This window comes from Malus domestica, chromosome 12 (assembly GCF_042453785.1).
Source record: "Malus domestica chromosome 12, GDT2T_hap1".
NCBI lineage: Eukaryota > Viridiplantae > Streptophyta > Magnoliopsida > Rosales > Rosaceae > Malus > Malus domestica.
Genome location: NC_091672.1, coordinates 4,111,789 through 4,176,375, shown reverse-complemented (window position 1 = coordinate 4,176,375; position 64,587 = coordinate 4,111,789). Strand labels below are relative to the sequence as shown.

The 64,587-nt window shown below is 37.5% G+C and overlaps 3 protein-coding genes and 1 pseudogene across 3 annotated transcripts; all 4 read left to right on the top strand.

The window, feature by feature from the left end:
• The first annotated feature begins 7,237 nt into the window (after positions 1 to 7,237).
• LOC108171835 (uncharacterized) lies at positions 7,238 to 9,547 on the top strand. The gene is made up of 4 exons (XM_017328530.3): positions 7,238 to 7,583; positions 7,680 to 7,853; positions 8,219 to 8,420; positions 9,278 to 9,547. Exons 1-4 carry the CDS (start codon positions 7,380 to 7,382, stop codon positions 9,355 to 9,357), a joined length of 660 nt encoding a protein of 219 aa, XP_017184019.2. The 5' UTR covers positions 7,238 to 7,379; the 3' UTR covers positions 9,358 to 9,547.
• Positions 9,548 to 11,846: 2,299 nt separating this feature from the next.
• On the top strand, positions 11,847 to 18,229 carry LOC103421756 (exocyst complex component EXO70A1-like). Its single transcript, XM_029090634.2, has 11 exons — positions 11,847 to 12,215; positions 12,501 to 12,596; positions 12,705 to 12,910; positions 13,550 to 13,786; positions 14,560 to 14,698; positions 14,819 to 15,031; positions 15,803 to 16,008; positions 16,657 to 16,854; positions 16,943 to 17,042; positions 17,535 to 17,764; positions 17,857 to 18,229. The coding sequence occupies exons 1-11, from the start codon at positions 12,057 to 12,059 to the stop codon at positions 17,972 to 17,974; spliced, it is 1,902 nt and encodes a 633-aa protein (XP_028946467.1). The 5' UTR covers positions 11,847 to 12,056; the 3' UTR covers positions 17,975 to 18,229.
• A 4,801-nt stretch (positions 18,230 to 23,030) lies between these two features.
• LOC103423220 (benzyl alcohol O-benzoyltransferase-like) lies at positions 23,031 to 28,232 on the top strand. Its single transcript, XM_029090805.2, has 2 exons — positions 23,031 to 23,556; positions 27,175 to 28,232. Exons 1-2 carry the CDS (start codon positions 23,110 to 23,112, stop codon positions 28,096 to 28,098), a joined length of 1,371 nt encoding a protein of 456 aa, XP_028946638.1. The 5' UTR covers positions 23,031 to 23,109; the 3' UTR covers positions 28,099 to 28,232.
• Positions 28,233 to 40,624: 12,392 nt separating this feature from the next.
• LOC103411534 (benzyl alcohol O-benzoyltransferase-like) lies at positions 40,625 to 52,559 on the top strand (annotated as a pseudogene).
• Positions 52,560 to 64,587: the final 12,028 nt, after the last annotated feature.

Here is a 64,587-nt window from a genome sequence, read left to right as displayed (position 1 = left end):
ATTATATTTGAGGAATTTGTTTAATAATGTATGTTTTAGAGACCCCATGCCTGGAGGCTTCAAACCTTCAGCCTTTTAATCAAACACAGCCAGACATATATAGAAACCCAAAAATCAACTAATTGGACCTTTTCATTTTCTATTAGGATGACGTCTACAGAAAGAGATGTTAAAACTTCAAACAACTTTGTTGCCAAAATATGCGTGTTTGTTTCTCTGCACTTAAGTTTAAATAACTCTTTATTGTATTTTTCATTGATACAATGTTACGGATAGGAAGGTAGATTATAGGTATAGGTTGAACGCTTTAAACCTTCATAACTACGGAAATGGATCATCTCCGGATTCCTTCCACCTGAGCCAACTAAGCATAAAATTTGGATCTTTGAAATTTGATAAAACGGTTAAAGTTATTATAATTTTAATGGAACCCTCTTGTTTTTAGCTGTTGGATTAAATTTTAAGGTTCCAAATTTTTTGCTCAGTTGGCTCAAGTGGAAGGGATCCGGAGATGATTCATTTCTCATAACTACAACGTCCTCCCAAACCATTATGTATATTAAAATAATTTAAAATACAATATTATCTAGAAAAGAAGTACATGAATGACTACTTTTTTTTTTGCACTAGGAGGGCAAATAAGAGCCAGAAGGATCCTTGCCAGATCTTTCTCAAATTATATCCGTTCATCGTATATTATGTTTTCATTAATTATTGTAAATTTTTTATTTAAAATTGAATATAAAGTACCTAACTGTTTGGGCCCAAAATATTAGTTTGGGCCGAGTATAGAATCATTCTCGACCCAGAAGGCCTTACGACAAGGGTACCATGGATCGTTTAGTGCGTGGGCCTCCAAACCTAGGTTGGCTAGGTCATGCTGCAAGGCAAGTCGAGTCTTGGCGCAATAAGGAGTCTCGGTAGGATTAATAACCCGGAAGTGAATCCGGCTTAATAAAGGACTAGGTTCACAATTATAGTGAAAATAGGATTGGTCGAGTTGATGTTTGATCAGGAGAAGAAGACCTAGTCCAAATAGGGTTTTAACTCGACCTTAAAGGTATCCAGTGCTATAAATAAAGGAGATTGTCCATCATACAGGCCCCTCCAATTCAACACACAACTGCCCTGCGCAAATTCTCTCAAACAACTTTTGAGATTTTTATTTTCTCTTTTCACTGACACATCTTCCGTTGGCATCAACAACACTGTGAAAGCAATCGGTGATATCTTAAGTCGGCATAGATAGCTCTGTTACTGTAGACACAGCCGATCTCGCAGCATCTTCCGGTGGCATCGACAACATTGCGGAGATGACGGTTGGTTACCTATCCGAGTCTCGGTCGAGAAGGATTTTCGAATCCTTATTGGTTGAGGTCATCTCATGAGCCTTCTCGGCGAAGTGATGTGTTACAGTTTACTAAGCTCGGCGCATTGCACGCCGAGTTATTTTATGATTGGATACTCTCAAGTGGGATTTAGAGTTCGGCATTCAGACGGCCGAACCACGTTCACTATTAAGACTTATATTCGCTTTGAGTATTTGTGCCCTTACACTTTGGTGTCGATTCAGTGTGAGTGTACTCTGACGAATAACATCACTGTAACCGAATCCGACGACGGCGATTTGTGAACTTCGTAAGAATAGTAACCTTGTCTTCAGGTTCGAGAACCCAAGAGGCCGAGACGTGTTCCTTTCTCGACCGCCATCGCGAGACGCAAAAGTCAGCCGCGCACCCAACGCAATATCAACAAATTTACTCCTCGGCCAAGCTCGGCCGACGAGTTGGCACGCCCCACATTCACCAAAGGACGTAGTTAGCTTATAGATTACTCGGCCTGCGCGCCACGTAGGCTTGGTAGTTTTTAGGGTCAACACTAACAAAAACTGACCGCACGATATACAATGAACGGATGTGATTAGAGGATCTAGTGAGGATCCTCTCTAAAATAAGAGTACCCTTCTCTCAAACTCTAGTCTATGATTCAAGAAAATTATGGTCGTTTAACTTTTGTTGTTTTACTATCTTCGACATAGTTAAATTTGAGATTTGACGATGGGATAATCATAATTTTTTTTAGACCATGAGGCCTACGGGAGCGTGACTAGAAGCAAATAACTTATAAATAAAATAAATAAGAATACTTCTACATCATAGTACTGGCTGCGGCACCCAAATGTATTTACTGTGAAACACACTCCAGAGGGTGCAAACGGAATATGTGGCGATTTTATTTCCAATGCATTTATAATTGTTGTAATTTTTTAAAACTGATAAAATATGTTTGGCTATTTGGTCGAGAGAAGAAAGCTACTCTGATCAAACAGACCAATGACCAGTAGGACGATGACGTGTATCATGGTTGGCAGCAAAGAAGAAGGAGGTTGACGTGACGTGTTGAACTAAGAGAAGAGACGCAAAACATTTTATTTTATTTTCTTTTCCTTACTTTCTTCTCTTTAATCTATTTTTATTTGCTTATTGTCAGTTGGCAAATTTGGGAATCAAGAAAAGAAATCACCTTATTTTTCAGAAACTTCTCACGTACATTTTTCAATTTTCGGTCCTTAGATTGAATAAATTGAAGATTAACGTAAAAAATTAATAAAGATGTATATGAGGTAAAAATAGATATGTGAATAACATTATTCTAAAGTAATTATAGTGGATACAAAGTTCTGGAATGATTTCAAGCTCATTTCTCTGCCACATAAATTTGTCAAACCTCTCATACCTTTCTAAAGATTATTAGTTGGTTTCCTCCTCCCCCGAGAGTTTGTTAAATTAAACTTTGATGAATCTATTTTAAATGAAAGTTTCGTTATTCATTCTCAAGTAGGTTCTCCTTTAATTGTTGGAGCTAAACCCCTTGGTTTCCTCTCTAGATACGAAGTTCTAGATGATTTCAAGCTCATTTCTCCGCCACATACATTGTCAAACCTCTCATACCTTTCTAGAGATCATTAGTTGGTTTCCTCCTCCCCCGAGAGTTTGTTAAATTAAACTTTGATGGATCTGTTTTAAATGAAAGTTTCATTATACAAACGTGTTTTTAATCGAAGCTTCAGCGCTCTGTCTAGGATTTTCTCAAGCAATTAGGGTTGGTCACAAGAAAATTGTAAGAAGGGGACTTGAAGGTTTTGATTGGTTATGTGAATGGTGCTTGCTCAATTCCTTGGAAAATTTGTTTGCTGCTTGGGGACATCCATAAACTTTTCCATGATTTTGAGGGTATTAGTTTTGTTCATGTTTGTCGGGAGATCAACTTTGTAAATGATAAATTACCGCTTTAGAACACTCTATTTCATCAGATTGTCATTGTAGTGGTTTGATTTTATCCCTAGTAGTGTAAGGCTTTCCTTACACTTTGATAATTGTTGTATTAGTTGCCCAAGGGGCTTTTGCGTTTAATTTAAGTTCCTACCTTAAAAACCAATGATTTTATTTAATAAAACTAAAAAATAACGATTTAGACTCATTTTATTTTTATATATCTGTTTTCGATTCTAATTTAGAACAATATTGTAAGAGAAAGTAATGTTTTTTCAAGAAAAAAAAAATTTTAAAATCCCCATTTTTCCTAATAACCAGAACAAAACAAATATATTGCCTCAACAAAAAATAATAAATACAACGTAAAAAAAACAATGAATTTCCGAGACTGGCCAAACAAACCGGAACGCCGCCGTTTTCGGTTGCTTGGGCCCCAAGCATCCAAATATCACATATAAAGAATGTGTGATCTGGCAGATACGATCGAGCTTCCCCTAACCTGGCTCCTCACGAAAACATCAAAAACATAATTCCCTAAATACCACTACCGCCTTACCATATTTACAACGTCAGTCCTAAACCCCCACACCTCTCTATATAAACCCCCCTTTCCTCTGTTCATTTCTCCCCCTCCACCAAAAGTCCCCTTATTTACCATCCGATTTCAAAACTCCGACGAATTTATCACCGGAAATCTGACGTCACCTCGCCGGAGACGGGATATAGTAAAGATGATGGAGGCCGAAAGAGGCGTCTCGTTCCCGGTCGTCTTCTCCGACGGCGAGACCGAGACCGATATCGGCGACCTCGTCGTCTATCCGAAGCTTGATTTCTCGCGGTTCCTGTCGGCTCTGAGTCAAAAGATCGGAATCCTGCCGGGGCAGTTCACCGTCTTCCTCTCCTCGCCGGAGACCCGCCAGCGAATCCCCATCACCGGCAAGGTCAACTTCAGCGCGATTTCTCGCGAGAAGAACTGCTTCTTCCTCGTGGAGCTCAAGCGGTCGAGGCGCGAGCGGCGGCGGAAGAATCACAACTACCAGGTCCCCCACCACCACCAGGACTTCCGAGAAGATGAGTACCGTAACACGGCGTCGCTTGGAGCTCAAAATCCAATCAACAAGAATCTCCATCTCGAGAATGTTATGCTATTAAAGCGCGGCATGGAGATCGAAAACGTCGCCGGATTGGCCATGCCTTTTGCGGGTCGGGTCGAGTACGAGAATCGGGTCAGAGAGCTGCAGATTGAGAATGAGAGGTACTTGATGAAGATGGGCCTGGGAAGAGCCGATGGGCTCGGACTCGGGCTGGGCCGCCGGAGTGGGGCGACGGTATGCGAGGAGTGTTCGAGGGCGAACGAGATGGGGAGCGAAGTCGGGTTCCACTGGTGCGCTTACGACCCTGTGACTTTCGGGTTCAGGTCGCCGGCAGGTCCGATTTCCCGACCCGTTAAAGGGTCCGACTAGAAAGGTCACTTCCTTCTGGGGTTTTTAATTGGTTGGTGATAGCGAGATTGATAGTATGCGGTTTGGTATACGATAAGGAAGGTATACCTGACTATGACATAATTTAAGGTGTGAATATTTTGTGGATATGGTCGTATGGGGTTACGAAAGTGTTTGAGAACGATGTCGTTTTAGGAAATTGGAGGTGAGATTTTGGGGGTGAATGTGCAATTTAGGGTTTTGGAAGGTGGAATTGAAACTGATATGTAGCTGCCTGGATAGGAAAGATGTTTCCTATTTGGTGTTTGGGAAGAGGAACTGGGTTTGGGTTTTTTGTAATTCCATGGATTGGATTAGTTTCCCATCCCAATTAGAATTAGGTTATTAGTAGTAATGGAGGGGCTCCTCAGTTTCTACTAGAAACTTTCTAGGGCTTGTATAATTATGGGTTTTTATCATTTGCTTCGTTGTTTGAGATGTGCTTTATTAAAAAACGGATTATGTGATCCGAGAATTGTTGACAATAAAATAAAGCGCATTAATAAACTGTATTTTAAAAGCGTTATGAGTATGAAAAATACTTTGAAAGCGTTTAGTAAAAAAAATAAAAAAAAAGCATTTAATAAAATTTAATATAAAAATAAAATAAATTCAAAAGTCCAATTAAAAAAATTGTCTCAAAAGTAAATAAAAGAAAATTTTGGATCTTCAAGTTAAAAGATTGTTATTTGGAGCTTGGAGCTTGTTACGAGTTTTTGAAAATTATGATGTAAAGTGTGAGTGTTATTTTCAATGCAATTAAAAATAATGATGAATATCGCAATTTGAACTCAAAAAACTATCCATCAACGCAATTAAAAATAATTATTAGCACTTGAATGGAGAGTTATCCAAATATGTGTGTTATCAACAGAGTGTTATTATCAAATCTCAATTTATTTACATTTTTATTTTTTCCTTTCTCATTCATTAAATTTACTTCGTAAAATATACATAACATTTTAGTCTTAAAATTCAACATTTAGGACATTCATACTTGAACTGAACGCTCGACTCTTGCATTTGACAGCAAACGCAGTCGAGATGTTGAGACACTAAGGCGATCATGGGGACTTTGATGCCCAAAATTCATCTTAATACCCAAAAGTTCACCAAAACTCGTTGCAAATTCTTCGTGACATGCACTTTCATCGCATAACCTCGAATTCTCAATTAACATGATAAAGGTAAAAATTCATTCTTGGCTTTCAAACAAAGAGGTGTTACTTCAAACTTTCATTATAATTGAATGATGTCAAACTTGAAACTGATATAGAATTGGCCACCTTGAGCAAGGGGACCATCAAAATAACGGACAAGAACTTGGTACATCAAACTGTATTGAATTATACATTTAATTTGAGAAGTATAACTAAGCGGATGTGAATCGCACACAAATGGTTAGGCATGATTAATACATAACTGCACCAAACAACCAAGTCAGCATAATTAATCATATGCAATCTTTATACGAGCTGCCAAACAAGTTCTTAGAGCCAAGACCTACATAGGTGCACCTTGGCGTGCGGCCACGGACCACGGACCCATCCAGCTTGTTGTCCCTCGAACCTAGCCTTCTGACGAGGGAGTACCCGCTCCTTAACAATGGGCCCAAACGAGTGAGTTTTGAGCCCGACCAATAACCCAAAACAAAAAGAAGAGGTGCATGTTTACTTATTTGAATAGACCCACACCGTAGCCCATCCTTTGTGTGCAAAAAGGACGAGTATCATCAAAGTGGTGGCCGATAAAATCCGTTCCGTTGATTTGGTGCCTGCAAAACGTATCAGACATTCCCGCGTTACCTCTCCCACACCACCCGCGTACATCTTTCATCACCCTGATCCTCATTTAACCGCCACGTGTCCATAAGACAGATGTTGGATTTCTACAGTTGCAAATCCATCAGCAATTTCTGCTTTTACCTAATCATGTGATGTTGGCGTTCAGAGAGTGGTCGTGAGGGCCTAATACCTAAAACAGAGGAGAATAACTTAAATACAACAAGTTATTGCAACCGTTGCGTTTCGGTCTAATAATGTATTAATACGTAAGAAAATACTACAGAATATCAATGATTGGGACGCGATGGTAATGGTGAATAGTGATGGTAAACCCGTTCCATGTCATTCATTTTCAAAGTGATACAACTAGGGCTTGTTTGGTACCACTTTAATTTCCTATGTAAGGTTTTAAATTAATTTTGTAAGGAAATTTTCGAAACTCGCGTGTTTTCACGACATTGTAAATAAATTCTGGGCTGGGGTGTTTTCAAAATTTTCTTAGTTCCATTGAAGCCTTGGAAGTTGGAACTGAAAATTGCTCAGTGCCTCATTAATTAGTTTCCAAAAACTCGTTTTTCTTGGGAACCAAACAGGCCGTAACACACAGACCCATTTTCTTTCTTCTTTAGAGAGAGAGAGAGAGAGAGAGATGTAACGTCGTTTTAAAATTAACTTTTGTCCATATCGCAGTGCCGCTTTTAGACCTTTAAAATCCACCCTCTTGATATTTCTATGTTTTTTTCTCTCTGTTTTTGTTGGATTTTTTCTTCAGTGTTTGCATATTTGCAAGGAGAAATTTTCATTTTTTGTTTGTTGGGTGTGTGAAGTTTGCTGGGTTTATGCTAAAAATGGCTGGGTTTCCACCAAATCCCGACGACGGTGAACTGTGGCTTCCATCTGATATTTTTTTCAACGAAGCAGCTTCTTCAACCTCCACACTTAGCCGTCACCATTTCTCTAATACCACGGACAACCTCGCTCGGCAGTTGGCTTCTCTCTCTCTCCTCAAACAATACCAAAGTCCAAGCCTTTCAAATCTTCAGGTCTCTCTCTCTCCTGACTCACACACACAGCTTGATTTCCATTACACCCTTTGCTTTGCATGAATGTCTAACATGGGGTGTTTTGTATTTTTACAGAGTTTGCACCGGGTCAGACCGGCGGTCCGGTCCACCCAGCTTGATTATTTGACCCAGAGGTACTTTAATCTCGGCGACAGCCATGGTTTTGTACAAAAAGGTCCTATTTTTCATGGGTACGGGACTCAACACCTCCATTACCACTATCAGTTTATGAACCCGGCTCAACTTCAGGTAAATACAGGACCATAAAACTGAACCGGATTTTTTTGCCCTTAAGTCTGTATTCAAATGTTTTGCTTACTTTAATAAATAAAAGTATTGTTATTTAATACTACGATTTAGAGCGATCTCTAAGTTTGAACATCGAAAATGGTGAGATTGCAATTAAATTTATAGGAAAACTAATGAAAATGATTTGAAAACTTTGAGTTTTAACGATGAAGACAAAATAAAAGGTAAAGTGAATAGTACAAGGATTGACTTTTTATTGTAAAAATATGATTTTTCAGTAAAATAAACAGTACCGAGAACATTTCATTAAAGTTCTCTAAATTTATTTCCACATTAGTGTAAATATACTTGTAATATTTGGGCAGGTTGGTAGCTTTTTGGAAACCAGAAATGGGATTCAGAAGAGACAGCAAAACCGTGTTTTGCCATTCCAGGGTAGAGGGAATGGATCAATGGGTCGTTTTGGGAGGGTTTGTGGAGGCACAGGCGTGTTTCATCCCAGGGTTTTGCATTCCACAACCACCGCCACCGCCACCGCCAGTAATCCGGAGGTCAAAGGGAAGCAGGGTCAGTAATTAATTCCTTCCAAGTCTTTTTTTGTCCTAGGCAAAGTATGGTTTTGTTTTGTTTTATATGTTAGATGAAACGGGGCGTCTAGTGATTAGTGGTATTAAACCAAGTACGCAATGTTATGTTAAAAAATTAAAACACTTTACAATGTCTCATAGGTTTGTGCACAACCATCTTAGCGTTCCCGTTTCATGTTCTGGCCTGCATCTTTTCTGTGTTTGAAGACATGATATTTGTTTGTGTGTTGATCCATTTGTTAGTTTCTGTTTCGTGTAACTTTTGTTTAACTTCTGGTATCTCGTCTAAATATGTTACTTCATTGCTGTCTGCAAAGTGTTTTGTGTCGATATATGAAACAGTGCGTGCATTTTACACAAATTGTAAGAAGAAGACATATGCCTTCTTTGAGCTACGTGTTTTCAATTAAGTTTTTTAGCAATTTGTTTTTAGTTGAGAAAGATTGACGTTAAATATATTGAATAAATCAAAGAAAATTAAAATAATAAGAAGGAAGAAGAAACATGTTTAAAAAGAGACGGTGTGAAAATCACTTACCATAGAATACGACTATCAGTCGTCTATACATTCAAGGCAGTTAATGGTAGCATGCACGTTGTCATGTTTGCAAACAAGAATTTTATCCTTTCAAGAGAAATGCTAAGGGATTCTCTCAAAAGTCCGAGTCTTCATGAATTCTCTGTCATCTCATGTTTTTAGCTCAATATTTTATATTGCTAACGTAAAAACTGACGTTAAAGAAAGTTCATAAAGTGTTCTACTTTTTAGAGGCCCCCTTAGCATTTCTCTTCATCCAAATATCATGATTCAGTTATTGATTATATGTTTTGTTGTAGGTTTAAGAAATAGGGAGGAGATTAAAGCCATCAAAAGCGTTTGTTCCAATGCTGGTTTGCCTCGAGACTGGACTTATTGAGCTTTTGTGACCTTTCTCTAACTGTGGTATTTTGTCTTGTTCATCGAAGAAGAATGGAAGTTTAATTAACTTGAGTTTTGTGCAGAAGAAATGTAAGATACCAATAACTTGTGTGTTTTTTTTTCCCTTCACTTTGTAAGGTTTGATTTTGCTGAATAAATAAAGGCTTATTATATTAACTCCCCACAAATTGTTCAATAAATCCCACAAATTTAATACACCTCACATTTATTTTTTCAATTAAAAATTATCTTAATACACCCCACATACTTCCCCATAATACCTTCATACCCCATATTCTTAATATACACCTTACATTTTCTATATGCACCCCATATTTTCTAGACACCAACGTTTCTCAAATCTTGTAAAGCTTTTAATTTGGACAAATAACGCTGACTAAAATTTTGACAAAAGATGCCGCCTGAGATTTAAAGCATATGTGGGTTGTTTTCAATTCCATCATTAAAACCCATGTTGTTTGTTTTTAATATTTGATGGTAATTTTAGATGTTTAATTCTTCATGTAATCTCTGTGATCCCTAAAATATGAATACGAACATAGAAGCTTGAATAATGCATCAAAAGCAAGATTAAATAATTATCGATATCGTTAAAGTCACTAAAACAATAAATAATATGAAGCTTTACCTCATGTGAAGCTTTCGAAATATCGATTTTGTGTTTCATTCGTCAAAAATAATTTTTCTCAATCAACATATTTGTAGTTTTATTGGTTAGGATTTTGTTCAACAATGGAGGGTTGGAGGGGTTTTGATAGTTGAAGAAGATAAATAATACGTTAAAAATGATTTGGGGTGTATATAGAACTTTTTAATGTTTTTTAACCTAATAAGGTCAAAATTGCCATTGCATAATAGAATAAATAAGTTATTTAATATTAAATTTTAATATGGGGTGCATTCAACATTTTGTGAGGTACTAATATAAAAAACCTAAATAAAAACTTAGTTACTTTTCTTTGACTTTGCGACATAACTTAACATATGTTAATCAATGATAGACCTCACATAATATTAATCAATGATAAAGCTCACAAAAATGGACATATAAAATGAGTTCAGAAGATTTAATCGCTCAACACCCAAACACATGCATAGGTAGGAGCACACATAAGATTGTGCACAAAAATTTATTCTAATCGTAAATTGTGTGTTCTGTAATGGGTTAAGAGTAACTCAACAAGAAAGGTTAAGAGTTCGATTTTCCCTAATACAACCCTTTTATTCTTAAAATTGATAAGTGGCATCAATAAACCCAACCCATGTGAGAGGCTAGAAAAAGTGACTTTTGAAAGCACGATGCTAAGGCTTTTTGTTGGTCTATTGACTTTATTCACTTGGTATCGAAAGTTGCTAAATCATATCATATCGATGTTATCCGTTACCAGAGGATTTGTTATCCTAGGCGTGAAATGGGGAGTGTGATCGAAAATAAATTTAATAGGAAGTTTTAACAAAATATTTTCGGTACTGTTTATTTTTAATAAAAAATTACATTTTTATCTTTCTTTGGTACTATTCACTGCACCTTTATTTGTTATTTTTTATTAAAACTAAAATTTTTTTTAGACTTTTCGTTAAGGTTTTTTTTATTTTTAAATCCTCTTAAAATTTCAGCTACGAGCCAGCTGAAGATGCTCAGAGTATTGGAGTTTTATACAGAAATGTCTCCATACAATTAGTGGTGAAATTATGCAAAATGAACTGTAACAAGTTTTCGTTGTTGGACTTTACATTCTTCAACAAAAACGCCAAATTTATGCCAATCACCACTTCAGCACCATCCAACATCAACATGTGCATCTAAGTTGTGAGAATTCAAAACATATAGCTGGTTGGTACACAAATATATTTATTAAAAGAAAAGAAAGCCACACTATTTGTTTTAGGGGTGTGCTATCCACACATTTTTTTATTTCTCCTACATCCCTTGTTAATTTCTGTCATTTGATTTTCTTTAGTTATTCTGATCCGACGGTTGAAAATTAAAAATATATGAGAGAAGTAAAAAGGGGTGTGTGGATATCACACCCCTTTGTTTTAATACAACAAGTATTTACACTAAGTCGTGAAGAGATTAGGATAAACCACACAAAGATTTTGTCATATTAATTTGGTACCAACGAAATTCAAACATATCTTTTCACACCTACAAGTAAAGATATATACTACTAAACTAGCTGCCAAAGTACCCGCACAATTTATTAGAAAGGAAATGAATCCTCTTCGGATCTCTTCCATCAAATTTACCAAATCCACCATTCTGGGCTTTTAAAATTTAAATCAATGACTAAAAATATGGGTTCCTTTAAAGTTATAATAAATTTAACCGTTGGATTAAATTTCAAGGATCCAGATTGATAGATTCGATGGAGGGGATCCTTTCCTATTATCCAGAAAGCCACGGCCGAACGAATTGGGTCCCACATATATAGAGCCCTCCACTGACACGACGATCCTGTTTCGTTCTCATATAACCGCGTTCGTTCGTTTCCCTCCGCATTTCGACGACGGACGAAAAGAAAATGAACAACTTATTACGCAACGTCTTTCTCATCGGATGTCTCCGTCACAACAAACCCGTGCTCTGAAATTTAATCGCACTTTTCGCATTTTCTCGCTTGCCAAACAGTCACTGAGAAAGTGAGGGAAAATCCGGCGAGAAAATTTGGAAAGATGGGGGTTCCGCAGGCAATGGAGGCCCTCGAAGCGAGAGCTTCGTCTATAAGAGACGCGCTGCACAAGAGCCAGACCATCACCGACAACATGGTCGCCATTCTCGGCTCCTTCGACCACCGCCTCTCCGCCCTCGAAACCGCCATGCGTCCCACTCAGGTCAGTCACCTCGCTTTCTCTCTCTCTGTTTATTTCTCCGCTTGTTTCCCGAGAAACCTGAGGAAAATGTCACCTTCTTCATCGTGGTTCGGAAATGTACTTGTTTACAAACGCTGCCTTTCGTTCGTCTGGTGTAATTTATGTCTCTTTTGGTTTGATATTTTTGTTTTCCATATAATGTAAGTATATGTAGATGGAGCTGATGAGATGTTTAGATTTAATTGACATAAATTCAGGATTTTGATTTGGGTTTCTTTGCGAATTGGTGAAAATTGTGGATGGTAGATTAGGACTCATTCGATTCGGAGGGCGCATGAGAACATTGATAAGACATTGAAGGCTGTAGAGGTTATATTGGGGCAATTCGACCTCACACGAAAGGTTAATTAGCTCTTTTTCGATTTGTTGATGCAATGTACTTTGTAATTTGTTCTTGTTTGTTGACGTCTGCGGATAATTTGATTGGAAAATGTGGCGGTGTTGGTTTAGGCAGAGGCTAAAATACTGAGAGGGCCACATGAGGATTTGGAAAGCTATTTGGAAGCAATTGATCAGCTGAGAAGCATCATTCATTTCTTTAGTAGCCATAAAAATGTTAAGAGCAGTGATGGGGTGCTTCACCATGCCAATAACTTGCTTTCGAAAGCCATCTCGAAGCTCGAAGATGAGTTTAGACAGCTCCTCACAAATTACAGGTTCACTTTAATTACAAGAAAACATCTTTTTGGAATTTCAGTTACCATTTCCTGCTTTCAACTTATTATCAGTCAACTTTTAAACATGACATGCAAGCATTGAACTTTTGTTTACTATTTCCACTTTATTTAATTAAGCCTTTTATATTTTTGTTCTTTTATTTTTCTTTTTCCATCTCGGTTGAGGAAGACACTCTGTAATTTTTGATCTGGAAGTTTGAATTTTGTACAGAAACATTGTCTCAAATACATGAAAAAATAGAAAGTAATTAAGAAAAAATGATGATGGTAGTTAGGAAGTTGAAATCACTAAGAAGATTTTAACTTTACTACAGCTTTGTCAAGCCAACAGACATGATAAGAACTATGATTATGTAAGATTCTTGGTGCTCTATTTTTGTTGATAAATCTTGACGTTTTACTTGTCCTAGAGTTCAAGTGTTACAGATTTGGTTTGGTTAAATTCAACCTTTTAGTTAATAAACCTCAATGTTTCTTTTTTTTTGTCGTTTCCTGTTTCTCTTGTTATGCCATATTTCCTGTTGTACCATGCCAATCCTACAATACAATATCAGGACTGACAATTGATGAACTCTAGGTCATAGCCCCTCAAGTAAGTTTTTTTCTTTCGTATTTCAGCAAGCCTGTGGAGCCTGATCGTCTATTTGATTGTCTCCCTGACTCTCTACGACCAGATCCAGCTGGACAGAAAAATGATGCTGGTGGAAAGGGTTCTGAACACCCAAACAAAAGTTTAAAACCTGTCATTTACACACCACTAACGCTTATTCCCCCAAGGGTTCTGCCATTACTGCATGATTTAGCCCAACAAATGGTTCTAGCTGGCCATCAACAACAGCTATTTAGGACCTACAGGTGAATTCTTTATTTCCTTTGCGTGGTTTAATGTTATGTTGCACCATTGCTTGCATTGTCAGTCATGTGTGATCATTTCTGTTCTTAGTTAAAGTAGATCTTTAAATAATAGGTGTATTCATTAGGAAGAGGAATATACTCAAAAGGTTTCTTCATAATGCTCCTCTTGCTCTCACCTTTTCTCCCTTTTCATCTAAAAGAGTTACAAAATAGTTGCATTTTTATAGATTGGTTTCTGACCGCTTGATGCTGACCAAATTCCTGACCGATGTTGAGTTATTTTTTACGAATTAAAATGAATAGGTAACAAAATGATGTACTTATAATTTCCAAATAATGCAGGCCTAAATTACATCTAAGCCATGAATTCATTTGCCTGGTCATGCTTTGACCTTGATGAGATGGAAATAGTCCATTGTACTTCCTAGCAGCATACAGATTATTGGTTTTCAGATATTATGATTTAAATCATTTTTCTTTGAGAAAAGAATACTAGAAAAAGAAAAAAATGATGGTGGAGATTTTGCACTTTTTACATTTATTCTCTAAATAGGTTTGAGATATATTTTTGTTTGGTCATTTTCCTTTCTACATAAGATACCAAAGAGGGAACGAAGGATATGACTATAGATAGGGAAAACTGGAGAGAAAGGATTCCAGTAGCCAACCCCACTTATTTGAACTTAAGGCTTGGTTGAGTAAGTGAATCAATTCGAATCTTTCTGATCTTCGTTTTACATATTATTCATAGACTGACAAAGATGTTCTTATAGGGACACTCGTGCTTCTGTTTTGGAGCAGAGCTTGAGAAAACTAGGCGTGGAGAGACTTACTAAAGATGATGTCCAGAAAATGCAGTGGGAGGTTTTAGAGGCTAAGATTGGGAATTGGATACATTACATGCGAATTGCTGTAAGGATTCATGAGTTTTAGCTCAATTGGTTGTAAATGGCTTGTTTGTTGGTTGCTGTTGCTTTTTATCTACGGCTGTTATCCTTATTTATTTCAGTACCGCTGTACTGTTCAAAACAGGTGAAGCTGCTGTTTTCCGGGGAAAAGAAAATCTGTGATCAAATATTTGAAGGTGCTGAGACACTTAAGGATCCATGTTTTGCTGAAGTTACTGCAAACAGTGTGGCTATGCTCCTCAGTTTTGGGGAGGCTATTGCCAGAAGCAAGAGGTCACCTGAAAAGTTATTTGTTCTTTTAGACATGTATGAGATAATGAGGGACCTTCAGTCAGAGGTAATGAAATTTTAGTAATTGCATAAAAATTAGACCATGATTACAAATTTCTGAAATTGTTAGTCGCTTGATTGATTAAACAGTTTGAGGGTTTCTTGCTACATATTGTGTAGGGATTCATGGCAGAAACTTAAATCCTGTTAGATATGGACATGGCAATTAATTTTTTGGATGGATAACAAACACATACTCACACACTCAGTCATTAGTTTATGTACAAGATCGTTTTGGTTAAAGCACTTTACCAACATGCATAAGATGTTTCTGAAGTCCATCCATTGCTGCTAATTTGGGATAGAACATGCAGTTTCTCACTCTTCACTGTAGTGCTGGCTTCGATGTGAATGTGAAAATGATGAAAATGATGCTATGTTGCTGATATAAATCCTTGTTAAGACCTTAGTATTGGTTTCTTAAATCATGGCAGAGCTTGTGTAAGTTTGAATGAGGCCTGACAACACCTTAGAACTCATCAATAAACAGCATTTGAATTCACAAAATCATATGTTTACTTATATAAGATGATCGCTGGAGTATATTGAAGGCCAAAAGGTTGAAAAGTATTAACATGGGGGTAAGTGTAATAATGTCAAGCTGAGTTCTTACAGAAATTTATATTGCAAGGAAACTATAACTCTTAACGAAAGTAGAAGGTCAAAATATTAGTTTCGTTCTCGTCTTTATCTATATATGTTACATCAAATGTTGGTTTAATACTTCTAAGGAAACGATCAATGGCTTAAAATATAATTCTTAGATCTTATTTTTCAGATTGAGTTACTTTTTGGAAGTAAAGCTTGCATGGAAATGCGGGAATCTGCATTAAGTTTGACAAAGCGTCTAGCTCAAACAGCCCAGGAAACTTTTGGTGATTTTGAAGAAGCTGTTGAAAAGGATGCCACGAAAACTGCTGTTCTTGATGGAACCGTCCATCCTTTGACAAGCTACGTGATAAACTATGTAAAGTTTCTCTTCGAGTAAGTAGTTATTCCTGTGCTTTCTAATTCTTGCTATTTTGTTCCTTCTCTGAGGAGATTGCAAATATAGTAACTTTGAAGCATTCATGATTGCTAATGTCTTTGAAGGCGATCTGCTCTGTATAATTTGTTTGACCTTGCTTTTGGTAAATTCTCTGCTTTGTTGAATTGTTAGTTACTTGGATTGTTTGTCTCCACGTTGGCTGGTTATGATGGTAATGTTTAATTTATTAGTAAACTGGAAAAAACGCCCATACAACTATAAGTTTTAGAGAAAAACACTTTTTAAGAGCTCAATTGGAGACAAAAGCCCTTCATCCATCCCCTTGTCATGCGTAATTGATTTTTAGTTGCGAAGTTATTTTGGTATTACAAACTAAGTTGGGTTTTTCTCTAAAGTGTTGAGTTTGAAGTGTGTGTGTTGTCTAAAGTGTGATGTTATCTAGGGCTTATATGTGAATGCCCTTAATTTATCAAGATCATTGCAATAATTTCCACATCAATTAAAATATCTATCAGCTACGCCATTTGCCTTTTTTGTATCTTCCTTTTCTCCCAATCCCAAGTTCGGTTCTCTTTCTAGTTTTCTGGTACTTTTTCACAGTAACTGTGCAAACATCACCGCATGACTGTTTAAAATGTTCACAGTTATCAGTCTACACTGAAGCAACTTTTTCAAGAGTTTGATGAAGGTGAGCCAGAGTCTCAGTTATCAAAGGTTACTACAAGGATTATGCAGGCTCTTCAGAACAACCTGGATGGAAAATCTAAGCAGTATAAAGATCCTGCACTCACTCAGTTATTTCTCATGAACAACATTCACTATATAGTGAGATCCGTGCGGAGGTTTGTTCTATAGTTATTCTGCTCTTTAAAAGATACTGATCCTATCTGCATGCTACTACTGTATTAACTGATAAGTAATTATATACAGGTCAGAAGCAAAGGATTTGTTGGGGGATGACTGGGTGCAGATACACCGAAGGATCGTGCAGCAGCATGCAAATCAGTATAAGAGGGTTTCTTGGGCAAAGGTTTTGATTCTTTGCTTGTACTAGTCCTCCACCATATTCTTTCTGTTTTCTTTTGATGCTGCCTTGTTCCTTGGTTTTGAATTCTTGTTAGATATTGAGTATAAGGGATTTGTTTGTGTTGGTCATGTTTTCCTTTTATCAATAGCCTGAATTTACCCTTTATTCGAAAATTTCACAGTATATCCATTCATTTCGATATTTTCCGTGGGACACTTGATCATGTGGCCTTGATCCACTCCCCTGGCCTCCTGGTCTTGACTATTTTTTAATCTGTGTATTCTTAATACATTATAGATGATTATGGTATTCATATGTTTCGAATAAACCATTAGAAGGTGTTGAAGTATGGCAACATCTTTATCCGCTATAACAGTAGTAAATGGGCTCAACTATTGTCAAAATTTTACTCTAAAAGTTACAATGCTCGAATACCTGTTATTTGAAAATCGTTCTCACATGCTCTGGTGTCTTTATTTGATTTTTGTGATGCAGATTCTGCAGTGTCTTACCGTTCAGGGTGGAAATCCATCAGGTGGTGATAGCAGTTCACTTTCAAGAGCAATGGTGAAAGATCGGTTCAAGACCTTCAACACGCAGTTTGAGGAGCTTCATCAAAGGCAATCTCAGTGGACAGTTCCTGACAGCGAATTGCGAGAGTCTTTAAGGCTAGCTGTTGCTGAAATCCTCTTGCCTGCTTACAGATCATTCATCAAACGTTTCGGGTAAGTTTTCTCCTATTTTTGAACATTTCCTTTGAAAAAGATCCATAATTTCTGCATTTCTGGCATCAACGTTGACGCGCATCGTGTTGCAGGCCTATGGTCGAGAACGGAAAAAACCCGGGGAAGTATATAAAGCTACGTCCGGAGAATATTGAATCAATGCTGAATGAATTTTTTGAGAGTAAGACGTGGGGAGAACAGAAGCGATAGGTAGTTGACATGCCTGTTTTGAGAAATGAGAAGTAGGGACTTAGCTTCCAGTGGTGGTCTTTGTACAACTTAAGATGAGGTTAAATAATAAGCGATGTTATATGCCCCATGTAAAGCTTTCAATTAATCATTCCAGTTCTTTTTACGTTTTGATTTTCAGCTACCAAATGAGAAATATGTAGGAAATATTCGTTTCTGTGCAAATGTTGAAAGAAAACATAATAAGAGATAATTGCTATTAGCACTTTTAAATAATTATCTCGTACTTTTTAAAATGAGAATAGTGTGGTTATTGTTCGAGTATAAAATTTGTCTTTACCAGTATTTTTTCTTAATTAATGTATGTACATACATGTGTATGATGCATCTACACCACATGTGTTATGTATGAAGAGGAAATATGCAATATGCACAATTAATGTTTGTAGAGAAAAATCTTCATTTCGTGGAATGGTCAGTGATAAAATTTCTTGATAAGGATTTTACCACCTATAAAAGTAGGGATAAAAACATTAAAAATACTTGTAAGAGAACAATGTTGTTGTAGTATAAACGGCTCAAACAAAGTCATTTTCTAAAGGGATTATTTAAAACAATTTATGAGAAACCCTAATCCTAGTTAATTATATGAAAATAAAGATTGGAAAAGGTTGATTTTGAATTTAAAAATAATAAAAACGAAATTTAATAAAAACATAAAGTAGGAAAGACAACTACTAACCAATTAAGAAGAAAACAAATCAAAGAGAAAAAGTTTTGAGAAATAAATTTGGAAAAGCACTAGGGTTCCATCATTCCTTAACAAATCCTATGTATATTTACTAATTACTTATGAATTATCCATGCAACTTTGAAGGTTAGGTTTTCCTTATGCATATTCTATTTGTGGCATTCAAGCTAGAACATATATCAAACATGCAATTTGTTTGTGGCATTCAAATCAAATATAAACATGCATGACTCATTACGCTTTGTGAAAAACCTTTGAACAACCTTGCAACCCCTACGACGTGACATTCGCCATAGGTGAAATTACAACTATCAATCACAAGAAGCAACAATCAATTCCCGGGTGGCATTCCAACCGAATTGCATCTAATTACTTATCTAAACATCCTAATGGTCGCGAATCATTAAGACACAAAGACAGTTTAAAACACAGTGATTAATAATTCAAAGCATGCACGCATAATATCATAAGCAATTAAATAAAAACTATATATTCATACTAAGACTCAAAGTATCGCACTAACAAAAGAAAATTAGCTACGCATATTCATAATTAAAATCAACATATGAAAATCTCTAAGCTGTAGCCAAATTCTTCTCTCCAATGTTGCGTAAGAGAAAACGAATGCCACAAAGGCTTATTTATACTACTCTAATTAAAATCCTCCTGGTAAAAGATCTTAGAATAAAACTAGGAAACCTAATAAATTGAAATAAAATAGGAAACATACATCCTAAATTAACTTGGTAAATTCGCCCAAAATACCTCACAGCCACGTTTTGGACCTAAATCAACTCCAAAACTGGCCCAAAATAGCTAGATTTAAAGCTTGAACTATTCTGAACACTTTTCAAGAAGGCCATGAACCCATCTGAAGTTATCTTGGGCTCCAAAAATGCAGTTTCAGCCAAAAAAACGTCATTTTCCAACAACGCACATTGCTCGTTTATTTAATCGCTAGAAAAATAACCGCTTGGTAGAAAAATCCCAAATTTTGATATGAGTAAGCCAAGGGACACATGAACGTCCTCCAATTTGAATCACTCAAAAATTCATCTATTTGGTCACATTTTACCTCAGAGGAAGTCGAATATCATACATTTAAAATATAAAGCAAAATATCAAAATTCTACCAAAATAATTACCAAATTATACTAAGAATAGGATAAAATATATAATATAATATTGACTCATCAGTCAGTATGTACATGATTAACGACTACAAATATGCCTCTTTTCAATACACGAAAAGATATTAAAATGAATATTTAAAAACTGTTGGAACCCAGTCGAAGTTGGTTGGTTAAGCCCTCACGCCCAATGTAAGCCTTTTTCTCTTAGTTCATTCCCTTTCTGATCAAGGTTGTTGATTTGATTGCTGCCAGAGGATGAGTTTTCATCTTGCAACTTGAGCTTTTATTCCTCTGTAACTACTAAATTGCCATTAGCAAGCAATTGTCTTCTGTAAAAAATGGATTGAATTACCTTCTTTAATGTGAAAGAGGGTTTCTTTGCCACCAGTCTATTACGTGAATAGAGGGGCACCACACACATTAGTGGCCAAAAGGGGAAGAAGCACACTTCTTTATTTTACCGATAAGCTAAGGCATGTGCTTCTCATTGTCCAGACTTATGACTAACCTGATGCTCCCCGACTCTAAGGGAGGGAATGAATGCACTACTTCTCAGTCCACTTGCAGCAGTCGCTTACACACTCCTTATGCCACGTCATAAAGCACTTTTGTAAACTTGGGTTGCACATTGTTCATTTGCAAAAACACTCATTTGCAACAAAATGAAATACCCATCAAGATATTAGTTAAAATCCAGTGAGTTGGGCCTTGAACAGGCCGGACACATGTTTTCAGTCCAAACACTTTCTTTTTTTCTATTTCTTTTAGTCCAAGTCCATTATAAAGGTTCATGTCAGTCCGATCAAAACTCCCTTGAAATTGAGTAGGAAATGGATGTTTACATTCCTAAAGAGATATTTTCCAAGCTAGTACACCAATTGTTATAATAACACAAGAATACTGTTTTTTAACAGTTTTCGTAATGCAAGAATACTTAGCAAATTTTATATTACCTTCATTGTTAACAGTTAAAATATCGTCTGTAAACTATTATTTCAATTATTAGAATGGTATAAGGATTTAAAAAATTAAAATGAGGAAATGTATGATGAATATACCTATAACGGTGTTTAATTGTTGGAAAAAGAAAATTATGACAAATATTTCTTTTTTAATTTTCAAGTTGTTAAAAAAACACGTAGACGGGTGAAAAATGAATAAATGGTAAAAAAGAAAGGATAAACAGGTTAAAAAATGATAAATGGGTAAACGTGTATTAAACGGTTACGGTTAAATGGGTACACAGTTATGGGTATGGTTAACCATTTATAAACGGTTATGTGGGTATGCGAATAAATGGTTATGGATAAATAACCACGGTTACTCGCCCGTCATAACTGTTGCCCATCCTTAGTGGAGAAGAACAGCATGCATGACTGTTGCATGCTGTGCAAAACAAACAGGAGGAGGAAGAAGAAAGCCCTTTTTTTTAACTTTTTATGACTTGATCAAAACAACGTCGTTTTGAATAAAATCATTAAAAAAATTTAAAAACTCACCTTCACGTGATTCAAATTCACTTGGTCACCCTTTTTTGTTTTGTTTTGTTTTTTTTTTTTTGTGGGGGGTCAAAAGTCATCATCTTTTCTAGAATAGTCAGATTCAAATTCACTTTACCCACCTAATTGTCTGCTGCTCCGTTCCTCTTCCTACCCAAGCTAGCCGAACTGCCGAAGCCCATCAACATTAACTTTAGAATTTTTGTAAGTTTTAGTGTTATTTCTTACTTATTTTAATGTTAGTTGATACAGATTTATGGTTAATTTGTTAGGATTTTGACTTTTGATCCAAAAAAAAAAAAAGAGATGGTGACTTTTGTTTCCAAAATTTTTAATGACTTGGTTCAAAATGATGTCGTTTTAATCAAGTCAATTTTAAAAAAAAGGCTTTCTTCTTCCTGCTCTTGTTTTGCACAACGTGCAGCACCCATGGCTGCTGTACATAATTTTTTTTTTGTTTTTATAAAAAAAATCCTTTTTCATGCATATTTTTTGTTGTTGTTTGTAGCTACTTCTCAATTCAATGATGAGATTTGATCTTAATTTCCTTCTTACTTTTGAGAAATCTAAGTATAACAATAGTTCTTTTCATTATCTATGTAATGTAAAGAACAACTACTCTACATGAGGAATGAAAATTTAATAGTTTACCATTTATTTGTTCAATGGTATTTTCGTCTTTTTTTTGTTCTTTTATATTTGGACCATCCTATGTTAAAATTCTAGATTGTCACTGCCATGAAATACACATTACAGTCTTTTTCTTAATGCAAATAAAAAACTATAAAAAAAAACACCCATGCAATTCACAATGCAGTCTTTTTTTTTTTTTTTGAAAACTAAGAAAAACATCCATACAGTTAACAATGCAACTTCACACCCACCCACTCAAATAAGGACATGGATCCCCTCTGGATCCATTGGTCCTAATCCACCAAATCCCGTAATCCGAGCAATTGAAATTTGATTTAACGGCTACAAACAGGAGCCCACTTTAAAAGTTATAATAACTTCAGCCGTTGGATTAAATTTCAATAGCCCGAATTACTGGATTTGATGGATTAGAACCAATGGATCAGAAGAGGATCCATGTCCCTCAAATAATACACTCACAAAAAAAGGTGTAGGCCATGCTTTCGCACACCCACCCAAATTAGGAGTAGGATTCTCTCCCCTCTTTTTTTTCCTCTCCTCCTATTTAAACGGTCACGGTTAAACCACGTCAACATCTTATATTAATTTTTTTTATAGAAAGAGAAAGACAAAATAAAAAATGTGAGAGAAGGGGATAGAAGAGGATAGAAAGAGAAGGGGAGAGAATTATAATCCCCAAATATTACACTCACAAAAAGGACCTGGCTTCGCTGCCCTCCCAGTTCCCATAAACTTCCATCCTCTCCTATTTGTGCGATTACGATTAAGCCACGTTAACATTTTATATTACTATTCTTTTTGTCTTATTATCTTAAAAAAAAAATCAATATAAAATCTTGATGTAGCTTAACCGTGACTGCACAAAATAGGAGGGGATGAGAGTGTATGCGAACTGGGAGGGCAGAGAAGTCGGGTCGCACAAAAAAAGGTGTAGGCCATGTTTTTTTTTTAATTTTTGGTGAACGTGTAGGCCATGCTTTCACATTTCCCAAAGCCCTCTGTTGCATTATAAATAAACTCTCCAAGTAGAACTACGAACTACGATAATACATAACCCCCGACTACAACCCTGTCAAGATTCTAGTGTGATAACCACCAAAATTCTCTCTCACTCAGGCCATGGCATCCCTTCCTAGTTCTTTGGTGTTCACAGTGCGGAGGTGCCAACCAGAACTGGTAGCGCCGGCGAAGGCCACGCCGTATGAGTTTCGGCAACTTTCTGATATCGATGACCAAGAAGGTCTTCGGTTTCAGATGCCCGGGCTACAGTTTTATCGGTACGATCCTTCTATGCAAGGGAGGGACCCCGTACATGTCATTAGAGAGGCAATTGCACAAACTCTAGTGTTTTACTACCCTTTTGCAGGTAGGCTCAGGGAAGGGCCTAACCGGAAGCTTGCAGTGGAATGCACGGCTGAGGGTATCATGTTCATTGAGGCTGACGCTGACATTACCCTAAAGCAGTTTGGTGACAACCTTCAGCCGCCGTTTCCCTGCTTGGAAGAGCTTCTTTATAATGTTCCTGGTTCCGATGGGGTCCTTAATTGCCCACTCTTACTAATTCAGGTACATTTACGTATATACTTTATAAAAAGTTAGGACTCAAAATTTAAGACTTAATCTTCACTCTATATTAATTAAGGGACCAAATCAATAATTTACTCTCCTTCCTATTATTTCAGCAAAAAAGCTAATGTCTTTATTACCTTATTTTGACACTTTCAGTTTTTAACTGCAAGTTGGTTAGTTTGTAAGTCTATTATATATAAAGCCAATGGTGAGATGAACAGTGTATGAATAGTGCATGTCACGGATGGGGACAAAATTTTGGGGTGACCCCATTCAACAAAAATATTAGGACAAAATTGCCCCCTCAACCAAAAAAATCCAAAAGCAACCCAATATAATATATCAAATAATACAGGGGTAATTTGGTAATTTGGTCATCATAAAATATAATATAAATATAAGTGGGAAGAGAGAAAAGAATAAAAAAAATAAAATGAAAGGACAAGTAAAAGTTAATGGTGCTCACGTGAAGGAGAAAGAAAAATATAATAAAAAATAAGAAAAATCATGAATATTGTGTTCAAAATATTTTAAGAGACACGTAGTGTTGGTGATAAATCAGTAAAGTTTTTTTTTAAAAAAAAAATTAGTACCTTACAATAGGCTAGTAATAATGTGATTCAATCAGATGTTGTGAATAGTGATTTTGGTGTCACCAAGCCGTTCAAAACATCTTAAGAGGTTTGTAATGTCTGTTATAAAAAAAACTTTCACATGTTGATCATAATGTGATTAAATTACATTAAATTAGTTGCCAAATGATTTTTTTTTAAACAAATGATATTATCTACACTAAGGAGGAGGGGGTTGGGTTAGCCTTACAATGGGCTATCAATAATGTGATTCAATAAGTTGTTCATTCAATATTATTTTCTCTATTTTAAACGCGTTCAAAACATCTTAAGAGGCGTGTAATATCAGTTATAACATAGGTCTTTCACAGGCAGATAATAATGTGATTAAATTAGTTGTCAATTTTTTTTTTTTTAACAAATGATGTTATTTACACTAAGGGGAAGGGGGCGGGCTTAGCCTCACAATGGGCTAACAATAATGTTATTCAATCAACTGTTTATTAAATATTATTTTCTTTATTCTTAATGTAAATTATATAGAGACTGATTTTATTATGTGAATTCAGCTACTTTAAATGGTTTATAAGGGGTACTAAATTAATTGTCAAAATGATTTTTTTAACAAATGATATTACCTACATTAAGGGGGAGGGGGTGGGCTTAGCCTAACAATTAGCTAGAAATAATGTGATTCAATCAATTGTTTATTAAATATTATTTTCTCTATTCTTAATGTAAATTATATAGAAATCGATTTTATTATTTGAATTCAGCTGCTTTAACTGGTTTATAAGGGGTTTCTTTTAGCATGAAATAAAATTATTCATTTACTTCCAATATTTAACTTTCCTTTCGAATTAATGTTTTTTTGTGTTTTTTAATTAGTACCTCATAATAAGCTAGCAATAATGTAATTCAATCAGTTATTTATTAAATATTATTTTCTCTATTTTTAAATACGTTCAAAACATTTTAAGAGGCATGTAATGTCTGTTATAAAAAAAGTGTTTCGCACGCGGATACTAATGTCATTAAATTAGTTGTCAAATGATATTTTTTTTAACAAACGATATTATCTACACTAAGAAAGAGGGGGAGCCTCACAATGGGCTAACAATAATGTGATTCAATCAATTGTTTATTAAATATTATTTTATCTATTCTTAATGTAAATTCTATAGAGACCGATTTTATTATATGAATTAAGTTGCTTTAATTGGTTTATAAGGGGTTTCTTCTAGCATGATCTAAGATTATTCATTTACTTCAAATATTTGACTTTCATTTTGTCAATTTATGCATATAAATACATTTAAAATGTGTAAGTCGCACGTAGCACACCGTGATTCAAAAAATGCCTTCTGCACGTGTGTGAGCAATGAAGGCTAGTATTTCTTATCCAAAAACAATAAAAGGTACAAATGGATTCATACAAATTAGATATTGACTTATACGTAACAAGTTGACTATTTTATGACAACTTAAGTATGACTTAAAAAAAAAAATATTTAGGCTTATTTTTAATACACGTCTTGGAACTCGATTTTAATCTCACTTTATTCATTGTAACTCAAAATTGTCACTTTACTCCCTAAGACTCAAAGTCGCTCCACTTTGCCCCCTGAAACTCGACTTTAATCCCATTTTACCTCCTGAAACTTGAAGGTCATCTCTATAAAATTCAAAATTCGCTTCACATTGCCTTAGATATGTTAATTTCTTCTGTGGGTTCGATTGATGTGCTAGGCTAATCAATTTTTACTTTAGAGCATCTCCAAATGAGATATCAAAATTCTAAGCGGGATGCGACAATGCATATTTGACATCAAAAGTTTTTCCAACCAAAGTGTTATTTGTTGACTGGATTTGAAAGTTTTGTGATTAGGAGTCAAATTTGACATCAATGTCAAATTTATTTTTAATTAATTTTAATGGTGGGTCCCTTATTCTAGTAATAGTTCAACTAATAAAAATTTTGTCTTAACATTTTCTTAATAATTACAACCATTTAAAGATCTATTTTAATAAGAAAAATAATATTTGACAATTCGGTTGCAGAAGAAGAAAATTTGACATAAGACTTTAGATTGTCACGTCAGTCACCAATTATAATATGACTCTTATAATTTGATATTTCCTTTAAAGATGATCTTAATATCTATATTGCTCTTCATTGTATAGCTAAGTGGAATAATATTTAAGTATCCATCCCTCTTTGTTTTCAACGTTGTCATCTATCATGCATGATGCATCCATGATTAAATTCTTGATGGTTTTTTGAGAAAGTTTCAAAGTTGCAATCTATCATTCACGATGAAAATCTATGGAGAAATTTTGAGTGTCAATGTTCATCACATGCATGATTCTTTCGGCAATGGTTTAAGTACTTACAGTAAACTAGATGATCCAAAAGAGTACATGGCATTTTTAATGCAAGCTCCAAAAGAGTATCTTGACTGTCTAAACAAACAACAGGTGCTTAGAATAACAAGTGACATTAATGTTTATCACATGTTTATATCAGCTATCAAGAGACATTATTGTCTTTTGGACAATGATTGTCTGCCCTCCTATTTTCGGTGCCCTCCCGTGCTCTTATGTTTATGTGGTCACGGTTAAGTCACGTCAACATTTTATATTACTATTCATTTTGTCTTATTATCTCTATAAAAAATAATATAAAATGTTGACGTGGCTTAACCGGACAAAACAGAAGAGCACAGAAGGGCACCGGAAGTGGGAGGGCAGACAATCCTTGTCCTTGTCTTTTTTTTTCATGATAGTACATAAAGTTAGGCAACTCGGGACAATTATTGTCCTGTTTGCAGTGTAGCCTTAATCTAAACGAGAGATTTTTCAATGTAACCGTCATATGAGGTGATACATCATGTGTCATTATATAAATAGTGGAATTTTTGTATTAAAAAGTTAATAACTTAAAAATAAATTTTTTTATCATTTACATAAAAACATGTGGTGTATCACCAGTCAAAAGAAAAATTTCTCCAACTAAACAATATTTGTCGTAATTCATAAACAGGTGACGCGCCTCCAGTGCGGTGGTTTCATCTTCGCCCTCCGTCTTAACCACACCATGAGCGACGCGGCGGGGCTCGTCCAATTCATGACTGCCGTAGGAGAGATAGCGCGCGGCGCAACTTTCCCTACCGTCCAGCCCGTGTGGCAGCGGGAGCTGCTCAATGCGCGTGACCCACTCCGCGTGACATGCCCGCACCGCGAGTACGAAGAAGTGGAAAACACCAAAGGCACCATAATCCCACCTGATGACATGGTCCTCCGGTCCTTTTTCTTCCGCCCCACCGAGGTGTCCGCCATCCGAAGATTTGTCCCGCAGTACCTTAGCAAAAGCTCCACGTTCGAGGTCCTCACGGCCTGCCTCTGGCGCTGCCGTACCATCGCGCTCCAGAAAGACCCAAATGAGGAGGTGCGCGTGTTGTGCGTTGTGAACGCGCGGTCCAAGTTCAACCCTCCGTTGCCGGTGGGTTACTACGGCAACGCGCTTGCGTACCCGGTGGCGGTGACGACGGCAGGGAGGCTATGCAACAATCCATTGGGGTACGCGTTGGAGCTGGTGAGGAAGGCCAAGGCGGACATGACGGAGGAGCACATGCGGTCGTTGGCTGCCCTCATGGTTATTAAGGGTAGGCCCCACTTCACGGTGGTGAATTCTTACGTTATGTCGGATTTAACCCGTGCTGGGTTCCGAGAGGTGGATTTTGGGTGGGGGAAAGCGGCTTATGGTGGGCCAGCGAAGGGCAGGGTCGTCGCTAGCTATTACATACCGTTTAGAGACAATAGAGGGGAAGATGGGATTGTGGTTCCCGTTTGTTTACCGGCCGTGGCGATGGAGAAATTTATCAAGGAACTAGATGCCATGTTGAATGCGGATGAAGAACTGATTAGGGTTCATAGCTCTACTAAATATATTTTGTCTGCCCTGTAAAATATGTATGTCATATACATGCATGTATTTCTTTGCTTTTATTTTCCCTAATTAGTTTCTTTTCTACTGTAATATGGACGCCTCCTTAATAATAGGGATGTTTTTGGTATGAATAAATTCGAACGTTCCTTGAATTCCTTCTGAAGGACTTGTACGTTGGAGAAGGTCGTTGGTAACTTTTCGTAGACAAGAAGTATATATATAATTATTCTTTTTGTAACCAATTACGAATACAGTGTGGTTACCAAAGAGGTTTCAATGTGGATCCTCTTGGTTTGGCAGGAGGTTTAAGCCTCTGGTGGAAACATGATTTTAGAGTGGATCTGCTTTTTTCTTCCAAGTTTATCATTGATATGTAAGATTGTGAATGACAATGAATGTTGTATTGGATCATTTTGTTGTAAGCCAATTGTCTATCGAGTGGTTAGCAACCAAAGTGATCCGATAGTCCTAACCTAATAAGGATTATGAAGTCTTATCCCTTGCAATTAATCTAGAGGAAATCTGATAGATTTATTATAAAGATATCGTATCATGGTGGGACTTAAATACTAGAGAGATAGGGTAGATCTTAACAGCCAATGATAGGTCGGATGTGATGAAAACCCTAATGATATAAATACCACGGTTAAGTCCCTGCTTCCATACGCTTGTTCTCTCATTCACGCCAAACCCTATTCACGGTAGAGAGATATTTTGAAGTATTGGAAGTAGAAGACAACCTAGTGTTCATCAATGACTTCACTTTCATAACCATGTCTTCCGAATTCTACAGATAAGTTTAATATAATTAATCGATCTCTATTTCATATTGATTTGATTTATTCGTGATCCTAATGTCTTGTTGTTGTGATTTCAGAATATGTCTTACATGTGGTATCAGAGCCGCACAACAAGCTTAGGGTCCGTTTTAAAGGTATAAGCAAATTTGTTTATTGAAGATGATTCACATACTAAAGAAAATTTGCTTATTGTTTTGGATGGATGCCTTCTACGGTTCCATCTCATGAAAATTTGTTTTGAGGCTTCCGCTTAATTTTTAGAGTATTTTTTATAATTTTTTTTTCCTGACTTCATGATCCCTGAAAATTGCAATTTTGGTTGAAATTGGGCATAGAAAATTAAAAGGGAAATAATTTAATTACACGGTGAATTTGGAGTTCATAATTTGTCGCCGGCTAATTGCCTTTTTCCTTCCTTTTGGTAGAATCTGGAGTTTTCTTGAGTATATAGGGTTGTCTTCTTTTTCCAGAATAATTATTGTTGTGCTGTAGAGAAGGATTACAACACGGCTTTAGGTTTATTGTATTTGTTAATTATATTGCTGCATTGATTTCATGATTAATTAAATCTGTTAGAAGGAAACTTTTATTGGGGCTTTCAATGAATTAGATTATTTTCGAACCATAAATCTTGCAATTCTAATGGACTTTAGTTATTTTGACAAATTTGAAATTCATGTACCTTATTTATATGAGTAGTTCTGAACTATCAATTCTTAAATGAAATTTTCGGGAGTTTCTTCAATGGTGTCGTAAATCTTCTGCAGACTCTTGTTTGGTATAAGTGCATATTTCATATGGTTGATTACCTATAAGTCTGGACAACTTATGATTCAATTTAGGCTTAATATTGTTGCTCCACATAAGTATTCTCTGTGTTAATATGTTTTGGAGTGAGGAATCAATTAAAGGACTTTACATTTAAAAATGTGATATGTAGAAAAGGGTAAGAAACTCACATAAAAAGGAAAACCATTCATGTCGTCACTATAACCTGGGCATGATAGACACTCTAGTTTTTGATAGACTTCCCTAACTTCAAATTTTATGAAATTTTGTCATGTCGTAATATTAAATGGATTTTAGACGTTGGTATTTTTTCAAGTTTTTTGGACCATAAATGGATTTATGGTAAATTTTTAAGCGTGATGCCATGTTGTTGGAATTCTGCAGACTTCTGCAGAATAGTCTGTTTGTGATATTATTTTGATATATCTATGTAACTCATAAATTCATGAACTTTTAGTATGACATACATTGAGATATTTATTTCAAATTTGGAAATTTTTATGAGCATTGGTTTGAAAATGAATTATTGGTGAATTTTTAATCTCGGGACTTTCCTGCAGAATTTATGCAGTTTCTGCAGCAAATTCCATTTCGATTTTATTTTTTAGCCCACTTTTAAAATCTCAATAATCATGGAATTTTGGGTGACAATATATTTACATGTCTAATTCATTTCTGAAAATCTTCATGCATATTGGAGAAAAATTGAAATTTTGGTGAATTATTAAGTCTCCAGTATGTACTGCAGAATTTTTTGTCGTTTCTGCAGCACATCCCAATTCTAATTTTTTTTGTACAATTGTAAAGTCTTAAAAATTATGAAATTTTGGGAATTAACAGATTTATATGTTTACTTCATTTCTAAAACATTTCATGCACATTGGAGGAAGATTGAAGTTTTGGTGAATTATTTAGTCTCGGATATGTTTTGCAGAAATTCTGTTGTTTCTGCAGCACCTCTCTTTTCGAATTCATTTTTTGGCTCGCTTATAAAATTTTAAAAATCATGAAATTTTGCGAAATAGTAGCCATATATGTTTGGTGCATACCTAAAAAAATTTTCATGACAATCTAAAGAGAATTGAGTTTTTAGTGAATTTGCAAACTAAAGTAGTACTGCTGAATTTTATTTTTGGTACTTCAAAACTAGTTTTGTTATGTGATATTGTTTCACTGATATGTGCACATCTATTGGTACCAATTATTATACAAGGTTATGGTTTTGATATGTCTTTATTTTATGCAAATTCTCAATACTAATGAATTTTATAGACAACGCTGATTAAATTTTGATTTAAAGATGTATTGGTTTGTTTTGCTTAAACCAATGTTTTGTTTGGTCATCAATTCTAATTATGATGATAATTTTCTTTTGAGAGAAATTGGAAAGTGGCATCAGTTTACTAATTGATCATTTTGGTCGCTATCGAATAACTGAATAACCATGTTTCCTCTTTCGAAAACTCTATTGTTCAATGTCAACAATGACATACTTTTTGTGTCTGATTGAATCTTTTGAGAATCATTGAATATCCAACAAAACGGTTATTTAATACTATTCTAAAAGATTATTTTGAAAAATCAGAATTCTAATTTATATGGTGAATACTTTTGTCCCACTGGGAAATTCAGGAAATCATTCACCAATTATAAATTAGTATTATAGCAAATCATAAAATACTTTTAACATATGTTCATCTGGCCAAAGCTGTTGAAGCTATATGTATTTTGTGTTTTGGCTAGCTATACAGGTATTTTCTTTGCATGATTAGTTTTTGCCCAAAGATGTAACAATCATGCAATTTGGAGTTTGTTCGATCCTCCACAACTCGACTACTTCTATGATGAATCTTCTAGAATCGAGAATGAGTAGGTAAATTTGCCAATCTTTTGCCTTAATTTTCTGTGAATTCTAAATTGGATTAAAATTATTGTTGAAAAATTGATGTTGTTGAGATATCTATGTGTTTACTTTAATTGACTTTGTTTTAGAATTAAAACATAAATTTTGAGTTGGATTCTCTTATTAGGTTTCATTTTAATTTATGACCTAATCTTTAAAACATATGTGAGTCTTCTCTCATACACTAAAATAAATTTTGTAACCATTGGTTTATCTAATCACTTGTCCCTTTTAGATTGATTAATAATGTTTAGATATTGTTCCTTATATAAGCCTAATTTTGATACATATAGATGGTTTATTATGTCCAAACCAACTATTTTGTGACACAACAAATTTGTTTAAGAAATTTTAACGTTTTGGGCATATTAAAAGTTATTTATCTAATGAAATGAACCTTTAATTTATTTAAGAAATTTTCGTGTTTTGAGCATATTAAAGATTGTAAATTGGTTTTATTTAAATTATGATTAAATTTGACATTTTGGTAGAGATTACAGTATCTTTATTGATTCAACTACCCTATATTTTGTTATATGAAAACCACTTTCTCTGGTGTTTAACCTTGCAATTTTGAGTGTTTGCCCAAGTGGGAGAAATAATGTAATATGGGCTTCACACTCATCAATTTTGCATGCTTTTAATGGTCATAGTTTTGGTAGATAAAACGTACATTATCATACTTGTTTATATTTTATTTGTTATATATGCAACTAATCTTGTAGGAAATTTAAGAAGGGTTAATGAGTATATTCTGCTCAAAAGTGTTTTGCTTATTAATTCTTGTATGTTCAAGAAATTGGACTTGTGATTTATATGTTATTGATGAATAATTAATCTACTTAAAAGTGTTTTCTTATTCAGTACAACTATAAATCAATGTATAGTGAAACGTGAAATTGATAAGATTGCATATACTTCATCTGCTCAAAAGTGTTGAAGCTATATACGTTTACCCTTGTATTTCATGTTTTAGCTATGCAAACCCAATATAATTAGTTTCTGTCCAAAGATGATTCTAGAATTATATGCTTTTGATGCAATAAGAAAACATTTAGTTAAAGTTTTCTATTTCTGTCAAATGTTAGATGAACAAAACTGACCAAATGATTTTGTATAGTTTTGTAGTCACAAGAGTCACTTCCTTACAGATATCTAGAATAAAGATGTTGAGCTCACAAATTTTATGTTTTAGATCCCATGACTAATGGTTTGCTAATGGGAGTATTTGTTGAATGATTATTTTGTGAAAACATGTTCATTTGAATAACATCTATAGCATGCATTTAACAATTAAAAGGCGGAATCATGCTTGCATGCATTCAAAAACAAAACATTACCCATGAAATTCAAAGCCTAGTAGATTGGTGAACCAAGACTCAACTCAAATCAAAGTGAGTTGAGAAATATATACCTTTGTAGATTCCTCTTTGCATAAGCAAAGGCTAATCACCCAAAGAGAGGGCTTTCATTCCTTGCATCTAAAATCTATGGATTTGGATGGAAGAATAGGTTTCTCCAAGTTCCCAAAATTGAGAACCTCTAAGTCTCCACACCAAGGAGAGATTGGAAAAGGAATGAGTGACCTTGGAGTAGTGGGATTGCTAGATACACCCTCCAAGGGGGCCGGCCTCCTAGAGAGAAAAGGAGAGACAAGTTCTCACCAATTTTCTCTAAAAGAAACCCATAATGAATTTTAGGCTATAAAGTTCTTTATATAGTCACTTCTTTAAATGACTTAAGAACCAAAAACCCTAATTCAACACACATGGCCGGCCGCATAAGGGATTTGGGCTTTTGGGCCTTTGTGAATCTTTATTCATTAAATTGTCATACAACTTAAGTCAATGGGCTTGACGTTCGAAGCCCATTGGGCCTTAAGGTCCAAAACTATCCCGAGGTCTTTAACGAACTTATTCGTTTGATTAATTAACATATTAATTAATCCTTGCCATAAATAATTAAACCATTTAATTATTCTTACTCATTTCCATTGTTTCTTCAATCTCCACCTTACACGGTGTACGATCCATTAGGTTCATTTTAGCGAGGCAGTGGGCGATTAGAACTCTTTCAAATCGATTGTGAATTGAAACTTACTTTCAATTCTCCCTTTAGTGATTACACACGTTTAGGGCTTCCACAAACCATGAGTGACACCTAGCAGCATATCATGGTTACCCAAGCTAATCAGAAGAGGTAGAGAACCTATTCAGTTTAGGATTACAAATGCAATACGGTCTTTCTCTAATACAATACTCTTGATCACATTGTTTGGTTTGATAGTTTATTTATTCATGTATACTATCCAATGTGATTCGTGTGCTTATATGATTACCTTGAATGTGATTTGGAACGACTTCCTAAATCTCATTCATACTCTGGCAAGAGGTTCTAAATCATATCATAGAGTATTCTCTCTCAAACGGTTTGAAGGTTAGAGATCCCTTGTTGCGCATTCACTTGCCTCCATAGCTAAGTGACTTAACCCCAACGATGCCGTGGACACCCGCGGATGGGGTGACTTTGACATAATCAAAGATCAAGGACTTAACCACAAGACAAACGTGATGCCTCAGGTCAAAGGACTACTTTGCATTATCCCAACCATGAGTTCTCATGTGACATGAATATGAGAACTCTTCGTTGATCGTGTTCAGTGAACTCATTCTCTACTGAGCACCTACGTACTTGTCTTGATGTCACACACACCAATGACTCGAGACTAGTCTCTCTCCATGAGAGAAGACACATGACGTACTGATCTTAACGGACTGTCAATGCCCAATTGGCAATCCTATGATCAGGAACGTTTAGGATGTGTCTACGAAAGAATGGTCTCATGAATCTAACTTCTTTAGATCGCATTCTCCGAATCACATATTCCTTGGACTTATCGTTTAAGCATATAACATTTATATGAGACGGCTCAAACAATAATGTTTGCCCTTGATATTAAACTAGATTAGTTTAACATGTGAAATGTCCGTAAAGTATCATCATATGATTGGTTTTAGGGCACATTTCCAACATTTGTAAGGTATCTGTTTCATTTTGTAGACATTTACTAAGTTTTGTTTTACTCTCTTAATCAGTGGGAGTAATAATAATTTATCTATATATAATTTTGCCTCTGTTAATCAGTGGGAGTAAGAGATTACCTTTTGTGTTTAAAATTTGAAGTGTTAGTGGCTGATACTTTAAGAGTAAATTTGGTTTAAATTTTGTTCATAAGTTTTAATAAGAGGTCCTAATTTTGTAAACAGTATATCGTATTTTACTTGTTCTCTTATTATATTCTAAATTGACAGCAAAGTTGGATGTTGTTACCAACGTTATTGAGTTCTTTTGTGAACTACTTTTGTACTAAAATATATTTTCATATTTTTAGTTCGACTATTGTGAGCTAATGTTTTGACTATTAGCTCTTGACACCATGACTTCGTTAGTAACAAAGTACTTTGAGTTGAATGTGTATGTAATCCTGGAGTGCAAAGAACAGACCAAGTTGTTCTTTGTTTTCTTTGGTTCTGCATTCGATTCAAAGTGACAGGTTACTAGGAAAGGTTATTGCATACTTATGAAGACTCAGTGATCACCATGAGTTCTTATTTTGTTAGGATGAATAATTGACATTCAAGTGGGAGAATGTAAGATTGTGAATGACAATGAATGTTGTATTGGATCATTTTGTTGTAAGCCAATTGTCTATCGAGTGGTTAGCAACCAAGTGATCCGATAGTCCCAACCTAATAAGGATTATGGAGTCTTATCCCTTGCAATTAACCTAGAGGAAATCTGATAGATTTATTATAAAGATATCGTATCATGGTGGGACTTAAATACTAGAGAGATAGGGTAGATCTTAACAGCCAATGATAGGTCGAATGTGATGAAAACCCTAATGATATAAATACCACGGTTAAGTCTTTGCTTCCATACGCTTGTTCTCTCATTCACGCCAAACCCTATTCATGGTAGAGAGATATTTTGAAGTATTGGAAGTAGAAGACAACTTAATGTTCATCAATGACTTCACTTTCATAACCATGTCTTCCGAATTCTACAGATAAGTTCAATATAATTAATCGATCTCTATTTCGTATTGATTTGATTTATTCGTGATCCTAATGTCTTATTGTTGTGATTTCAGAATATGTCCTACATGATATTCGTGTGTACTCTTCTTCGGTAATTTGGATATTCGTTGCTCCTTCATTTATGGCCCCCCATATCATGTGGAAAAACAGAGCTTTGGGCATCAATTATACACTCGGGGAGTGATATTAATAAGCGATGGATGGTGGTGGGGGATCTTATTGAGCTTCTATGGCAACATGAAAAGCTTGGTGGGAGTCAATGGAATCCTATCAGAGCCAGATTTCTAAGAGATTTTATAGATAATAACTATCTCCTGGATATTGGATTTTGTGGCCCGCTGTTCACTTGGGTTAGGAAAGAAGATGAAGTTGTTATCCTACAAGAAAGGTTGGATCTGTTTTTAGTGAATGAAGCATGGATTGACAAATGGCCTAGTTCTTCTGTAACTCATGGATAGCGGATTGGATCAGACCATTGTTTTATTCTGTCCCAGACTATCTCCGATGTTCCTAAATCCCGCAAGCTTTTTAAGTTGGAAGCTTTCTGGGCTGATGACCCTGACTGCAGGGAAATTGTCGAGACAGGGTGGAATGAAGGTCTTGGAAGGAGTGAGTTACACAAATGGTCTTCTTCTTTGGGCTAGCTGTTGCAGGCGAAGACTCATTGCCTGGAGTAAGGAGAAATTTTCAAAAGATCACGAACTTGCTGGCCAGTTATTAGGGGAGCTTGAGCAGATTCAAAGCAGTTTTATCTTGAATAATGCTAGAGAATTAGAGATCAGTGCTCAACTATCTAGTATTTGGGCTAGAGAAGAGAAATTTTGGCAACAACGTTCCAGGATTAGCTGGCTCTCCAATACTCGCTTCTTCCACCTTACAACGATGCAGAGGCGTTGTAAAAACAAAATCACGAGAGTTGCAAATGAGGATGGAGTATGGGCTGAAGAAAATGGTGATATAAGAGATACCTTTGAAACGTTCTTTATGAATTTATACAAGTCAGATGGCAAGAGATTGGGGGAAAGCTTTAACTGGGTTGCAAGCGTCCATTACCTTGGAGATGAATGCTTTGTTATGCTCTCCTTTTACCAATGATGAAGTGAAAGATGCAGCCTTTCACTTGGGATCCCTAAAGGCCCATGGTCCTGATGGATTTCCAGGATTTTTCTACAATAGGTTCTGGCATATCTTGAATGAGACCATTGTTTGCACTGCCAATGATTTCTCGAAAGAAAATATCCTCTTGTCACAAATCAACAAAACCCATATTGCCTTGATTCCAAAAGTACCTAACTCGGAAAACGCTAGCCAATACCATCCAATAAGCCTCTGCTGCAAGTCCTATAAAATCTTTTCCAAAATCCTCGCCAATAGGTTGAATACCATCCTTCCAAATATCATATCATGCCACCAAAATGCTTTTGTCCCTCGTAGACAAATACAAGATAATCTTTTGGTAGCCCACGAAGTCTTTCATTACCTAAAGTTGAAGAGTAGTGGAGGGCGACATGAGCTAGCGCTTAAATTAGATATGAACAAAGCATATGATAGGGTGGAGTGGGATTTCTTGGAGGAGACAATGCGGATGATGGGTTTTAATGAGGGTTGGATTGGTTTGGTCATGGGGTGTGTTACCACCATTTCTTTTTGGTGGTAATCAATGAGAAGCGGGGAAAATACTTTCATCCTACTAGAGGGTTAAGACAAGGAGACCATTTATCCCCTTATCTTTTCCTACTAGTGAGTGAGGTTTTATCTAGAAGTGTTGCTTTTGCCACTAACAATTTGTCTTTGCGGGGTATAAAAATTTGCAGTTGTGGTCCGTTAATTTCACGTCTCATTTTCGCCGATGATTCTCTCTTTTTCATTCGGGCAAGTGAAGGAAATTGCAAGTATTTGATGGAGATCCTTGAGGAATATTGTCATGCATCCCAGCATCGTATTAACTATTCCAAGTCAGCTATATACTTCAGCCTCAACACTCCCACCTCTTGTCGATATATTCTATGCTCAATTTTGAAGATTCCGAACACCAATAACCCCGGAAAATACCTTGGTCTCCCTTCCATTTGGGGCAGGTCAAAGCGTGACGCTCTTAGCTATGCCAAATAACGTATCTAAAATCGCATCCAAGGGTGGAAAGCCAAGGAATTAACTATGGCTGGGAGAGAAAGCTTATTGAAATCGGTAGCGCTGGCTATTCCAGCTTATCCCATGTCATGTTTCAAATTTCCCAAGTCGACTTGCACTGAATTGAACACCGTTTTGAGCAATTTTTGGTGGGGTAATACTGAAACGGGCAATAAAATTCAGTGGAATGCATGTAGTGACTTATGTGAATCTAAAGACAAATGAGGGATGGGTTTCAGAGATTTGGAAAACTTCAACCTTGCTCTTCTTCCAAAATAGTGTTGGAGGTTGTGGATCAATCCTGATTCTTTTTGGGTTCGTGTTATGAAATCTCGCTACTTTCCTAGAGGAAACATATTGGAAGCTACTCGTGGTGCCCGTCCTTTATAGGCATGGACTAGCCTTTTAGAAGGCAGAAGGATTTTGTCTGAATGATGCAAATGGCAAGTTGGGGACGGTTCTCGAATTCGGATATGGAAGGATAATTGGCTGCCACCATTGACGTCGTCTTGTATCAAACCGAAAAGAATCATACCAGGGCCTTTGCCGACTATGGTCAGTTCTCTTATTGACATCAATATGGGACATTGGAAACTTGATGAAATATCCCACATCACGACTTAACGTGACCTTCACACTATTGCATCGATTTCGCTCTATAATTTGGAAGAGGAGGACAGGTTAGTCTGGCCATGGAATCGTGATGGAATGTACTATGTAAAGAGTGGTTATCGATGGGCTTTTCATCAATGTAGTCTGATCCCCTCCACTGCGGCACAGACATCTCATCAAATTGATTCTCAAGTTTGGAAAATCATTTGGTCCCTCAAAATGGTGCCGAAGATCAATAATTTTTTGATCCCAACAAAGAAGAATTTGTTCACACGTCATATCAACCCAAACCCTCTCTGTCCATTTTGTGAGGAGTTTGAAGAATCAACAGAACACATTCTTCTTCTTTGTCTTTGGGTGAGCTATGTATGGTATGGTTCCTTGTTATCCTGTCGACCAAACTTATAAGCAGTGACTACTCTTGGAAGATGGTTCCAATCAGTTTCACATATTGGGTCTACTTCAAAGATTCAAAGGAATAAGATTATGGTTTATATTGGTGTGGTCTGTTGGGAGATTTGGAAAGAACGATGCCATGCTTGTTTCAATCACTCTCTTCCTAACCCGATAAGCGTTATTATCAAAGCCAATATGCTTTTCAATGACATTATCTCAAACCGCATTGGGCATGAGCTCAACTTTAGGTTCTCTGATCCTCTTGCCTGCTTACAGATCATTCATCAAACGTTTCGGGTATGTTTTCTCCTATTTTCGAACATTTCCTATGAAAAAGATCCATGATTTCTGCATTTCTGGCATCAACGTTGACAAGCATCGTGTTGCAAGCCTATGATTAAGAGGGAAAAAACCCGGGGAAGTATATAAAGCTACGTCCGGAGAATATTGAGTCAATGCTGAATGAATTTTTCGAGAGTAAGACGTGGGGAGAAAAGCGATAGGTAGTTGACATGCCTGTTTTGAGAAATAGAGACTTAGCTTCCAATGGTAGTCTTTGTATAATTTAAGATGATGTTAAATAATAAGCGATGTTATATGCCCCATGTAAAGATTTCAATTAATTATTCATGTTCTTTTAGGTTTTGATTTTCAGCTACCCAATGAGAAATGTGTAGGAAATATTCGTTTATGTGCAAATGTTAAAAGAAAACATAATACAAGTGTGGTTATTGTTCGAGTATAATTTTTTTATGAGTATTTCTTCTTAATTAATGTATATACATACATATGTATGATGTATGTGCACCACATGTGTTGTGTATGAAGAAGAAATACGCAATATGTACAATTAACGTTTACAGAGAAAAGCCTTCATTTTGTGGAATGATCAAGTATGTACATGATCAATGACTACAAATGTGCCTTTTTTCAATACACAAACATATATTTAAATGAATATTTAAAAACGGCTGGAACCCCAGTCGAAGTTGGCCGGCTAAGCCCTCACGCCCAATGTAAGGGGAACTTTAACGAAAAGCACCCGGTACTATTCACTTTAACGAAAAACCACATTTTTACACTAAAAAGTCAATCATTGTACTATTCACTTTACCCTTTATTTTGTCCTTATCATTAAAACTCAAAATTTTCAAGCCCTTTTCATTAGTTTTCCTCAATGTAAGCCTTTTCCTCTTAGTTCATTCCCCTTCTGAACAAGTTGTTGATTTAACTGCTGCCAGAGGATGAGTTTTCATCTTGCAACTTGACCTTTTATTCCACTGTAACTACTAAATTGCCATTAGAAAGAAATTGTCTTCAATAAAAAAATCGATTGAATTACCTTCTTTAATGTGAAAGAAGGTTTCTTTGCCGTCCATGATGCCACATCATAAAGCACTTTTGAAAACTTGGGCTACAAGAGGGCTTCTTTGCCGCCCATTATGCCACGCCATAAAGCACTTTTGAAATCTTGGGCTGCACTGTTCATTTGCAACAAAATGAAATACCCATCAAGATATCAGTTAAAATCCAGTGAGTTGGGCCTTGAACAAGCCGGACACATGTTTTCAGTCCGAACACTTTCTTTTTCTCTATTTCTTTTAGTCCAAGTCCATTATAAAGGTTCATGTCAGTCCGATCAAAAGTCCCATGAAATTGAGTAGGAAATGGATGTTTACATCTTCCTAAAAAGATATTTTTCAAGCCGGTACACCAACTGTTAGAGAATCCTAGTCCACAAAAAAAAAGGTGTAGGCCATGCATTCACATTTCCTAATGCCCTCTATTGCATTATAAATAAACTCTCCACCAGAATTACGATAGTACACAACCCACGACTACAACCCTGTCAAGATTCTAGTGTGACAACCATCATAATTCTCTCTTACTCAGGACATGGCATCCCCTCCTAGTTCTTTGGTGTTCATAGTGCGGAGGCGCCAACCGGAACTGGTAGTGCCAGCAAAAGTCACGCCCTATGAGTTTCGACAACTTTCTGATATTGATGACCAAGAAGGTCTTCGGTTTCAGATCCCCGTGCTACAACTTTATCAGTACGATCCCTCTATGCAAGGGAAAGACCCCGTACATGTCATTAGAGAGGCAATTGCACAAACTCTAGTGTTTTACTACCCTTTTGCTGGTAGGCTCAGGGAGGGGCCTAACCGAAAGCTCGCGGTGGAATGCACAGCTGAGGGTATCATGTTCATTGAGGCTGATGCTAACATTACCCTAGAGCAGTTTTGGTGACAACCTTCAACCGCCGTTTCCTTGCTTGGAAGAGCTTCTTTATAATGTTCCTGGTTTCGATGGGGTTCTTAATTGCCCACTCTTACTAATTCAGGTACAATTACGTATATACTTTATAGAAATTTAGGACTCAAAGTTTCATTACTATCATTTTCATCTCAGGAGAGCATCACAATTTAGCTTTTTTCTTCTAATATTTTATACTAACATAATAGTTTTGAAAAATTTGATATAAGTTCAATTTCTTTAATGATAAAATTTACTATAAAAATAAATTTCTTCCTAGTTATATCTTTAATTATTTCTTCGTCTTTTTTTTTTTTGGTTTTTCTTGTTCTTCTTATTCTTACTCTAAACCCCATTTGTAGATTTTAACTTTTAATTTTTATAATCAACCTGTATCACATATTAATATGCATTACTTGTAGGTATATTATGTTTTTGTACCCTTTAATTAGGTTTTGTTTCTTGCTAATATACATTCATGTATTATTTGAGTTAGGTCATATGTTCTGCAGATGAATTTATGTTAGTATATTAATTTTTTCGTTAGAAGTTATTATGTAGATTTATTGAAATTAGAAGATGCATTAAATTTAAATGCCCCTAATAGTTTTCTATGGTTCAAGTTATTTTTCTATGATCCGATTTATTCTGGTTTTAGAGTAATGTGTTATTTGGTTTCCGTACTATGGAGTGAAAATTATATTTGTAAACTCATTAAGAATAGTCATATTTGTTGTGGTCTATTTTATCTGACAGAGGGACTAGGGCCGGCGGCAGAGAGAGAGAGGAGAGAGATGTGTGTTTGTAGAATTGTAGGGGAATGTGTGTGTTGTTATCCCTCCTACATTGTGCCTTTATTTATAGTAGTAAAGGGAGAGAAGATATTCCTTCTCCTCCAAGTAATACAAGTTGTAATAGGAAAGGATAACTAGAATCAAATCTTATCTAGGATTTACACAATCATACTTAAACTAGGAATGTTTACAACACTCCCCCTTGAGTGGGTAAATACTCAAGGTAGATTCAGCATCATGCAGAAGTTGAGGAAGTCGACTCGTCGGCAATGATTCCAAGGAACAACGCTTATTCTCAATAAGGTAGGAACTTGCATAAGTAGTAAGTCTCACTAAAAAACCCTAAGGCTATGGCAAAAACCCAAGTAGGGACAAAATCCATAGTCTAAGGAAAAATGCGTGAGAAATGCAAAGTCAAAAGAAACGTCTACAGGACGTCATCAGGGATATGACCAGCCCAAGGTGGGTGCCTCGTTAAAACCTAGTTAGGTAGCAAAAACCCAGTGGGAAAAATGCTCCTAATCGTAGGGAAAAAGAGTACATTAAGATCAAGCAAGTATCTAGAAGATACTCCCCCTGAGTTTGACATAATTCCAAAGAGAAATAGCAAAGTTACAACTCAAAAAGTTTACGCATACCAATTCCATGAACAAGCTTCTGAAACGTCGCCTTCGGTAGTGATTTGGTGAAGAGGTCGGCCAGATTGTCTTGTGATCGGATTTGCGTGACTTCAATCTTCTGATGCTCTTGTTGTTGATGTGTAAAGAAGAACTTCGGCGCAATATGCTTGGTGTTGTCTCATTTGATGTAACCCTTCTTGAGCTGTTCGATGCAAGCTGCGTTGTCTTCAAAAATCGTCATCGGGGCATTAACGGTGGGATGAAGATCACAGGAGCTTCGAATATGGCCCACTACTGCTCTCAACCAAAAGCATTCCCGAGTTGCTTCATGTAAGGCGAGAATTTCAGCATGGTTAGACGAAGTGGCAACTAAGGTCTGTTTAGTTGACCTCCAAGATATTGCGGTGCCTCCAACGGTAAAGACATAACCCGTTTGAGAACGCGCCTTGTGCGGATCAGATAAGTATCCAGCGTCGGCATAACCAACAAGGCGAGAATCAACCCGATGAGCATAGGGTGCGGCATCACTCGAGGATTCGTAGGGATAGAATAAGCCCAAATCCGTAGTACCCTTAAGGTAACGGAAGATGTCTTTCACGCCAGTCCAATGTCTGCGTGTTGGTGCATTGCTGTATCTTGCCAAAAGATTAACAGCGAAGGAGATGTCGGGTCTAGTGCATTGAGCTAAGTACAATAAAGCGCCTATCGCACTTAGATAAGGAACTTCAGGCTCCAAAATCTCTTCATCATCCTCCTTCGGACGGAAGGGATCTCGCTTTGCATCTAGCGTACGAACGACCATAGGAGTACTCGAAGACTTCGCTTTATCCTCATTAAAACGGCGCAACACCTTCTGGGTGTAGTTCGATTGATGTACTAGGATTCCATCCGAACAATGCTCTATCTCGAGACCGAGACAGTATCGAGTCTTACCTAGATCTTTCATCTCAAATTCCGACTTCAGGTGCGAAGCAGTTCTCGCGAGCTCTTCAGGAGTTCCGATGAGATTCATGTCATCGACATATACTGCAACAATCGCAAATCCGGAATGTGACTTCTTAATGAACACACAAGGGCATAGTTCGTTATTCACATATCCCTGACTAGTCAAATACTCACTTAAACGGTTATACCACATTCTTCCGGATTGTTTCAAACCGTATAGTGAACGCCTCAGCCGAATTGAGAGCGTGTTCCGGGGTTTGGAAATATTTGAACCAGTCAATGTAAGTCCTTCGGGAACTTTCATATAAATTTCCGTATCAAGATCCCCATAGAGATACGCGGTTACTACGTCCATCAGCTGCATATCCAGTTTTTCAGAAACTACCAAACTGATAAGGTATCGAAAAGTAATCACATCCATAACGGGTGAGTAAGTTTCGTCATAGTCAATCCCGGGGCGTTGTGAGAAACCTTGTGCTACAAGACGAGCTTTGTAACGCACAATTTCGTTCTTCTCATTACGCTTCCGAACGAAAACCCACTTGTAGCCAACGGGCTTCACATGTGGAGGAGTAGGAACTACAAGTCCAAACACCTTACGTTTCGCAAGTGAATCAAGTTCGACTTGGATTGCTTGTTTCCAGTTTGACCAATCAGCTCTACGTCGACATTCATCAACGGAACGCGGTTCAATGTCATTGCTCAACATGATCTCAGTAGCTACTGCAAATGCTAATGCATCGTCGACAATCATCTCATTTCTACGCCACACATCATCTAAGCTAGCATAATAGACCGAAATCTCACGATTCTCGGGAGGAGGATTCGTTTCTTCAAGGACGCTTCCATAATCTAGAATTTCCTCATGAGTTGGGTAAAATGAGTAAGCGATAGTCGGATTTACGGTAGGCTCTTCAGGACCTTGTGCCGTGGTTTTCCTCTTCCGGGGGTGTGAATCCTTTGAACCAAGGGGTCTGCCACGCTTTTGTGTAGGGGCAGATGATTGGCTAGCCGCTAATGTACGTGGATCACCAGAATTGGCGTCCCGGGCTTCCAGGAGGGTAGTCCGTCGTACATTTGGTACATCCATCTTTGCAGGCGTATTCGCAGCTGGACTATGTGATCTTGTCACGCGCGCTAGATCGGTGAAAGCATCTGGCATGCTCTGAGCTATGCTCTGGAGATCTAATATGCGCTGCACTTCAGCTTCAGACTGAGCGGTGCGGGGATCTAAATGAGACAAAGTGGGAGTCGTCCACGATAATTCGCGTCGTTCATTAGGAACGTTGACGTTCTTATCTCCCCCTAACGACGGGAAGACTGTCTCATAGAAGTGACAATCCGCGAAACGAGCGGTAAACAGATCGCCTGTCAAAGGTTCTAAGTAACGAATAATCGAAGGAGAATCATATCCGACATAGATTCCCATCCTTCGCTGAGGCCCCATTTTTGTACGTAAGGGCGGCGAGATCGGCACATAGACCGCACAACCAAAAACGCGCAGATGCGATATGTCGGGTTCGCATCCGGTGACCAACTGAAGGGCACTAAATGGTTGTGTCGCAACAGGCCTCAGGCGGACCAACTTTGCTGCGTGCAATATTGCATGGCCCCAAGCAGCGATCAGGAGCTTGGTACGTATGACCAACGATCGAGCAATCATTTGTAAACGCTTAATGAAAGCCTCTGCCAGGCCGTTCTGGGTGTGAACATGGGGTACAGGATGTTCAACTTCAACCCCAACCGACATGCAATAGTCATCAAAAGTTTTAGATGTGAATTCTCCAGCATTATCCAATCGAATAGATTTGATCGGATAATCAGGGTGGTGAGCCCTGAGCTTGATAACCTGAGCCAACAGTTTGGAGAATGCAGCGTTCCTTGTGGACAACAAGCACACGTGTGCCCAACGTGTAGAAGCGTCAACCAAAATCATAAAATATCTAAATGGTCCGCATGGAGGTTGAATCGGTCCACAAATGTCCCCCTGAATCCGTTGTAGAAAAATGGGAGGATTCGAACGAATCTTGTCATAAGAAGGCTTAGTAATAAGCTTTCCCATAGAACATGTTTGACATGCAATTTCATGGATCGAACCTAAGCTTCGGGTTAGTGGATGCCCGTGTGAAGTTTTGAGGATACGGCGCATCGCTATTCGTCCAGGATGTCCCAAACGATCATGCCAAAGTGTAATTTCGTGCGCGGTCCCTGTGGTAGGGCCGGCCACATAGTGGCATTCTATGGGGCGTATGGTCGTAGTATACAGACCACTCGGGTTACGCTCCATCTTCTCTAGAATACGCTTCTGGCCATATTCGTAGGAAGTTACGCACAGAAATTCAACTCCGTTTTCTACGTGGGTTTCAGCGTGGTAATTGTTATCTCTAATGTCCTTGAAACTTAGTAACGTTCTTCCGGAACGTGGAGAATAGAGTGCCTCAGCAATGGTCAAGATTGTACCATTGGACAACATTATACGTGCCTTACCGTATCCTTCGATCAGGTTGGATGGGCCTGAGAGGGTTGTCAGAGGTGCATTCTTAGGTACGAAGTTAGTGAAATAGATGCGTTCACGCAAAACAGTATGCGTGGTTGCACTATCTGCCAGACAACTAACTTTCCCACTAGTCATACCTAGAATGAAAAATTAATTTGAATCGGTCACATGCATAAAAGTTTATAAAAACAAGTATCAATTCAAAATAATTTCATTTATTCAAGGAAAAAACTTAATATCCAAAATAAATCGCCAACTAATAATCCAAAACATAAAGGAAAATTGTTCAAAATCAACCAAAAAACAAGGTGGGGTTCGGCCACAAGGTGGAATTCGGCCCCAATTGTCTTATTTTAACTGAAAAATAAGTCTATGTCTAAGATTCTAATCTTCCATAGGAGTGGTATCCTCCTGAAAATCAGAAACCTCCATCTTTGTAGTCTCCGGTTCGTCCACTTGCAGGAAGTTTGATTCAAACTTCGTACGACGAGAATGATATGCATCCACAACCTTCTTGGGAGCACGGCAAATACGGGACCAATGGTCCTTGAACCACAACGATAGCACATATCGTCATTCATTGTGGCAGGTGCTTTGCCCTTATTCTTGAAGTTCGGGGCCTTGGGAGCGAGGTTTGGGCGCTTCTGGGCTTTGTTTCCTCCCTTGGATGGGCCTTGGCTCTGTTGACCTTGGTGGGATGGCTTTTGGCCGCCCTTACCACGCCTCTTTTGGCGTTTTGGGTGCTGATTAGTGCTATAATGTGCTTCAGGCACAGCAGTAGCCCCAGTAGGTCGAGCTTGATGATTCTTCATCAACAGCTGGTTCTGCTTTTCAGCAAGAAGTAAAACAGAGATCAAATCCGAGAACTTAGTGAACTTCTGAGCTCTATATTGTTGCTGCAGGACAATATTAGAAGCAGAGAAGGTCGAGTAGGTCTTCTCCAGGAGATCCTCTTCAGTCAAAGTTTCATTGCAAAACTTGAGAAGTGATCGGATTCGACAAACTTCAGAATTATATTCATTCACAGACTTAAAGTCTTGGAAGCGCAAGTGCTGCCAGTCGTGTCTTGCTTCAGGCAAGAATATGTCCTTTTGGTGATCGAAACGATCAGCCAAAGCGACCCATAATGCACGTGGATCCTCCTCAGCAAGGTACTCAGTTTGTAGAGCGTCATGGATATGTCTTCGGATGAAGATCATAGCAGTGGCTTTTTCAGCCTCGCCAACAGGTTTATCTGTTGCTTTTTCAATAGCAGGACGCAAGTTCTTTGCAGTGAGGTGGAGCTTCACATCTTGAACCCACTTGAGGTAGTTCCTTCCAGAAACCTCCAAAGCGGTGAAGTCGAGTTTGTTCAAGTTCGACATGTTCCTATCACAAAATAGATGGACACGATGTGGTTAGTGTAATGGAGAAAAATCAATCCATTCACATAGGAGTAGAACATACAGGTTCTAATAGACATGTATTGGTTTAATTTTGCATGAAAAACTTCGGGTTTTCATGGGTGATATGTTTAAGTGAAAACTTCAGGTTTTCAAACAAGGCATGTGTATAAGAAACTTCGGGTTTCAAAGTAATTATGAACTTCAGGTTCATATATTCCTGCAGGCAAACACAAATATATATGCAAACAAATATGCAAAGAATATATGCAGAAATATTGTATAATGATAAGTGAATTAATTTATTTTTGGTCTTCGGGGCCAAATTAAAGTGTGGGTGAAAAAATAAAAACCCATATTATTTAAAAAAAAATTAAATAATAAAATCTCGGGGCCTAAAAATATAGGCCGAGGACCCCCGGGTGTAGGCTGCAGGCCCACGGGGTGAGAGGGGAATGGGCTGCTGTGTGCAGCCTTAAAAAAAATTTCTCTTTTTTCGGTATGGGCCGTTGCAGGCGAGCCCAGGAAAATAAAAAAAACAAATTGTTTTCTTTGTGGGCTGGGCCGCTGCAAGCGAGCCCAGCAAAAAAAATTGTTTTTTTTCTTTTGTTACACGGGCCGAGAGACAGAGCCCGAGTAGGGTTCGGGAAAAAGACCCAAAAGAAATCCCAGCCGTGCTGGGTGTGCAATGCCGAAGAAGAAAACCGGAAAATTTTGACGGCGTCGGGGTTGTTGGGACTTGGGGTGAGTCATGGTTGTCGTGGACAATCACGGAGATAAGAAAATCTCAACGTTTCAACAACTATAAAACCCTAAAAAAAAATTGAAATCGAATTTTTCAAAAAAATTCCGACGAGATTCCGGTGAATCTTGGTTCAATTACCGACATGGGACGACTTCAGGTCGTTTATAGCAAGAACCAATAGGTTCGTGGTTGTGGCTGTAGGCCACTCCATGATCGGGGGACACCATGAAGGGTGTCGGGATTTTGGGTTTTTGGGGCTTGGCTCCGTGGGTTTCTGGGAACAAGGAGAGCTGAATGCTCTCTGATTTGCGTGTGATACCCCATCTGCAGGATGGTGGTCACGGGTTCGAAAGAACTCATATCCCAATCGCAAAAAATTATTATTTTTTTAATTCAAATATAATTATATGCATGTGGATTTCAATGAATCACATATTTACGTTGATGCATATGCAAATAATAGTTTCAATGCATGTACATATGTAGGATTCAATTCATGACAAATATCAAATTCACATAATTGTAGCAATTTTGATTATGAAGCATACACAATTTACGTAGAATCTAAAATACGTAAAACATAAAGTTGGGTCATGCATCATGGTGAATGTTCATGCTATCAGGGCTTGCAAAATATCGAGTTAAAAGCCGTTGTTTGGAAAGAACCTGATTGCGTGATGATATGGATGAACTGGTTTGATGCAGAAAAAAAATCTCCAACGTCAGATTCCTAAGCGCAGCGGTAGGAGCGTGCTGATAACGTGTTGTGGTCTATTTTATCTGACAGAGGGACTAGGGCCGGCGGCAGAGAGAGAGAGGAGAGAGATGTGTGTTTGTAGAATTGTAGGGGAATGTGTGTGTTGTTATCCCTCCTACATTGTGCCTTTATTTATAGTAGTAAAGGGAGAGAATATATTCCTTCTCCTCCAAGTAATACAAGTTGTAATAGGAAATGATAACTAGAATAAAATCTTATCTAGGATTTACACAATCATACTTAAACTAGGAATGTTTACAACAATATTCATCCTTATTATTAAATATAAAATTATTATACCTAATTTTTCATTAATTTAATCCACGAGACTTGCATAAGATATACTTTAAAGGATAGATTGACAATTTTAATGAGTTGAAAAATTTATTTTTCCAAAAAAAGAAATTTAACACTTAATTTTCACTCTATTTTAATTAAGGGACCAAATCAATAATTTACTCTCTTTCCTATTATTTCAGCAAAAAAAAACTTATGTTTATATTACCTTATTTTGACACTTTCAGTTTTTAACTGCAAGTTGGTTAGTTTGTAAATATTTCTTATCCAAAAACAATAAAAGGTACAAATGGATTCATGCAAATTAGATATCGAATGAGACTTGGCTGCTGAAAAAATCAGCAGCAGCCTCTGCTGATGACCAATCATAACTGAACATGTGTCTAAGTTGTGAACCTCTACTGATGACCAATCATAACTTAGACACATGTTCAGTTGTAATTGGTCATCAGTAGAGGCTACTACTGATTTTTTCAGCAGCGAAGTTCTTTCATTAGATATCGACTTAATTGTCTTCTGGCGTAACAAGTTGATTACGTAGGTTTGACTTTACGAAAATTTATAGGTAATAATTTTGTTTAAAATGTAATAATTTGACTATTTTATATGATTACGCAAGTTTGACTTTAAAAATGTCCAAAAAAAAGTACTTCGAATAATATTTAGGCTTATTTTTAATACACTCATTGGAACTCAATTTTAATTTCACTTTACTCTTTGTAATTCAAAGTTATCACTTTACTATCTGAAACTCAAAGTTCGCTCCATTTTGCCCCTTGAAACTTAACTTTAATCCTATTTTGCCCTCCTGAAACTTAAAAGTCGTCTTAAAAAAATTCAAAATTCGCTCAACATTACCTTACATCTGTTAATTTCTTCTATGGGGTTCGATTTCGATGCGCTAGGCTAATCAATTTTTACTTTAAAACATCTCCAAATGAGATATCAAAATCCTAAGTGGAATGCCACTGTGCATATTTGACATTAAAAGTCTTTCCTACCGAAGTATTATTTGTTGACTGGATTTGAAGACTTTGTGATTAGGAGTCAAATTTGAAATTAATGTCAAATTTATTTTTAATTAATTTTAATAGTGGATCCCTTATTCTACTAACATTTCAACTAATAAAATTTTTGTCTTAGCATTTTTTTTTAATAATTATAACCATTTAAAGATCTATTTTATTTGACAATTCAGTTGGAGAAGTAGCAAATTTGACACAAGACTTTAAATTGCCACGTCAGCCACCAATTATAATTTGATATTTCTTTAAAGATGGGCTTAATAATATCAGTATTACTCTTCATTGTAGTGGTAGTGGAATAATATTTAAGAATCCATCTCTCTCTTTTTTCAACGTTGTCATCTATCATGCATCCATTATTGAAAAATCTTGATGGTTTTTTGAGAAAGTTTCAAAGTTGCAATCTATCATTCACGATGAAAATCTATGGAGAAATTTGAAGTGTCAATGTTCATCACATGCATATGTTTCTTTCGACAATGGTACTAACAGTAAACTAGATGATCCAAAAGAGTACATGGCATCTTTAATGTAAGCTCCAAAGGAAGGAAAGAGATCCTCTCTGGATCTCTCCCTCTAAAGCCCAAGGATCAAGTGATCCAGGTTGAAATTTGATCAAATGGCTAAAATTATTATAACTTTTAGGTCTTCCTGTTTTTAGCCGTTGGATCAAACTTCAAAAGTCCGGATCACTTGATTCTTAGGCTTTGGTGGAAGAGATCTAAGGATGATCTCTTTCTCTAAAGGAAAAGGATCCTCGCCGGATCCTTTTCTTGAGGATCCTAGAGATCTCGCGATCGTGACCGTTCATTGTACATCGTGCGGTCATAAATTATTTTAAAATTTAAAATTTAAAATTAACTATAAATAGTACATAACGAAAACTGATCACACGATTTACAATTAATGATCACGATTGCGGAACGGATCCTTTTCCTCCCCAAAAGAGTATCTTGACTTTCTAAACAAACATACTTACAATAATATTTAGGGGTGTGCTATCCACACACCCTATTTTACTTCTCACACACCCCTTGATAATTTTTGTCTGTTGATCTTCTTCAATTCATCCGATCCGACGACCGAAAATTAAAAAGGTGTGTGAGAAGTAAAATGGGGTGTGTGGATATCACACCCCTAATATTTAAGTTATCATCGATGGGAATTTGAATACACAAAAGTGACATTAATGTGATCACATGTTTATACAGCTATCAAGTGACATTATTGTCTTTTTTCATATGATAATAATAGTACATAAAGTTAGGCAACTCGGGACAATTATTGTCCTGTTTGTACAATAATTTGTTTGCAATGTAGCCTTCAACTAAACAACGTTCTTCGTAATTCATAAACAGGTGACGCGCCTCCAGTGCGGTGGTTTCGTCTTCGCCCTCCGTCTTAACCACACCATGAGCGACGCGGCGGGGCTCGTCCAATTCATGACTGCCGTAGGAGAGATAGCTCGCGGCGCAACTTTCCCCACCGTCCAGCCCGTGTGGCAGCGGGAGCTGCTCAATGCGCGTGACCCACCCCGCGTGACATGCACGCACCGCGAGTACTAAGAAGTGGAAGACACCAATGGCACCATAATCCCACTTGATGGCATGGTCCACAGGTCCTTTTTCTTCCGCCCCACCGAGGTGTCCGCCATCCGAAGATTTGTCCCGCAGTACCTCAGCACGTGCTCCACGTTCGAGGTCCTCACGGCCTGCCTCTGGCGCTGCCGTACCATCGCGCTCCAGAAAGACCCAAATGAGGAGGTGCGCCTGTTGTCCGTTGTGAACGCGCGGTCCAAGTTCAACCCTCCGTTGCCGGTGGGTTATTACGGCAACACGTTTGCATTCCCGGTGGCGGTGACGACGGCATGGAGGCTATGCAACAACCCATTGGGGTACGCGTTGGAGCTGGTGAGGAAGGCCAAGGCGGATGTGACGGAGGAATACATGCGGTCGTTGGCTGACCTCATGGTTATTAAGGGTAGGCCCCACTTCACGGTGGTGAATTCTTACCTTATGTCGGATGTGACCCGTGCTGGGTTCGGAGAGGTGGATTTTGGGTGGGGAAAAGCGGCTTATGGTGGGCCAGCGAAGGGCGGGGTCGGCCTAATAACTGGACTCGCTAGCTTTTACATACCGTCTAGAGACAATAGAGGGGAAGATGGGATTGTGGTTCCGGTTTGTTTACCGGCCGCGGCGATGGAGAGATTTATCAAGGAACTAGATGCAATGTTGAATGCGGATGAAGAACTGATTAGGGTTCATAGCTCTACTAAATATATTTTGTCTGCCCTGTAAAATATGAATGTCATATACATGCATGTATTTCTTTGCTTTTATTTTCCCTAATTAGTTTCTTTTCTACTGTAATATGGACGCCTCCTTAATAATAGGGATGTTTTTGGAATGAATATATTCGAAAGTTCCTTGAATTCCTTATGTGGGACTTGTAGGTTGAAGAACGTCGTTGGTAACTTTTCGTAGACAAGCAGAATGTAATTATTCTTTTTGTTAACAGATTAAATGTGTAAAGGGGAGGACGAGACCTTGTCATATCAAGAGCTCCCTCTCCCTCATTTTAGGGACAGGTATTTGTGGCGTTACCCTTTGAGCTTGTAATTTGTTGCCAATTTCTCTCTTATCTTAAGCTTTTATATTTTCCATGTGACATTCAGTTATATTTATCACATGTTATCCACGTGTAGAACAACAAAGAGAATATTTTTGCTCAGCACACTTAAATAATAGTGATGCTTATCACCCAATTTATCACCGTTGGATGAGTTCAAATTCAAGATCTGCGTAACGGGTAAACACAAATCTCAAGTTTAAACTCATCTAATAGTAATAAGTAGGTGGTAAGCATTGCACACCACTTGAGGGTGGTGAGAAAAAGTACACCCACATACAGAAGGTAAAAACGTTCTATTTGCCCTTACACTAGGCCAAATTCTGCTCATGAAAGGTTATCAAAAAGCTGTTAGGAAAGGAGAATCAGATTTGGATTCAACCCCACATAAGATGTTTCCAACCCATAACCCAAGCCTCATATGCAATCACAAACTCCTTCACCCCTAATATATAATGAAATGCAATGTGTTCATATTTAGAAGCATCATATACCAATCATATGCCAATAGTTTATTAACCATAAATCATCACAACGATATTGATCAAGGATATCAAATTCAAGACTCGCAGTATCTGTGTAAGCATATCACTCAATCAATAATAGAAACAGAAACAGAAACATATAAACCTTATCAATACAAGTACATGATTAGATATAAGTGAATGATTAACTTATAGAGTTCTATTCAAATATTAATCCCTAAATCCCCTACCTCGACTCCAAGCAAGCTAATATTTCTTTCCTTAGTTTTTCTCGTGCTCTTAGGCACCCTCAAGTCTATAGCTGAATGTCGGAGTAAAAAGAAATGACAAATAAAGCAAATATAGAATACTATAATATAAAATCACTGTTCATCGTCCCTACCAAAAACAATGCAGAAAAACTTATATGTTTTCCAGTTTTGCAGACAGAATATCTATGAACAACTTTTTTCACAAATCAAAACTCAACGAAAATGTATGAAATTATAATTGGAAATCTTGAAGAATAATCTTTCCAACGATATAAAATTTGTTAAAATTTGAGATATGGAGGGAGAGAAATCACGAGTTGAAATAGAAAGTATTTGCAGAAAAATCTGCACCAGAGTTTTACACAGGTTCAAAGGGACCTTTTTGAACATGGTTTTAAACCATCAAATATAAATGAAAATTTGTGTAAATACTCGATTTAAAGCTTATGCCCCCTCTTCAATCAAGCTTTTTAATGTAAGAAAACAAGGAAGAAAGAAGGGACTACGAAACTGACAGTATTGAAATCTGCACCAAGAAAATTATGAACACTATGCAACTTAAATTCTTTTGCCTTTTCAGAGCTTCAAAAAGGACGATAGGAACATGAAATAGGTACTCAAGGGTTTTTCTTCAGATCAAATTAAAGAATACAAACATTATTTAGCTGCCCACCTGCTTTATAGCTGAGATTAGTTAGCTGCCCCATTCAGAATCCAAAAGTTCACATAACTGCCAACTTCAGCCATAGACTCCACAGCCCTAGCTCCCCCCACCTCCTGCTTAAGATTTTCACCGTTTCCTAAAAACCGTCCACCTCCTAGTTAGATAGTCTTCAATAATCAGTATACTATAATGTCACTAGGCATACAGTAAAAGGTAATTACAAAATGAATAAGGAAAGGAAATGATAAGAAGAAATAATTCTCTTTGTTGGTTTGTAGGTTTAGCTAGAGAGTGGCTTCTAGATCTCTCTCTTTTGTTTGGGCTGAAAAAAAAAACAATATTAATCTAATTTAATAAAATTGGGCCGAAATTACGTTACTATTTGAGAGAGATAAAAAATACATATGTAATGAATTAAAATTCTAGGTCTTCACAGAGATCATGCATACACACCATATTAGAGTGTACGATTTATTTCGTGTTTATCGGTGAGGAGTCTTAAGCGGATTCTCACATCTATTTGTTTAAATTGATGAGTGAGAATTGTATTTGTCGTTGGTTGTGTGAAATTGGTTGTTATGTATATGTTGCAGGACCATCGTGGGGTAATTTGTTAGTGACTTAAGATTTGAGTTCAGTTTAATTATGACTCTGTTGGATAAATGCGCTTTATGTACTTGGCAAGTTATTATTGAATTGTGATGAGTTGGCATTTTATACTTTGAGATGACTAGTCACTCCCAAAGCACAGCTGATTTTTTTTTTTCTTTTTAGAAATTAATGCTTTTTTAGAGAGTTTTTTTTGCATGCAAACATGTTTGTTAGAAACACGTAATGTTTTTAATAAAAACTCAATTACTACTGGAGAAGTATTTAAAGTGATTTTCTTCCAAAAAGTATTTTCATGTGATTTTCTAATTCAAGATACTCTAAGAGCTTGTTGGGAATTGTTACTAGAAGAGTTAACATTGATTTTTGATGTTGCAGATCCTTGCAGAACACTCGATGACTCACTCCTTTTGGCTCAACTGCATGCATAAAGTGCATGCTTAGCTAACTTTTGCTACAAATATGTGTATCGTCTACATCGATTTTTTTTTTTTTTTTTCTCTCAATGGAACCTATTTTGTTTCGATTAATCATGCAGTGAGAATTCCAACATGAGTTTCACAACGACCGTGGAGACGCCTCTGGACTAGTCTCCTTGGAACTCACCATTCCAACTCCTCTTGGCTACTACCATCACTTGCAAATACATTTCTTACGCCTCTCCTACCCTCAGGAGTAGCCATCCACTTATTGGTCCCAATTTAAATGGGTTTGGGTCTTCTTCTGCAGTTACGACAGCATGCAATTCACTGAACCCCCGGTTGAAAGCCCCAACAATCTGTTTTGTTTCCTTCCCTTCAGAGTCTCTTTTTGTAGTATCTACCTCTTGTACATACTTGTATGGGTAAATTATATTTTACCCCTTCAAGTTTGTGTGTAATTGTAAACTTATACAACAAATTTTAAATATTTCAATCTCATACATTTAGTTATATATATTATTTTAATTTCATACAACCGTTAGAAAATCTGTTATGTTAACAGTTAAGTGCTGATGCGGCAACAATAAATTCCACATTTGTGTTGACATGATTGTCAAACTAGAGCCACGTGGCCAAACAACTAATATAAAATATTTAATTAATAGTTTTTTTTTTAAATATTTTTTTTATAACTAAAAACTTAAATAGAGAAAGAAAAACAACCCTAGATCTTCCACAACCGCTTTCCACCCCAACGCTGCAAATGCAAAGCCCCAACCCCCATCATCCATCCCCTCCAGTACGTCTTCAACATCTTCGTCCACCACTGCAAGCTTGCAGGTGACACCAACATCGCTTCCAACCCCACCCACGTCAACTGGCGCTGCAAATCGGATGGCGACGACATTTTCCGACTCAGTGCTCGCAAATTCAAGGTCCAATGGAATCACGATTTCCAACAACTACTTTGCCCACCACGACGAGGTGATGACTGGATTGTGGTATAGAGGTCAGACATAGGTCGACGACGAATTTGGTGGCGGCATGATTGTTGCAGGTCGCGGTGGTGGTTTAGGCAGACTACAGCAGGGGTTGTCGTCGATGCAGAATCTGGGGCCTGTGCTTCAGGGAAAGAGCACAAAGTGGTGAACACCCAAACTTCGACTGATGAATTTGGTGGCGGTGGTTCAGGCAGAGAGCGCAGGTGGACTAACAATTTGAGACATGGATCGAATTTAGGGGTTTGGTTGGATTCGACAAAATTTGGGGGTTGGGTTTGGTGAATTGGGGACCAATCCCAGTGGGGATAAAGCTTCAAAACTTAAATTAGCTGAGGAAAGTGAGGCGAGGGGGAAGGACAAGATGGGAAACCCCATGGCTGATTGTTAGGGCTCTGTATTACTTAATCACAATGATAAGTCTGTTAAGTGTTACTTAAGTCGTTTTATTGGGTTTAATTAGTTAATTAGTGAATGGCCAGCTGGCAATTGTTGTGTGAGATTGGAATATATTCCTCAGTAGTGGAAGAAGCGTTGTAATGTGGATTCAGATAAAAAAACAATATATCAAAAAAATATTCTCTCTTTCTCTGTCTCTTTCCCTACATCCCACCGCCATTATCACCTGCTACTTGCATGTTGAAATAAGGAATTGGGACTGAACTTAACATTGGTACCATCTTCTCGATCCTGAGTCTCCCTCTTGTATGCCTCACCACACCACCAATTCTCGAATGTCTACACTGGAATCATGCCTCTCAGCTGTGGAAACTGTTTTGGAGGCCCTTCCTCAGCAGATCCAAGCCGTTTCAGACGCCAGATTCACCTCCTTGGAGATAAAATTCACCCTTCTCTTGGAGTATCTCCATCGCGACCCTGGGGTTCCAGGCGGCGTTCGGTCCTCTACTGCTCAACCTCCTCCAGGTCCTGAGCCCTAGAATCTTGCCTTGTTCGCGACTGACGACGGTGATTTCCGTTATCTTGAGACTTCGCGTTTCCAATGACGCGATTCCTTCGACGACGGCGGTTTCGCTCCTCGTCCTCGGTGGCCTCATTGTTTGGATTTTCCCCGTTTCACAGATGGTGAAGATCCTTCAGCTTGGATCTATAAGGCTGAGCAATACTTTGCTTACTATCACACCCCAGATCACCAGAAAGTTATGACTGCTTATTTTCACTTCGAAAGTGAGCCGCTGCAATGGTTCCGTTGGCGTGATTGCATCAATTCCACACCAATTTAGGCTGCGTTCACCACCGCTCTGTGCCAAGAATTTGGACCAACATATTTCGAGGATTGCATTGAATCTTTGTTCAAACTTAGGCAAATAGCCTCCATGATTATGTTGCTAAATTTCGTCGCCTTGCCAATCGAACTTTAGATGTCGGCCCTATTTTAATGAAAAGTTGTTTCTGGGTGGTCTTAAAAAAGAGTTGCGTTATGATGTGAAACTCCTACGCCCTAATTCAGTTCATGACGCCATCTTCATTGCTACTCAATTGGATGCTAAGCTCAGTGATTTGAAACACTGTCCGCCCAAACCTCCTCCAATTGCCCGACCTTCTCTCGCCTCCCTTCCACCATCCACAGCTCGTCCTTGTCCACACCACCTGCCCTATAAGAAGTTTACGCTTGAGGAAGTTCAACGGAAGAAGGAAAAGGGCGAGTGTTGGTTTTGTCTTGAGAAATGGGCTCCCGGCCATAACTGTTCTCCTAAGCAGCTTCTCATGCTTGACATCCCTGAGCCCTTAAACATAGTGGTGGATGAATCCTTGGAGGCTGTCGACCTTCCATTGTTGGGAATGAAGCTCAGTGCTTGTGCTTTCTTTGGCACTACGACCCATTATGCAGTGCAAACCATGAAAATTGAGGGGGTCTTGGAGAAGCAACCTGTCACAGTCCTTCTCGATTCGGGCATCACTCATAATTTTATCGATTCTTGGTTACTCAAGAAGCTTGGTTGGCACTGTTACCTTACCAAACCCTTTGAGGTCATGATCACCGATGGGGGAAAGGTCATAAGTCAGGGATATTGTCCATAATTATCTCTGTAGCCTGGTGCATATCAGTGCCATACAGATCTGTTTTCTTTACCATTAGACGGGTGCGATGTCGTGTTAGGCGTTCAATGGCTTTCTTTAATCAGCTCTATGCTTTGGGACTTCCAAAAGTATACTCTGGATTTCTCTGTGAGCCAAGACCATTATACACTCTCACAAGCTCGCACTTCTACCAACTCCTAGTTACAAGCGACTTTTTGCCATAACATTGAGAAACAATTCCCTTCATCCAACCTAAGCATCTTACTTTATTCCTTGGAAGGGGGAAAAATGGAGGCCTCTAATCTGTCACCTCAGCAATTAGGTGGATTGCAGGAATTGTTGCACAAATTTACGGGGGTGTTCATGGTTCCTACCACCCTACCACCACCGCGTGCACATGATCACCATAATCCATTATTTCCAGGGGTTAAACCTCCTAGTATTCCACCATATCACTATGGTCCAGTCCAAAAAAGTGAAATTGAATGAGCTGTACAGGACGTACTCAATCAGGGGTTCATTCGACCAAGCCATAGTCTATTTTCCTTCCCTGTTTTATTGGTGAAGAAGAAAGAAGGCACTTGGCGCCTATGCATGGACTACATGGAGTTGAATTGAATTACTATCAAGGATAAATATCCCATTTCGTTGATCAATGATTTGCCTGATGAGCTTTTTGGCGCCATGTTCTTCTCTAAGCTTAACTTGTGATCCGGGTACCATTAAATTCGTATGCATCCTAACGATATCGAAAAGACCGTATTCCATACTCATGAAGGACACTACGAGTTCTTAGTCATGCCTTTTGGCTTGACTAACGTTGCGGCCACTTTTCTAGGTTTGATGAATGCCATCTTCAAGCCCTATCTTCGGTAATTTATTTTGGTTTTTTTTTATGACATCCTGGTTTACAGTAAGACCTGGGATGACCACCTATCACATCTGGCTAAGGCATTTGAAGTTTTACAGCAACACCAATTATTTGTGAAAAAACAAAAGTGCTCTTTTGGTCAGAGTCAAATAGAGTACTTGGGGCACATTGTTTCTCGTGAGGGGGTCAAGGCTGATCCAGCAAAAATTCAAGCGATTCTTGAATGGCCTCGCCCTTCCAATGTCAGGGCTCTTCGAGGCTTCTTGGGATTAACGGGCTATTACCGCAATTTTATTCTTGGTTATGGAAAAATCTGCCAGCCCTTATACAATTTGACTAAAAAGGATGGATTTCAGTGGTCTTCAGAGGCTGCCTTAGCTTTCGAACAACTCAAAACAGCAATGACTTCTCCACAGTTACTAGCCTTGCCTGATCTTTCCGCACTATTTGTCATTGAATGTGATGCTTCAGGTTCAGGAATAAGTGCTGTCATTTAACAAAACGGTTGGCCAATCGCATTTACTAGAAAATCTCTTGGCCCAAGGAACCAAGCTCTCTCAACCTATGAGAAAGAGTTGATCGCAATTGTGCATGCCACAAAGAAATGGCATAATTACTTGCAAGGCCACCACTTCATTATCAAAACAGATCACAGTAGTTTGAAGCATTTTTTAAATCAACGAGCCTCTACTCCATTCCAACAAAAGTGGGTGACCAAGCTCTTGGGTTTTGATTATGAGATCCAGTTTAAGCAAGGGGTACACAATGTCGTGGTTGACGCTTTGTCTAGACTTTTGAGTTTTACCACTTTACCAGAGCCACCCTTTGAGAAAATTGTCGAGTGCACAGCCATCACCTATCCTTACTATGGGTGGTTATATGAGTTAAGAATGGACTTGAAGCATGATGCGTGGATTATCCAGAAAATGCAAGAGGTGTTACACCTTTCTCAGGACTTGGCCACAGATACCAAGCAATCTCATTATTCCATTGATAATGGCTTCTTAACATATAAGTCACACAGAGTGATCAGCCCCACTTGTACTTGGCGGAGGAAGCTCTTCGAGGAGCATCACAGTACACATACAGCGGGTCATGAATGAGTTTTTAAGACTTACCAAAGGTTGAAATGCAATTTCTATTGGCCTGACATGAAGAAGGACATCAAGTTATGGGTTTCGGAGTGTGGACCTTGCCAACAAAACAAATATGAAACATTAGCACCTTCCGGATTACTACAGCCCCTGCCCATTCCTGATAAGGTATGGCAAGATATCAAAATGGATTTTATCACGGGCCTTCCCAACTACAAGGGTAAGACGGTCATTATGGTGGTGGTGGATAGGCTGTCCAAATTTGCCCATTTCATTGCACTCAGACTTCCCTACATTGCCCAAATTGTGGCTCAGGCCTTTGTGGACAATGTATTCAAACTGCATGGCATGCTCGCAACTATTGTCAGTGACAGGGACACCATTTTCTTGAGTGCCTTCTGGAAGGAGTTTTTCAAGTTGCAAGGCTCTAAACTGTGCATGAGCTCTGGGTACCATCCTTAAAGTGATGAGCAGATTAAGGTGGTGAATAGGTGCATTGAGACCTACCTGCGATGCTTCACAAGTTGCCATCCCAAGAAATGGCTTCATTGGCTCTCATAGGCCGAATGGAGTTATAACACCTCCTTCCACATCTTCACTCAATTCACCCCCTTTGAAATTGTTTATGGCTATCTTCCTTCTCATGTGGCTTCTTATGAGAGAGGCACATCGAAATTGGATGTCGTGGAACAAGGGCTACTAGAATGGGATATGTTGCTTTCCATGCTTAAAACTAATTTGTTGGTGTCAAAGAATCACATGAGGGGCTCAAGCGGATAAGCACCGCAGGGAGAAAGAATTTGTTGTGAGGGACTTGGTCTATTTGAAACTCTTCCCATATCAACTCCAATCCCTTGCTATTCACACTCACTACAAACTCCACCCCAGATTCTATGGTCCGTGTGAGATATTGGAGAGAATTGGCCCTGTTGCCTACAAGTGAAAACTGCCACTAGAATCCAAAATTCACCATGGCTTCCATGTTAGTTGCCTCAAGAAGCACCTAGGCCCACATATCACTCCCATTCCATTACTTCCAGTGTTGCAAGGTGAAGATGTGTGTACCAAGGAACCATAATCTGTACTGAAAAGAATAGTCTATAAGAAAGGTAATGCAGCAGGAGTTCAGTTGTTGGTGAAATGGCAATTTGGTTCTGATGATGACTCAACTTGGGAGGACTATGATGATTTTTCTACACGGTTTCCCGATTTCAAGTTCTAGCCTTGACCTTAAGGACAAGGTCCATTTTCGAAGGGGCGAGTAAATGTTAGGGCTCTGTTTTACTTGATCACAATGATAAGTCTGTTAAGTGTTACTTAAGTCGTTTTATTGGGTTTAATTAGTTAATTAGTGAATGGCTAGCTGGCAATTGTTGTGTGAGATTGGAATATATTCCTCAATAGTAGAAGAAGCGTTGTAATGTGGATTCAGATAAAAAAACAATATATAAAAAAAATATTCTCTCTTTCTCTCTCTATGTCTCTTTCCCTACATCCCACCGCCATTGTCACATGCTACTTGCAGGTTGAGATAAGGAACTGAGACTGAACCTAACACTGATGGATGGTTTGGCCATTGGCTTTCAGCGAAAGAGAGGTTACTGGAGATGAAGATGGGGAAGAGATGGAGAAAAGTAGTGGGCCCTTTTATATTTTAATTTTGTTTTAGATTAATATTATATTTAAATTGGTTTTATTTATTAAATAGATTTTTTATGTAATTTTTATTTACATGGCACAATTAATTCTCACATTAGCAATAAAAAATAGAACCAATAGTAGCCACATCATTATTTAAGAGTTAAACTAACAGTTTGACTAACGAAAATATGAATTTGAAATAAAATAATAAGTAATGTATGAGATTGAAATATTTTAAAGATATTATATGAGATTGTAATTGATCTCAAACTTAATGGTGCAAAATGTAATTTACCGTACTTTATTATCTTATTGTATAAAGCAAATTTTCTTTAAAAACAAGTATATAATCACACATAGTATAGCGTATGAGCTAATTAATAAAACGAATATAACATATGAGCTAATTAATAAAACAAGCAGTGTTCTTGTCACTTAAGACTATATTCTAATGGTATATATATATCTCTTTATTTTAAGTGAAATGTATTAGGTTTGAACCTCGACAAAAAAAAAAAAAAAACCCTTGGGTTAAAACCTAAGAACTAACCAAATCATTCTCTAATGATTGGGTCAAAAATAAGTTTTGGGTTAAAACCTAAAATTTTAGGCAAATTTAACCCGGAATTTTTAAATACAACAGCTAAAATAATTGAAAAAAATATATTCAAATCAAAATTCACCCAAAAACTTTATAAATTCATTTTCATGGGGTCGGTTTAATGAATTTTCAACTTTTCTCATAATCAAAATATATTTAGATTAAAATGTTTATAAAAATAAATTATTGTTGTAGGCTTATTTGATTGAACGATCTAAGGTTTAGAGAGAGAGAGGGGGCCGGCCACTATTAGAGAGAAGAGAGATTGATTTAATTGTAAGGTGTGTTTCATTCACCCCATTGTGCCTTTATTTATAGTAGTAGGAAGGGTAAAACCTTTCCCATTAGGATTACAATATTTAATAGGTAATCTAATCCTAATAGGAATATAAGATACATTCCCAGATTCCCTAGGATTTACACAATCACATTCCTATTCTAAATATGACTGCAACACTCCACCTTGAGTATGTAAATACTCAACAAACCATCGCATCAGATCTTCAGCAGATAAGGTAGAATAGTTGATGAAGTCATCGGCACAACGGGTAATCGCGAGTCTCAAATTTAAGTGAAGTATACATTTGTAGTAAAACTCACAAAACTCTGCTATGGTAAAACCCAAGGCATGTGGAAAACCTATAGACTAAGGAGAAAAGTGAGAAGTATGCATAATGTCTAAAACGAACGTCAAACTGGACGAAGGTAGTGAACTCAACGAAGTATAATCATCCCAGGATGGATGCCTCATTAAAACCTCGTTAGGTAGCAAAAACCCAGTGGGAAAAATGCTCCTAATCGTAGGAAAAAGAGTACATTAAGATCATGTGAGTATGCTTCTAGATACTCCCCTTGAGTTAGACATAACTTCTAAATAAGAGAACTATAAGCGATTCAACTCAGATCATTTACGCATACCAATTCCTTGGACGAGCTTCTGAAATGTAGACTTGGGCAATAACTTGGTAAAGAGATCGGCCAAGTTGTCCTGGGAACGGATTTGCTTGACTTCAATGTTCTGATGCTGCTGCTACTGGTATGAGTAAAAAAACTTCGGTGCTATGTGCTTAGTGTTGTCTTCCTTGATGTATCTCTTCTTCAGTTGCTCAATACATGCTGCCTTGTCTTCAAAGATCGTCGTAGGAAGGTCAACGACTGATGTAAGACCACTAGTGCTTCGAATATGTTTCATAACTGCTCTAAGCCAAAAGCACTCATGCGATGCTTCATGTAAGGCGAGAATCTCAGCATGGTTTGACGAAGTCGTAACTAGCGTTTGCTTGGTAGACCTTTAAGATATAGCGGTGTTTCCAACGATAAAGACATAACTCGTTTGAGAACGTGCTATGTGTGGGTCAAACAGATATCCAGCATCTGCATAACCAACAAGGCGAGAATCAATCTGAAGGTCATATGGGGCGGCAACACTTGGAGATTTGCAGGTATAGAACAAGCCCAAATTCGTAGTACCTTTGAGGTAGCAGAAAATGTCTTTAACACCATTCCAGTGCCTGCGTGTGGGCGCATTGCTGTATCTAGCCAATAGATTCACAGCGAAGGAGATGTCGGGTCTCGTGCACTGAGCCAAGTACAATAAAGCCCCAATTGCACTTAGGTAAGGAACTTCGGGTTCCAAAATCTCTTCCTCATTCTCCTTTGGATGGAAGGGATATCGTTTAACATCTAGAGTTTGAACGACCATGGGTGTACTCAAAGGCTTCGCTTTATCCTCATTAAAACATGGCAACACCTTTTGGGTGTAGTTCGATTGATGTACTAGGATTTCATCCGAACAATGCTCGATCTCCAGGCCGAGGCAGTATCGAGTTTTCCCAAGATCCTTCATCTCAAATTCTGATTTCAAGTATGTAGCAATTTCCTCAAGCTCTGCGTGAGTCCCAATAAGGTTCATATCATCGACATAAACTGCAACGATTGTAAATCTGGAATGTGACTTCTTTATGAACATGCATGGGCATAGTTCGTTATTCACATAACCCTGACTTGTCAAATATTCACTTAGACGGTTATACCACATCTGCCCGAATTGTTTTAATCTGTAGAGTGACCTCCTCAACCTAATTGAGAGAGTGTTCCGTGGTTTAGAACTATTTGAACCAGTCAATGGAAGTCCTTCTAGAACTTTCATATAAAT

Coding starts and splice junctions, on each gene's coding strand:
- LOC108171835 (XM_017328530.3), top strand. CDS start 7,380: ATGCTAAAAATGGCTGGGTTTCCACCAAATCCCGACGACGGTGAACTG. Junction 7,584..7,679: donor CAAGCCTTTCAAATCTTCAG/GTCTCTCTCTCT, acceptor GTATTTTTACAG/AGTTTGCACCGGGTCAGACC. Junction 7,854..8,218: donor TGAACCCGGCTCAACTTCAG/GTAAATACAGGA, acceptor ATATTTGGGCAG/GTTGGTAGCTTTTTGGAAAC.
- LOC103421756 (XM_029090634.2), top strand. CDS start 12,057: ATGGGGGTTCCGCAGGCAATGGAGGCCCTCGAAGCGAGAGCTTCGTCT. Junction 12,216..12,500: donor CCGCCATGCGTCCCACTCAG/GTCAGTCACCTC, acceptor TGTGGATGGTAG/ATTAGGACTCATTCGATTCG. Junction 12,597..12,704: donor AATTCGACCTCACACGAAAG/GTTAATTAGCTC, acceptor GTGTTGGTTTAG/GCAGAGGCTAAAATACTGAG.
- LOC103423220 (XM_029090805.2), top strand. CDS start 23,110: ATGGCATCCCTTCCTAGTTCTTTGGTGTTCACAGTGCGGAGGTGCCAA. Junction 23,557..27,174: donor GCCCACTCTTACTAATTCAG/GTACATTTACGT, acceptor ATTCATAAACAG/GTGACGCGCCTCCAGTGCGG.